Below are 72,089 nucleotides of genomic sequence, written 5' to 3'. Positions count from 1 at the left end.
CAATATGATGAAAACCCCATCTTGTTATCCTCGATGGCAACAATACAATACATGCCTTGCTGCCCCTACTGTCACTGGGAAAGGACACCACAAGATTGAACCCAAAGCTAAGCAGTTCTCCCATTGCAAGAAAGATCAATCTAGTAGGCCAAACCAAACTAATAATTCGAAGAGAGTTGCAAAGATAACCAATCATACATAAAAGAATTCAGAGAAGATTCAAATATTGTTCATAGATAAACTTGATCATAAACCCACAATTCATCGGTCTCAACAAACACACCGCAAAAGAAGATTACATCGAATAGATCTCCACAAGAGAGGGGGAGAACTTTGTATTGAGATCCAAAAAGAAAGAAGAAGCCATCTAGCTACTAACTATGGACCCGAAGGTCTGAGGTAAACTACTCACACTTCATCGGAGAGGCCATGGTGTTGATGTAGAAGCCCTCCGTGATCAATGCCCCCTCCGGCAGAGCTCCAGAATAGGCCGCGTGATGGGATCTCGTGGATACAGAAAGTTACGGCGGTGGAATTAGGGTTTTGGCTCCGTATTTGATTGTTTGGGGGTACATAGGTATATATAGGAGGAAGAAGTACATCAGTGGAGCAACAGGGGGCCCACGAGGGTGGAGGGCGCGCCTGGGGGGATGGGGGGGGGGGGTAGGCGCGCCCCTACCTCGTGGCTTCCCTGTTGGTTGCTTGACATAGGGTCCAAGTCTCCTGGATCTTGTTCGTTCCAAAAATCACGTTCCCGAAGGTTTCATTCCGTTTGGACTCCGTTTGATATTCCTTTTCTTCGAAACCCTAAAATAGGCAAAAAACAACAATTCTGGGCTGGGCCTCCGGTTAGTAGGTTAGTCCGAAAAATAATATAAAAGTGGATAATAAAGCCCAATAATGTCCAAAACAGAAGGTAATATAGCATGGGGCAATCAAAAATAATAGATACGTTGGAGACGTATCACGTGTCGAAGCGAGGCAGAGCGGCGACGGATCGGAGGGGCCCCGTTCCCATCCCCGATAAAGCTAATGGACACCTACGTAGCACATTTAATGCACTTTGTCCCGTAATGCCGTGCGATAAGCTCGCACACTGTAGACCTTTCCACCTCCTATGTGCCACTGTGGCAACCCCTTTTTCCTATAAAAGGAGGCCAGAGGCGACGAGGAGAGGGATTCGGCTTTTTGGAACGGGACATCCACCGTAGCTAGTTCAAAAAGCTCAAGAACACTCAATACATCCACCAAAGCAGGACTAGGGTTTTACGCATCCTCGTGGCCTAAACCTGGGTAAACGATTCGTGTGCTAGCTCCTAAACCTGCTCTTCTCACGACCCCGCGCCCGCCGACCGTAGAAGGGATCCCAGTGATCCCATCGGTGTCGTTCCCACTGACATCTTTGGCGCGCCAGGTAGGGGGGGGGCGCAGTTGTGAGAATCTGGTTTAGCGGCCGGCGTAGCAGTTTCTCGTGGCCAAGGCTTCCAGAGAAGAAGACGACCAAGAGAACGACGCCGCCTACAAGCACGAAGGACGCCGGTGCGGCGATAGGAAAGCTAAGTCATATGAAACTTTAAGCAATTTACTTTTTATATATGAGGTTATTGTCCTCGAAGGTCCTGCCCTATGTATGAAAGCCTGCACGCAAAGGGGCCCTTCCGCAATTGGCAACACCCTTGTTCTGTTTCGAGTCCGCTCAACAGCTCAAGCGGCCGCGTCGAGAGTGGCAGGGTAGCCTTCCGCAATTGGCAATGCTCTTGATTCTGACTCGAGTTAAGCTCGGCAGTTCGAGTGGCCGCGTTGAGAGCGGTAAGGTGGTTCGCTTGGCAGCAAGCACACCCGACATGGCATTGGGGATCCGTCCTCAAGGTGCCGCCCTGGGTTTACGCGCTGGCAAGCCTACCCGTTTAACGTAGGGAAAACATACAAAGGGAAGATCGAATAGGAAGATAACATGCATCGTACCAAAAGTGCTGCAGAGTTATATTACATCAATTGTTGCTGTGGTTCTAACTAAATATAAAAACTGCTTTGGTCATGAACCTGCAGCGGCTGTGGGAGACGGGGTGCCTAATCTCGGCGCTGGCCCTCCACCCTCTTGATTCCGCTGATGCGGCTGATGATGGGCTTGATACGCTCCTTGAGCGCCGCGAGGTCCACACCCGCCGGCAAGATATCCAGCGAGGCGTCGAAGTCGAGGTTGGGGTTCCAGTACGCCATCTTGGTGAGAACCTTGGTCATGGAACCCTAGCAAAGCCTCCGGGACTCATCGGCCAGCGAGGCCGCTCGGTTGGCATGAAGCCGCTCCAAGGCACCGACAACCCTCTCAAAGAACAGGGTCAGGCCGTAGTTGGTGCTCAAGTTCGGCTCCGGGGCGTACCTCACATCCGGCACCCCATGGTAGCCAACTGCGTGGTGGCCTTGTCGGCAACGGCAGCGAGGCGATTGAGCCAGTGGTTCTCACCCTCCACATGCTCCTTGTGGGTGAGGGCGTCGTCCTTCCGCAGCTGCTTCTCGGTCTCCAGATTCTTGGTCAGGGTCTCCTCCCGGGCCTTGCTCTCCGACAACATCTCCTCGAGACCCTTCAGCTTCAGCCTGAGGTCTTTGATGGAGTTGTTGGCCTCGGAGAGCTCCCTAGCCCTGCTGAGGACCGCACCCTGCGCCTCCATTAGAGCGCTGTTGAGCGTGTACTTATCCTTGGAAAGCATCAAGACCTAGTTTTTCAGCCCGTCCCGCTCCACCTCCAGCTCCTTCATCTTGTCGGCGTGAACCTGAGCCTGGGCATTGAGTGTCTCCCTATGCCTCTGCTCCAGCACCTGGGTCCACTCCATGACGAGCTTCTCCACCTCCTCATCCTTGCCGCAGAGCATTGCGGCAAGCTTCTCCTCATGCGCGGCAAGGTCCTCCTCCTAGGAGTTCAGCGCGGCCTGGTGCTGGGCTCGAGCAGCCTCGGCTGTGGCGGCCAAGTTCTCCGCCGTCTCTTGAGCCATCTCAATGTCGGCCCGCTTCATGGTGAGCTCCACCTCATGCTTGGCCAGCTCGCCCTGGGCGGCCTTCAGCTCCTCACAAGCTTGGCGGAACCAAGTCTGCGTCTCGGCGACGCGTACCTTGAGGTCAGCCTCCGCCTTGTCCACCTTTGTCGCCCTAGACTTGGCCTTGTCCATGCGGGCACGGTGGAGCGCCTGGAGCTTCCGGAAGTTGGCACCCATGGCCTTGAGAAGTCGCTCCTCCTGAGAACCATCGCCACCGGCGCTCGGCTCGTCAACAACCTTGAGCCCGGCGGTGGCAAGCACCTCTTCGTCAAACACCTCTCCCTCGATGGGCGCCCTAGAGCTCGACGACCCTAGGAGGTGGACGAAAAGGTCGTCGCTCACCCCCAGGTACGTGCCGGAGCTAGAGGCAGCAGAGGAGGAAGGCTTGTCATCTACCACCTCTTCCTCGGCAGCGGCCTTGCCGGCCTCCTCGGCAGTAGCCTTGCCGGGCTCCCTGGTGGGCCCCTTGGTGGCGTCTTCAGCATCGCCCCTAGCGGCCTCCTCGGCGGCGATCTTGTCGGCCTCCGCCACGGCGCCCTTGGCAAAATCCTCGATGACGGTATCTATGTCCTCCGGATCCACCGAAGAAGGACCTAGATACTGAGAAGGGGATAAAGCGAAGCCAAGAACAGAAAAGGAAAAGGCAGGAATGGAAGGCAAGTGGCTCACCCGTGCCGGGCTGGGAAGCAGAGGTCCCCTCCTCGCCAACATTTGGCGCCGAGGCGAAGCCACCAGCGCCTGAGTTCTCCTCCTCCTCCTCCTCCGTGTGCATGGGGTCGGTGCTTGGCGCCCTTGCCAGAGACGCCCCTTGGGGCGGCGTGGTCGATGGGGGTGGGGTGTTGGGGATAGCCCTTTGCGGTTCCTGCTGCTGCTAGCCTCCTCCTGCAATCACGGCAAGGTCAGCACCAAGGGATCGTGCCCCCAACACACGTCGACGGGGAGTGAGTGGCGAACTTACGCTGGGGGCTGCGCTGGGGGCTGCGTCGGGGGCTGCTGTCCGGACTGCTCACCACCACTAGTGGCGCCTTAGAAGTGCCCGCCGGGGGCTGGCCGCCCGCCGAAGACCTGGCCCTCTTCACCCTTTGGGCCAGTGTCTCCGCATCCCTGCCGAGAAGAAAACAAGTGAAGATAAGAAGCACAGTTTGAGGAGCCGGAGATGACGAAAGGAAACGACACTTACTCGTCCTCCACCTCCTCTTATGCTGCCTTCCTCTTCCTCCTCGGGCTGAGAGACCCGAGGTCAAAGAAGGCCTCCGTGTCATCGCCTGTGAGAGGAGGGGAAGTAGATGGAGGAGGGGAAGCAGGCGGAAGTGGGGAACGCTTGGACGAAGAAGAGGCAGATGCTTTCTTCTTCGCCACCGCGACCTTCACCAACTTCTTTGCTGCCGCGGCCCTCGTTTGGCGCGCAGACATCTCCTGGGCATGCCGGGGTTGTGCGGTCCTGCTGGGCCAAACCGGCTCGCCGGAGCTGGCCCGCCGCAGGACTCGCCCTTTTCCCACGGCTGGGGGCTCGACAGCTTCAGTTTCCTCCTCGGACGACTCGTCGTCGCCATCCTCGATGAGAGGGACCCCGGTGCAGGTGCTACTGGCCTTCCCAGTAGACTCTGCCTAGTGGGAGAGTTCCTTCTCCTCTGCGGCTGCCGCGGTCTTGTCCTCCATGCTGCCTGTGCTACCGGCCTTCTTGGCGAGCTTCGCCTCCGTCGCCCTGGCGACGATGTAGTCCAACTCCGCCTGGGTGGTGTCCTGAACGAGCCTTGGCTCGTCGCGGACGTACTTCTCCTCCAGACTATCGAAGAACTCCTACACCTGGTCCTCCGGCAGCTCGGCCCAATTGGGGACGGGGCCATGCGCGTTGCAGTCCGGCATCATGGTGATGATGTCGTTCCGGCATGAGTTATTGCTCAGCGAGTCCACCCCCACCGGCAACCCGAAGAAGGGCCCCTTGGTGGCCTCGCCGGACTGCTCGGCCTTGCCGTCGCGGCCCACATCAAGTTGGAAGAGCCACCGGCAGAAGTGAACATGCGCCAGCACCGTGAAGTTGTGGTCGAGGCCAGGGCGAAGCCTCATGATATCAGCCGCATTCGTGAAGAGCCAGGCCGGCCTCCCCTTGTTATGAAGCGGAGCGATTCGGCGGCGGATGAAATCCGCCCCGATCATCTCAAGGGTGAGCCCGGCCTCAGTGAGGCGAAGAATGCGGGTGATGACGATCTTGAGCTTGTCGTCCTGGGCGTCGACGTCGCCCCAGTCGGTCCTGCGAACTGGCAGCGCCTGGCGAACCCGGCAGAACTCCTGCGGGTCGTCCTCCTCGATCTAGCCCCACCGGCCCTGCCATTCTTCCCACCTCTCCTTCTGGGCTCCCTCTGGGTACGCTCCTTTGGACCTTGGGATCCAGGCAACACAACCAGAGATGGCGCCTCCCCTTGGATGCGAGGGTAAAAGTAATGGCGGAAGAGCGCCATATTGGGGACGACTCCGGTGAAGCCCTCATAGAGGTGGGCAAAAAGAGACATGCATGACACATCATTTGGAGTAAAGTCTAGGAGGTGGAAGGCAAATGTGTGCATGACATCATTGAAGAAATCGGAGAAAGGGGGGCAGAGGCCGCAAGAGAAGTAGTCAACGAAAAACGGGTACCGATTCGGGGCGGCCTCAGTGCAGTTGGCGGGGACAACGCGCATGGCTGGATGCCCCGTCACCTTCCCCCCATCTTGCACCCCCACAGGGGCCTGAAGCTGTCTCGAAGCTCGAACATATCGACCATCAAGGGGAAGTAGGCGAGTTGCGTCCGCCGCGCCGCCAACTCACTCTCTGGTGGCTCCGTCGCTCCGGCATCCTTGGCCATCCCTTTGCCCTTGTTGGTTTTGGGGGCCATGGCGGCTGCAAGAGGCGAGGGGAGGAGGACAGCGAAGACGCAGCGGCGGCAAGAAGGGGCAGAAGCTTGAGAAGGAAGGACAAAGGGACGGCGGTCCCGAGATTGGAAAAGGCGCATGGGGGGGGGGGTAAAGTGAGCAGCGCACCCGTGGTTATTCCTCTTTTTATGGGGAAGGCGTGGGCCGCCTCCTCTCCCATTAACCATGATGTGACGCATCCATGTGGGAACCGCCCCCACGCATGACCCCCACATCACGCACGACCCTATGTGTCGCGCGTTCAACACGGGTCGTGGGGAACCGCAGCGGATGAAAAATTACTGCGGTAAAATCCCGCCCCGACTGCCCGCGCACCGTTTTGGGCCTGGCCCAATAACGCATCGCACTTATGTGTGGCCCAGGCCCGTCGGCTCCTGTCGGTGTACAAAAGTAGGGGCTCTCCTTTTGACCCCTTTACTTGCGCACAGGCAGTCAAAGCCACGCGCCGCGGCCACACTTAGCAGGGCAGAGGAGGGAAGCCGGAGATAAGCTGAAGCACAAGACAACCAAGGTGACGCCAAGACTAGAAGCGCAGGAGGGCAAGAGGCCGAGGTGGACTCCCTCGGCAAGATCCTTGCCGAGGCGGGCCCCCGCACCCCGGCAAGAGCGTTGCCAGGGCAACTTGCCCAACACCAGCAAAGCGAGCCACCCTTGATCCCAAAGGTTCCGAACGCTGTCAACAACTGTGTTGGAACCCAGGCTCGGGAGGCGCCTCTCTGGTGGCATGCAAATCTTCGTCAAGATCATAAACATATGAGTTAAGATGAGGACCAGAAAACGACGACCCTCGGCAGGATCCTAGCCGAGGAAATCCACAAGACCCCCAGCAAGACCCTTGCCGGGGATGACAGCAACGCCACGGCAAGACCCTTGACGAGGGCATCCACAGGGCCACTTCCAGGCCCGCACCAGCTAATACTCTGCCGCTTTTCACATGCAGCTGCTAGCCCAACCAGCTAGGCAGGCACCTACGTGGCAACATGCAGCTTCTAGGCCAAATCAGCAAGCACCCGCGTGGCGGCATGCAGATCTTCATGAAGGCCCTACCACCGCGCCACCTCAGCTGCTTGCCTTCCTACATGGCACTGCATGCATCGCTAGCCTGGGCGCGTGTCGAAGCGAGGTGGAGCGGCGACGGACGGGACGTGCCTCGTTCCCGTCCCCGATAAAGCTAATGGACACCTACATAGCACATTTAATGCACTTTGTCCCGTAATTCCGTGCGATAAGCTCGCGTAGTGTAGGCCTTTCCACCTCCTGTGTGCCACTGTGGCAACCCCTTTTTCCTATAGAAGGAGGCCTGAGGCAACGAGGAGAGGGATTCGGCTTTTTGGAACAGGACAGCCACCATAGCTAGTTCAAAAAGCTCAAGAACACTCAATACATCCACCAAAGCAGGACTAGGGTTTTATGCATCCTCATGGCCCGAACCTGGGTAAACGATCCATGTGCTAGCTCCTAAACCTGCTCTTCTCATGACCCCACGCCCGCTGACCATAGAAGGGATCCCAGTGATCCCATAGGTGTCGTTCCCATGGACAACGTAGGGCTTGTTTAAGGCTATAGAGTGCCTTATCGAGTTGGTACACATGATTGGGGAACTTGGGATCGTCAAACCCTGGTGGTTGTTTGACATACACCAACTCATTAATAGGACCATTAAGAAAAGCACTCTTCACATCCATTTGTTGCAACTTGAAGTTATGATGAGAAGCATAAGCAATCAACAAACAAATAGATTCAAGGCGAGCAACGAGAGCAAAGGTTTCACCGTAGTCGATACCCTCAACTTGGCAGTAGCCTTGTGCTACCAAACGAGCCTTGTTGTGAACGATAATCCCATGAGCATCTTGCTTGTTCTTGAATATCCACTTTGTTCCAATAACATTATGGTTCTCGTTTAGCCTTGGCACCAATTTCCACACCTTGTTGTGCTTGAAGTGGTTGAGTTCTTCATGCATGGTATTAAGCCAATCCGGATCCTCGAGCGCCTCATAAACCTTTTGGGGTTCAACACAAGAAACGAATGGGTGATGTTCACAATAGTATGCTAATTGTCTACGAGTGCTTATCCCCTTTCTTAAGCTTCCAAGCATATTCGTCATGAGATGATCTTTGGTAGTGAGCTTGGGACGCAATCTTGGTGGCACGACGCTCCAATTCCTCCTCAAGAGAGAGTTGAGGAGCGGTAACTTGATCATCTTGAGCGTCCTCTTGAGCTTGCTGTTGATCTTGAGCTTGCTCTTGATCTTGAACAAGCTTGGTGGTAACAACTTGACCTTGGGCATCACTTGGTGGATCACCACCATGTTGAGGTTGATCTTGCCCTTGATCTTATTCATTTGGTTGAGGGCGTTCACTTTGTTCTTAGGAAGCGTGTGGGTCTTGGGTTGGTGATGGTTCCACTTGAGTGGAACATTGTCCTTCTCCTTCGGCCACAAGGGGTTCCTCAATGGGTAGGATATGACCAACACCCATTCTTCTTATGGCTTGGGGAGGAATTTCATAACCTACATCACAAGTACCACTTTGCTCCACTTGGGAGCCATTATTCTCATCAATATCCATGTTACACGTCTCCTCAATGAGTCCCACGGACTTGTTGAGGACATGATAAATATTAGAGTTTGTAGCATAACAAACAAAGATGCCCTCATGAGCTCTAGCCTCAAATTTAGACAAACACACACCTTTCTTGAGAATGAAACACTTACAACCGAACACTCGGAAGTACTTGAGGTTGGGCTTGTTGCCAGTGAGTATCTCATATGGAGTCTTGTTCAAGCCTTTGCGGAGATAGAGCTGACTGGATGAATGACAAGCGGTGTTGATGGCTTCGGCCCAAAAGTTGTAAGGAGAGTTGAACTCCGCCATCATGGTTCTTGCCACATCCATCAAAGTCTGATTCTTCCTCTTCGCTACATCATTTTGTTGAGGGGTGTATGCTGCAGAATATTGATGCTTGATCCCCTCATCACTAAGAAACTCATCCAAGGTGTAGTTATTGGACTCGGTGCCGTTGTCACTTCTTATTGTCAAGATCTTTGCATTGTGTTCACGTTGAGCTTCATTTTCAAAGTCGATGTTGGTTTGTTGGGTCTCACTCTTCCTCTTGAAGAAATATACCCAAGTGTATCTTGAATAATGATCCACAATCACCAAGCAATACTTTATACCCCCAAGATTATCAAAGGATGGAGGCCCAAAGAGATCCATGTGAAGGAGCTCCAAGGGCCTCTTCGAGTAGATGATAGTCGTGGGAGGATGAGCCTTCTCATGTAGCTTTCCTTCAATACAAGCACTGCAAGCACGATCTTTGCCAAAACTAACATTTGTTAGTCCACGGACATGGTCCCCCTTGAGAAGACTTTGCAAAGATCTCATATTGACGTGGGCTAAATGGTGATGCCTAAGACATCCCACGTCAACTTTAACCATTAGGCATGTCACGGTCTTAGTGGGTTGCTCCGAAAAGTTAATCACATAAAGACCGTTCTCTACATGCCCAACAAAGGCAACTTTAAGAGTCTTGCTCCACAAGAGGGCCACAGTATTAATATCAAAGAAAGTGACAAAGCCCATGAGTGCAAGTTGACGAACGGAAAGTAAGTTGTATGCAAGGGACTCAACAACCATGACTTTCTCAATCATGAGATCATAAGAAGTGACAACCTTGCCAAGACCCAATACCTTAGAAGATGAGGCATCACCCCACTTGACATTGGTGGGCATAGATGAAACCTTGTGCACGTCCACCACCAAGTCCTTGCTTCCGGTCATATGATTTCTGGCTCCACTATTGAGCAACCATGATCCCCCACCGGAAGCAAACACCTACAAGAGATCAATGCTTGGTTTTAGGTACCCATTTTGTAACGGGTCCTTTGATGCTAGTAATAAGGGTCTTAGGAACCCAAGCAGACCATTCAATGTACTCATAAGAAGAACCAACAAATTTGGCATAAACATGCCCATCACTAGCGCCACATAACACATAAGAAGGGTTAAAGTCGTTGGCTTTGTTGGAAGGAGTGGCATTGCCGTTCTTGACACCACCACCCTTCACATTGTTATTCTTCTCCTTAGAAGCACCCTCTCCCTCCTTCACAAAAGTTTGCTTGAGAGGAGGAGGTCATTTGGCCTTGTCATTCTTCTTCTTATTCTTGGACTTGGGTGCAAACCCAATTCCCTCCTTGCCCACAACTTCCTTTTGATTGCTCAAAAGTTTGTTAAGGTTCTTCTCACCTTGTATGCAAGACACAAGGCCTTTCTCATGTTGCTCCTTCAACTTTGAATTCTCCTCCACAAGATGCACATGCTCACAACCACTAGTATGCGTTGGTCCTATACAAACGGGTTTTAACCCCTTTTCGCGACGGCATTTGGAACCGTCGCCAAGTGAGTGTGGGCGATAGGGGGGTCCTTCCCACACGACCCAAAAACCTTTAGGGATATGCCCTCCTGGCACATAGGCTCAGCAAAATGAGGTCGTGTGCGACCGATGAGCGCTCAAATATGGAAATATGTACAGTAGAGCTAAAAAATACAATTATACGACGAAATTGTTTCCGTTTGCAAGTACATCCCACACAGTCAGTCCCCACTAAACGTTTCTGTTCGTATGTACATCCCACACAGTCGCTCCAAGAAAAAACATTTCCGTTCACAGGTACATCACACACAATTTTTCCCGTTAAATCATTTGCGTTATTGAATGCATCACACATGGTCCATAGAAGAAACTGTGTGGAAAAGGCTGTCCATCACACATAGTTTTTATGTGGTAAACATTTGCGCAAGGTGGCGTAACACAATTGTTTTTCAAGAGAAATTCATGTGTGATTGTTCACTGATCCAACACGGTTTATTCCTAGAAACTGTGTGCGTTGCCCGAGGTCATCGCCCATGGTATTTTTTCAACAATCGTTTGCAATAGCAAAACCCAATTAGAAGGCTAATTATCCGATTATTCATAATCCATTTATTAATCTAATTAAAATTTCATATTAAGCACACAATATATTTTATTTTCTAATTGGAATACATCAGAGTATACCATCATATAGCTTCAGCACTCAGCTACCCCATTACACAACTACACCAGGACCAAGTTTCACATGCAACATCTATAACCTTTTGAAATTAGCATCATAGACGGTACATAGACAGATGTATCTTATCTGGAAAACTGCTGAAGCAGAAAGTGAATATTGATTCTTCATTGATGTTGAAGGTCTTTGTAACTTTAGGCCAGTGCCTGTGGATGATTGACCGTCCATCCTTCGTCCTCTTCAAGAGCACTTCAATATTGAATCGTGGGTGTTGTATGAATACCTTCCTCGCCTCCTGACCATACAGGTGGTTTGAGAGGTAATCATCAGTGAGCTGCTTTGGAAAGGCCTGAAAACAAGGATGTGCATAAATATCTTCTCTATATTGGAAATTGGGCAAACGAATAAAAAAGGAAAGGTATAATAGTTAGTACCATCCTGTAGTGAACTAATGTCTTCTTCATTGTGCACACAAAAATCTTTTTGTTTTTTTGTCGCTAATTTCTTTATCCTAACAATATTTTTGAGTTTCTTGACTTGACAAATAGTTATGGACAACTCATTTCCCCATATGCAAAAGGGTCAAACAGTGGGTCAAAACCTCTAATAGTAGGACCTACATGTGCAAGACCAAATTGTTAAAAACCTAAATATTAGAATGGTTCCCGCAATTGCCCAATAATGTGCTATTAGAAAATGGTCCATGCACGTGCTAACCTCGATTGTAAACCTCAGTGCTTCCCATTGTTTCCCTGCAACACATATAAACTAGTTAGTCATCAGGTTAAGTAAGAGTTCTCATGCTATCAGTAAAATATGTTGATGAAAAATAAGCACATTGCAGATTCATCAGATTAATTCAAGCCACATGGAAAAACCATTTATCCAAACCTAGCATGATTAAGAACTAGGAAATATATCACTTGTATATGTTTCTTATGTATTAAGTGCAACCAAATTCGATTTATTCCTCACATGCACAACAATACAAAATTCTACCCACGATAATTGGACATCGTAGTGTAGAGTTGAACCAAGCAGTTAGCTAAAAACCACAACAAATGAACCAAACATTAACTGAGCACCACATTGCACAATATAACATACTCCTAATAGAAGATCAGACAGTTAACCAAACCAAGCATGCTTAACAACTTGGAAATATAGCAATTGTATTTGTTTCTCATGTATTTAGTACAACATAATTATATTTATTTCTCACATGGTATACAATAAAAGAATACACCCACAACTATTGAACATCGCATTGCAGAATTGAGCCAAACAGCTGCTACCTCTTGAGCATGCATTGGTTTTCCCTTGAAGAGGAAAGGGTGATGCAACAAAGTAGCGTAAGTATATCCCTCAGTTTTTGAGAACCAAGGTATCAATCTAGTAGGATACAACAAACAAGTCACCTAGTACCTGCACAAACAATCAAGAACCTTGCAACCAATGCGATAAAGGGTCAATCCCTTCATGGTCACTTGCAAAAGTGAGATCTGATAAAGATAGTAAAGTAAATAGAGGGAGTCCTGTATTAAGGGGTCTCCGGACAGCCGGGCTATATGCTTTGGCCGGACTGTTGGACTATGAAGATACAAGATTGAAGACTTCGTCTCGTGTCCGGATGGGACTTTCCTTGGCGTGGAAGGCAAGATTGGCAATACGGATATGTAGATCTCCTCCCTTATAACCAACTCTGTGTAACCCTAGCCCCCTCCGGTGTCTATATAAATCGGAGGGTTTAGTCCGTAGGACAACATACAATCATACCATAGGCTAGCTTCTACGGTTTAGCCTCTCTGATCTCAAGGTGGATCTACTCTTGTAATACTCATATCATCAAGAACAATCAAGCAGGACGTAGGGTTTTACCTCTATCAAGAGGGACCGAACCTGGGTAAAACATCATGTCCCCTGCCTCCTGTTACCATCCGCCTTAGACGCACAGTTCGGGACCCCCTACCCGAGATCTGCCGGTTTTGACACCGACATTGGTGCTTTCATTGAGAGTTCCACTGTGTCGTCACCATAAGGCTCGATGGTCCCTTTGATCATCGCTAGCGATGCGGTCCAGGGTGAGGCTTTCCTCCTCGGAAAGATCTTCATATTCGGCGGCTTTGCACTGCGGGCCAATTCACTTGGCCATCTGGAGCAGATTGAGAGCTACACCCCTGGCCATCAGGTCAGATTTGGAAACTTGAACTACACGACCGACATCCGCGGAGACTTGATCTTCGACGGATTTGAGCCCATGTCGGACGCGCCGTACAATCTTGACGAGCATGATGTAACTCTGCCGTCAGATAGTATTCGGGAGATCGCATCCATAGCTACTCCGTCCATCAATCCGGAGAAACTCGCGCCATCCGAGAGCGGAGGGATGGACCCCGCCATGGAGGCCGCACTCTCAGTGGCGATAGAGCCGGATACTGACTTTACCCCTTACGAGAGCCGTGTCACCAAACCACTAGATTCATCCATGGCCACGGACTCCGAGCCGCTCATATCCGTGCCTGTCGAGTCCGACTGGGCGCCAATCATGGAGTTCACCTCCGCGGACATATTTCAGCACTCACCCTTCGAGGATATGCTCAATTCATTAAGGTCTCTCTCCCTGTCAGGAGAACCTTGGCCGAACTATGTCCGGCTAGAATGGGATGCGGGCGACGAGGAAATCCGCTGCCCACCCACCACCCACTTAGTAGCCACTGTCGACGACTTAACCGACATGCTCGACTTCGGCTCCGAAGACTTCGACAGTATGGACGATGAAGCCGGAGACGAACATGATCCACCACCCTCAGGGCACTGGACCGCCACCTCCTCATATGATATATACATGGTGGATACCCCCAAAGAAGCCAATGGGGACGAGAAAGTGGAGGATGACACCTCCAAAAAGCAAGCCAAGCGCCGACGTCAGCGGCGCTGCTCTAAGTCCCACCACAGCAAGAGCAGTGATACCGGCATAGGAGATGATAATACTCCGGATAGCGCCGAAGACAACAACAATCCCCTCCAGCATGGTGTGGAGCTAGAGGACGGACAAGCTAACCCCCAGAGCGGGTAGCAGATGGAGAACCGGAGGAGGACAATTACATGCCTCTCTCCGAAGACGAGGCGAGCCTCGGTGACGACGAGTTTATCGTGCCTGAGGACCCCGTCGAGAAAGATCGCTTCAAGCGCCGGCTTATGGCCACGACAAGTAGCCTGAAAAAGAAACAACAGCAGCTTCAAGCTGATCAAGACTTGCTAGCAGACAGATGGACCGAAGTCCTTGCGGCCCAGGAGCACGAATTCGAGCGCCCGTCCAAGAATTACCCCAACACAGGTTCCTACCCCACCTCGAGGAGGAAGCATTGAAGCCTCATTCACCCATGTACGATGCGGCTGACCAGCCACTACGCGGCCGAGCTAGAGAGTCGTTTCAGCCTAAAGTTCAGTCCGCACCTCGTCGCCACTCAATCGAAGATACTAAGGCCTGGGGCAACATAGAGGATCTGTGAGACATCTTGGACAACAAGGCAAAAAACACAAGGTCAATATACGGGACACAAACATGTGCGCCCACACGGGACGATGATCGTCGCGTCGGATACACCAAGTGTAAATCCGGCTGGGCCGAATACAGCAGACAAGACTCATACGAACTACGTCGGGATATATCCCGGCACAGAGGCGCCGCACACCCCCTATGCTTCACTGATGAAGTTATGAATCATGAATTCCTGGAGGGTTTCAAACTCGTAAACATTGAATCATACGACGGCACAACAGATCCCGCTGTATGGATTGAGGACTTCCTCCTTCACATCTACATGGGCCGTGGTGATGATCTACATGCCATCAAGTACCTCCCACTAAAACTCAAAGGACCAGCTCGGCATTGGCTGAATAGCTTGCCAGCAGATTCCGTTGGCAGTTGGGAGGATTTGGAAGATGCATTTCTTAACAACTTCCAGGGCACTTATGTGCGGCCACCGGATGCTGATGACTTGAGCCACATAACCCAGCAGCCAGGGGAATCGGCCAGACAATTCTGGACATGGTTCCTGACTAAGAAAAATCAAATTGTAGACTGTCCTGATGTAGAAGCCCTAGCGACATTTAAGCATAACATCCGCGATGAGTGGCTCGCCTACCACCTTGGCCAGGAGAAGCCGAAATCTATGGCAGCCCTTGCAACACTCATGACCCGCTTTTGCACGGGCGAAGACAGCTGGCTGGCCCGCAGCAACAACACATCAAGGAATCCGGATACCTCGGATACCAAAGACGTTAACGGTAGGCAGCATCGTAATAGACCAAAGCTCCGCAATAACGGTGATAACTCCGAAGATACGACAGTCAACGCTGAATTCAAAGGCTCTAGATTCGGTCAGCGGAAAAAGCCATTCAAAAGAAATACTCCGGCTCTGTCCAGTCTGGATCGCATACTGGATCGCTCGTGTCAAATCCACGGCACCCCGACAAGCCAGCCAATCACACCAACAGAGAGTGCTGGGTGTTCAAGCAGGCCGACAAGTTATATGCCGAAAATAAGGACAAGGGGCTGCATAGCGATAACGAGGAGGAGCCACAACCGCCGAAGCCAGGAGGGCAGCAATCCACATTCCCAAGAGGGAGCGGAAGTGTGCACTACGAGATGTGTACGCGATGGAGCCTGTCGCCCCGAAGTTCAACCCATGGTCTGCTTGTCCGATCACCTTCGATCGCAAGGACCACCGCACTAGCATCCGTCATGGCGGATCCGCCACACTGGTCCTAGACCCCATCATTGACGGATTTCACCTCACTCGAGTCCTTATGGACGGCGGCAGTAGCCTGAACCTGCTTTATCAGGATAAAGTGCGAAAAATGGGTATCGATCCCTCAAGGATCAAACCCAGCAAAACCACCTTTAAAGGCGTCATCCTAGGTGTAGAGGCCCATTGCACAGGCTCAATCACACTGGAAGCGGTCTTCGGATCACCGGATAACTTCCGAAGTGAAGAGTTAATCTTCAACATTGTCCCGTTTCACAGTGGCTATCATGCACTGCTCGGACGGACAACATTTGCAAAATTTAATGCAGTGCCGCATTACGCATACCTCAAGCTCAAGATGCCAGGACCTCGCAGGGTCATAACAGTAAATGGAAACACAGAACGCGCACTCTGTACGGAAGGGCACACTATGGCCCTTGCAGCAAGGCACAAAGCAGCCTGTTCAGACAGACCACTCATTCGGTGTTACAGCCCCCGGACACCTTCAAGCGCGTCCGGAATAATCTGCAACAGGATCGCCTGGCGCGATCTACGCTCGCCTAGAATTCGGCCCTCGTCCCAGTCCCAGTGCAACAACGAAATTCGTGCCGCACGTACATAACTACGCATTGAAAATACCATGGACATAGGCGGGGGCACAATCAGAACACGCCCCGCATTGTGGCTTAACCACACCAGGGGCTGTATACCTTTGACATTCCCTCTCTCTTTCAAGGCCTAATTCTTCGGAAGGCCTTTCCGGCAGTTCGACGGCCGGACACATTCCGGAAGCAACAACCAAGGCGGCAAGAAGCTAAGATGAACACGGGAACCGCCAGGTGGTCTCTAGTAATACTTGTTATACCCACTTTTCACTATTATTGCGTAGCTTTCCTTGGATAGGACATTTCGAATTGTCCTACTTTACGCTTATTGCACTACTTTTACCAGTGCGCTTCGATGTACTATACAAATAACAATGCATATTATTAATTTGTTATTGAATTATTTAAGTTTTTCTCTTTCTCCTATATGTCCATTTACGACATTCCGCACCTGCACGCTCGGGTACGGTCGGTACGCCAGGGGCTCTCGTTCACCCCATAATATGGTGCAAGAAGTCCGAACACTTTCGATAGTGCGGCACCCCGAACTTATAGTGTTATATGCATCAGCTCCGAATCATGTCTTTGGTCAAATGTTGGGTTGCCCGGCTCCCATGCTTTGGTACCTTACGTTCCGCTATATCGGCTAAGGTAGCAGTGGGAGAACTACTGCGATTGTGTCCCGGTTCTTCCAGACGAGCACCTCAATAGAGAAAGCCAAAAACTGACTGTCATGATAAGGCGAGAGACTGGTCGCTGTTCGAGAGGTTTCAAGTCCTTAAAGACTTTTTCCGCTTTGGGCGAGGAGTCGGCCTTGTCCGGCTTAGGCGTGTATAGCGCCCCAAATTCGGCCCTCCGAATACCAAGGGCTTCGCCAAAAATTTAAAATCATAGACTTCTATGGCTAAGTGAGAGTGATAAAGCATTATAGTCCAATTGCCTGGTTCGTTGCACTGAGCACCTCCCTTGAAGGACCCAAAATTGGGGTAAAGAGTGTTCAGATTCACCCCGAACACCCCAGTACTAGCTATATGGGGGCAGAAGCCGACGACTGGCCAACTCTCAGATTTTATAAACGGCCGCACAGAAGGTAATATTTTAAAGGGACAATTACATTTGAGCCCCTAGTTGTGTCACACCCATGTGTTTTGCCCCTAAATTCAAAAGACCCTCGTTTCTGCCCGAGTTCGTTTGCTCTTCTTATGTTTTTGCCCTTTGACCGTTTGACCGTAACTTTGAAAACTTCATAACGAATTCATACTAACTCAGAAAAATGCATATAAGATATCAAAATGTCCGGAAAAACATCACCTATATGTGCATGTAATTTGCATTCATGACAAAAAGGGCATTCATGACAAAAGACATCATATGATCTCAAACTGAGATAGGGACTTTTCAGTACTTTTGTCATGAATGCAAATGGCATGCACATATAGGTGATGTTTTTCCAATCATTTTGATATCTTATTTGCATTTTTCTGAGTTAGTATTAATTCGTTATGAAGTTTTCAAAGTTGCAGTCAAACGGTCAATGGGCAAAAACATAAGAGGAGTAAACGAGCTTGGATAGAAATGAGGGTTTTTTGAATTTAGGGGCAAAACACACGGGTGTGACACAACTAGGGGCTCAAATGTAATTGTCCCTATTTTAAATTAAGAAAGCATCGCATGGCGCAAAAAGAACTCGTTTAATATTACAGGATCACATGGGCATGTTCATTCAAAAATTACATCCTTGGCACACTCATCCGCCACTAAGAGGGAACCCTTCAGGATGCTCTCATAGTAATTCTCAGGGCAGCGATGCTCCTTGCCCTCCGGCGGCCCCTCCTTGACAAGCTTCACAGCGTCCAACTTCCGCCAGTGCACCTTCGCCTGGGCAAAAGCTCTGCGTGCACCTTCGATGCAGACGGATCGCTTGATGACTTCAAGCTGTGGGTAGGCTTCCACTAGCCGCCTCACCAGACCGAAGTAGCTGCCGGACAAGGGCTCGCCAGGCCACATCCGGACTATAAGGCCCTTCATGGCCTTTTCGGCTGCCTTGTGAAGTTCGACCAACTGCTTCAGTTGGTCGCTCAAGGACACGGGGTGTTCAGTCCTAGTATACTGAGACCAGAACAACTTCTCCGTTGAGCTCCCCTCCTCAGCCCGGTGAAACTCCGCGACATCCAGCACACTGCGGGGAAGATCTGCAAACGCTCCTGGAGAGCTCCGAACTCGGGTAAGAAAAATGAAAGTCTCCTTCACATGCTTGCTTTGCATATTAAATGCCTTACCCACTGCTATCTTCTTTCCCGCATCAATCTCCTGGAGGGCCTTGTGGGCTTCGGCCTTGGTGCTCCGGACGCTTTTGAGCGCCTACGCGAGCTCGAATTCCCGCGTCTTGGAGTCAAGCTCCAAGGACTCGTGCTTCTTGGCGAGAGCCTCGAGATCTTGCTGCACCTCGCCCACTCGGGCTTCTTGTTTCTCCCATTCAATACGTTCTTTGGCCACTTTGTCTTCGGCCGCGGATAACGCCTTCCTCAGGGTCTCCACCTCGGTCGTGGCCCCTGACAAATTCATGATGATCCTATTACTTTGCACAGAACTTCTTATTAACTATATAAAATGGGGTATATCTTACCTGTGCTCTCTTCGAGCTGCCCCATGGTAAGGCCGAGCTCGTCCTCGGACTGCTTCAGGGCCTGCTTGAGCGTAGAGACCTCCGCAGTACGTGCGGCAGCGGCCAGCAGGGAAGCCTGCACATACACATAGACATACTCCGATTAGACTCCTGAGTTATCATTTGATACTCTATTCAGCTTTTCTTCATGAACGCCGACAGAGCATCAGGGGCTACTATCTATGCGGTAATATTTTTATATTTTGAATGCTTACCTCAAAGCCTGTTAGGAGGCTGGCGCAAGCTTCAGTCAGCCTGTTCTTGGCAGACTGAACCTTCTTAACCACCGCACTCATGATAGTGCGTTGTTCTTCATTGATGGAAGCGCTATGAAGCGCTTCCAGCAAGTTGTCAGGTGCCTCTGGTTGGACAGAGGACACCGGCACGGATGGTTGGCCCCCTTAATGGGGGACCGCCTACCGAAGTACGGAGCCATTGAAGGCTCCTGCGTGGTGTCCGGCTGGGGCCCGAACTCGAAGCCCGTAGGAGCCTCGCTCCCTTGGTACCCAGGGTCCGGGAGGTCGCCGTGAGGCCCCCCCAGGACCGTCTCCCCTTGGGACGGTGCCTCTTGAGACACCACCTCGATGTTGTCCGTAGGGCGAGGGGTGGAAGCCGTCGGAGGAGAACCGCTGTTCATATCCGATGAGCCCAAAGAGCAGCTCGATGAGGGTACGTCGAGATGAGCTCGGGCCGGACTGCATAATTGGGTTCGGCATGAGTAAATGCAGTACAATAAAATGTACCATGAAATACTATGGTGTCCGGACACTTACAACTTCGCCAGGGGCTTGTCCCTGGGTAGCCACTCGTCGCCGCTGTCGGCGGCCGTCGTGTTACAGTCCGGAGGGAGTGTCTTTCCCTTCTTGGACCCTTCGGCCTCCCCGGATGGGTCGGCCTTCCTTTTCTTGTCTCCCCCGGTGGGGGGGGGACCTTTTCTCCTCCTCCTCATTTCCGTGGGAGGAGGGCGCGTCGGACTCATCAGATGATGAGTCCGATAGAACCATCTTTGCACCGGAAACCCTTTCGGGTCCCCTCGGCCTTCTTCTTGGCCGTCTTTTCCGGCACCTCGTAAGGTGCCGGAGTTAGCATCTTCGTTAGAAGAGCGTTTGCAGGATCTTCGAGCAGGGGGGCTGGGCAATCAAGGTGCTCCGCTGTCTTTATCCAGTCCTGTTAATGACATGAAAGCTTAGATCCAGCACATAACTAAACCAGGGTGCATAAATACCCTGAGAGATATAAAAGCCTACCGAATGGGCGCGGCGCTTTGAGCTAAGTCCACGGTCCTCAGTGAGGGAGGGAGGTATCTCGGAGCCCTTGACCCTCCAGACGTCCTCGTGTGTCGTGTCGTAGAGCTCTCGCAGCGTCTGGTGCTGGGCCGAGTCGAACTCCCACAAAACAAATGCCCGTTGTTGGCATGGAAGGATCTGGTGGAGGAGCATGACCTGGACCACGTTGACGAGCTTGATTTTCTTGCTCGTCATGTTCTGGATGCAGGTCTGGAGTCCGTTCAGCTCTATCGGAGAACCCCAGGACATGCCCTTCTTTTTCCAGGAGGTGAGCCACGTGGGGATTCCGGATCGAAATTTGGGGGCCACCACCCAGTTGGAGTCGTGCGGCTCGGTGATGTAGAACCACCTCGATTGCCACCCCTTTACGGTATCCACGTAGGTACCCTCGAGCCAGATGACATTGGGCATCTTGCCCACCATGGCTCCTCCACATTCTGCTTGCTGGCCTCCCACCACCTTCGGTTTGACATTGAAGGTTTTCAGCCATAGGCCGAACGGGGCCTGATGCGGAGGAAGGCCTCACACACAACAATAAACGCCGAGATGTTGAGGATAAAGTTGGGGGCCAGATCATGGAAATCCAGCCTGTAGTAGAACATGAGCCCGTGGACAAATGGGTGGATTGGAAATCCCAGTCCGTAGACGAAATGGGAAAGAAAAACTACCTTCTCATGGGGTTCGGGCATTGGGACGATCTGCCCCGCATTCGGCAGCCGGTGCGTGATATTCGCAGGTAGGTATCCGGCCTCCCGTAACTTTTTGATGTTTTCCTCCGTGATGGAGGAAGCCATCCACTTGCCTCCTGCTCCAGACATCCTTGGAGTGGTTTGAGAAGAAGGGCACGAGCTTGGGCGCTAGAGCTCGAGTGTGCGGGAATGGGAAAGCGAGAAGGAAGAAGGCGTGGGTGAAAAAGTAGATCTTTGTCCCTTTTATAAGGGCGGAGGAGGCGATGAGTCTCCCCACTTGCCTGGCAAAACTTCTTATTCCCCAGGTGCCGTAATTGATGGCGCGGTTGGGTTACCCTCATCCGTATTGATGAGAATCCCGTGATAAGGGGAACATGATCTCTGCTTTGACAAGACGTATCGAGAAAACCGCCTCGCGATGTGTGTGGAGCTGGTTGAGAAAAGCGGTTCGAATAATAACCAGGCCATGAAGTGATGTCATACTATCAAAACCTGTCAGCAGATTGGATTTATGGAAGTATTATTCTCTCTACGGTGGTATGTGGAACTTATTTTACAGGGTCGGACACTATCCTTGCATTCAAACTCTTCCATGGTGTATTCGGAGGAGGAACCCGCCTTACAATGCCGAAGACAACACTGCGCACCGACTCATCATCATTGAAGCCTGGTTCAGGGGCTACTGAGGGAGTCCTGTATTAGGGGGTGTCGGTGTCAAAACCGACAGATCTTGGGTAGGGGGTCCCGAAATGTGCATCTACGCCGGATGGTAACAGGAGGCAGGGGACACAATGTTTTACCCAGGTTCGGCCCCTCTTGATGGAGGTAAAACCCTACGTCCTGCTTGATTGATATTGATGATATGGGTAGTACAAGAGTAGATCTACCACGAGATCAGAGAGGCTAAACCCTAGAAGCTAGCCTATGGTATGATTGTATGTTATGGTTGTGTTGTCCTACGGACTAAAACCCTTCGGTTTATATAGACACCGGAGAGGGTTAGGGTTACACAAGGTCGGTTACAAAGGAGGAGATATCCATATCCGTATTGCCTAGCTTGCCTTCCACGCTAAGTAGAGTCCCATCCGGACACGAGACGAAGTCTTCAATCTTGTATCTTCATAGTCTAACAGTCCGGCCAATGGAGATAGTTCGGCTGTCCAGAGACCCCCTAATCTAGGACTCCCTCAGTAGCCCCTGAACCAGGCTTCAATGACGATGAGTCCGACGCGCAGTATTGTCTTCGGCATTGCAAGGTGGGTTCCTTCTCCGAATACATCACAGAAGAATTTGAATATGAGGATAGTGTCTGACCCTCCAAAATAAGTTCCACATACCGCTGTAGAGAGAATAATATTTTCGCAAATCCAATTTGCTGACTTGTTTTGGCAGCATGGTGTTATGTCATGGCCCGGTGATTATTCGAACCATTTTTCTTCAACCAGCTCCACACATAACGTGAGGCGGTTTCTTGACACGTCTTGTCAAAGCAGAGATCGTGTTCCCCCAATTACGGGATTCTCATTAATGCGGTCGTGGGTAACCCAACTGTGTCTAGGACTCCTAGATTATAGGCAAGTCCTAAACGGCTACGGAGAGGACGCTTGATATTCACCCTCTTTATAAAGGGACAAGGTTTTCGCTTTTTCCCTCTCGTGCTCAATCCAACCCTTCCTCCACCTCGAGTTCCAACACCCAAAGCCCAGGGTAGGTGCTCCGGATCTTCAATCATGTCCGGATCCAGCCTTCAAGGCTGATGGATGCCCTCCTCCATGACGAAAGAGGACATCAAGAAGTTGAGGGAGGCCAGATACCTGACCGCCGAGGTTTCGCATCAGCTACCTGCTCGAGGGCAGGTCGTCCCTACTCCCGAACCCAATGAGAATGTCGTGTTCGTCTCCCACTTCCTCCGAGGCCTAGGCCTCACTCTGGATCCCTTCGTCAGGGGTTTGATGTTCTATTACGGTCTAGATTTCCACGATCTAGCTCCGGACTCCTTTCTCCACATATCGACATTTATTGTCGTGTGTGAGGCCTTCCTCCGCATTACCCCTCACTTCGGCATGTGGCTCAAGACCTTGAAGTGAAGCCGAAGATGATCGAGGGGCAACATGCAGCGTGCGGAGGTGCATCAATAGGCAAGATGGCAGGAGCTCCATGGCCGAAAGGTTCCTTTCCAGAGGTGTCCGAATTATGGCAACAGGAGTGGTTTTACGTCACGGCTCCCAGAAGTGCCAATTGGGCAGCTGCCCCCGCTTTCTGCTCGGGCCCCCCACCACAACTAATGTCATGGATTAGCAGAGATCTGAGCTGGGGTCTAGCCAAGGACGTGCCTATACTGCAAAGCCGGATTCGAGATCTCTTCGAGGGAGATTTTAATTTGGTCGTGGTAATACAGGTTATGCTGGTTCGTCAAGTCCAGCCTTGCAAACGCCGGCCCCTTCGCTTGTGGGAGTTCAACCCAGAAGGAACGCGTGCCATTCAAAGTTTCCTCGGCCTGACGCACGAGGAGATGTACAAGTCATTCTTCGGACCTCAAATAGAGTGTCCGGATACTACCGAGGACGTGGGCCTGAGCAGTAACCGCGCCGCCGAACAAGTAAAAAATCCTCTAGCCGAACACACTGTCTTTTATTCATCATGAAGTTATTTCTGAGAGTTTGCTCTTTGACCAGGATTGGCTAACAAAGGCGAAGATGATTCGGTGTTTGGCCCCCCTCCCTAAGGGTTTGGCAAATCCTGTATTGGAAAAGATGCTCGAGCTCGCACCTTGCCCGGAGCCCTCGAAGGAAGATACAGGGGGGGGATAATACGGGCGGATGCGGGCCCCCATCGCTGCCAGTTCCAACCGAGGGAATGAGCGTCTCCATGAAGGAGGATAACCGGGGGAGGAAAAGGACTGCTTCCGAGGATCCGGAAGCCGAGGCCTCCAAACGGGAGAAGAAGTCTCCCATAGAGGGTCCTGTCTTGGGGGGTGCTTTTGCCACACAAAGTCCGCGGGGGGATCAGCCCTCCAACGAGTCGTAAGTGATCCAAAATACTTTAATAGTGAAGGTATACTATCTTTTTTCTGAGAAAATAACCACCGCATATATCTTGCAGTTCGGGCCTTAGCCCCTCTCAGCTGAGCTCATCTTCGGGGGATCTTCTTCAGAGATGATGGAGAGCGAAACGCCTCCCCCAGACTCCTCCGCTCAAGAAGCGGGCGACCCCAAAGTGTCGTCACGGAGGGCCTCTTCGGATCCGGTGAGGCCAGAAGATAATCCCATAGACCCCCGAAGTCCCCAGCGTCCAGCTCCCGAAGAGAGCAACCAAAAGAGTCCGACACCGTCTGGTATGCGGTCGGACGTTCTGAGGGAGCTGGTGGGGCGGGTGGCCATCTTAGAAGAACACCATACGCTGATGGGTATGGTGATGGAGAGAATTTCGTCCGCCGAGAGCGGATTACATGAAGCCTTTATGAGTCTACTGACATGCTTTGAGGTACGTGAGATAATATGTGATAGTATCGCATATGTTAGGTGTGCCCTGTGTAGATAGTAGCCCCTGAGACTCTGGTTGTCATTGAGAACGGCGACGAACAGAGGATCATAGTCCCAGGCAATAACCAGACTGCCCTTATGTGCAGGTGGTGGAAGCTCCGGTGGCTAGCCGGACTAGTGAGTTTGCCGAATTAAAACGGCAACTGGATGCGGCAGACACCGACATCGGGCTTGTTAACAAGAGGCTTGACGAGGCACAGGGTAAGTGTTATTATCTGGTGAATGCCACATAGTAAGAGCAGCATGATGCTAGTATCTTTAATATGTTGTGACTGCAGATGGAGCTGCCACCGTGGAAACCTTGCGGGCAGAACATGCCCGAGCCAAGGAACAAGCGAGGATTAGTAATGCAGCTGCTTTGAAGGCGGCCGAAGAGTTGAAAGCCGAGAAGGCCGCATATTGCGAGAGCCAAGAGAAGATGGCCAAGATGGCCGTAGAATTAAAAGACACTGCCGACCGTTGCCGGCTCCTTGAAAAAGAAAACCGAGCGAAGGCAACGGACCTTGAGAAGGCCACAATGGCAGACAAAGACACCCGCTCTGCTATGAGAGCGAAGAAGGAGGAGCTGCGGGAAGCCGGGGATATTGCAGCTGGGAAGCCCTTCATGCTACGGAGGAAGTTCAGAGATCAACGGTATGCCCCTCTGGATCGGCTGTGCAGTTCGGCAGATGCTTATATGGACTTGGCGGCGAGTGCTGCCGATGCGGCCAAGTACTTCCAAGGTCAAACAGATCGTGAAGTGGACAAGCTGTTCTGGTCACAATTCAACATTCCAGAGCGTCCGCTTCCATTGATTGATCAGCTAGCCGAATGGGCCGAACTAAATAGGTTGTCCGGACTCGCCATGAGGTCTGTCGTGGATCAGCTATGGCCGGAAAAGCCAAAGCCGAACATCTATTTCAGTTTAGTGCAGCAGTTCCTTGGTGCGGTGCCGCGCATTAATGCAATGAAGAGGTCGGCGTGCATAGAAGGCTCGCGGATGGCCCTTGCCCGTGTTAAAGCATACTGGGCGAAGATGGACGCTACCACTGTTGCGGCGCAGGGTTCGGCCATAGGCCGAGTGGCTGCCGAGCACTATTTTGAGGAGGTTCTCGAGGGTGCTTGTTTGATAGAGGCCCAGTGCTCGAAGAATATTATGTTTAAGTGATATGTATTCCCATTGTAAACATAATGTTTTTATGAAATTTTATAAGGCTGTGTTTATACTTTTGCCCGAAAGTAATATGATGCCTCCTGTGCGGCCGTTTATGTATACATGTGTATAACCTGAAAGATTGCAGTCGTCGGCTTCAGCCCCACGCATATAATGCGGAGGTGTTCGCAAAAAATGCGTGTTCACACTTAACCCAACGTCTTGGTCCTATTAAGGAGGTGATAGCGCAACGAACGAGGCAACCGGACTATAATGCTTTAACACTTTCACTTAGCCATAGGAGTTTGACAGTGGGGCTACTAGATAGCCCCTGGTGGCTCCACACTCTCCCGATCTCGGGGTGCGTACATGCCTGGCCGGAAAACGGCCCTTCGTTAAGGCGAAGGAATTCTAACATTCCGATAGGTCATCGAGTGGTTGACTAGTCTCACGCTATATCATGACAGTCAGTTTTCGGCTTTCTCTACTGAGGTGCTCGTCCGGATGAACCAGGGCACAATCGCAGTAGTTCTCCTGGTGCTGCCTTAGCCGATAAAGCGGAACGTAAGGCACCAAAACACACGAGCCGGGCAAACCCAACATTTGACCAAAGACAATGATTCAAAGCTGATGGATATAAGGCCAAACTCACGACGCCGAACACTCCCTAAGGTGTTCGGTCTTTATGGTATAAACCGGGCCTAAATAGTGCCCTTTGTAAGAATCCCCTTGTGTCCAGGTGCATGCATTATTCCGACGTGGCGACACGCCAAGATGTCAGCATCCTCCTCAACTGTGCTGAGAATTCGGTGGATGTGAGACAGTAAAAATGGTTTACGCATGGTCTTAATCTAAAAAGAATCCTTGGAACGGGTCCCTGCTACATGTCTGCGCCTGTGTCTCCGTTGTGCCGTATCCTGGACGGGTGTAGCACGATGATCATCTGTAAAAGAGAGGAACTTAGGTGAAGAAGTTGTCGTGCAAAAAGATAGTTTTTAAAGAAACCATGTATAACTAGAAATGAGTAGAAATTGCCACTTGTCTGCGCGCGTTGAGCCCCTTGTATTTGTAATAGGGGTGTGTCCATCAATCCGGTATAAATTACATATAGCAACGCTAGACTCGTCTAACCGCGTCCGTGGTCTTGACGACCTATCAAATACTTTAGTTGGCGAGGCCGTTTTTAGTGTGCGGCTGCCAAGGCAGTCGCATTCTCTTCGGCGCGCAAGGATCGCTTAATACTTCCGCTCACTGTAATGATGCCGCGTGGACCGGGCATCTTGAGTGTTAGGGAAGCGTAATGTGGTATTGCATTAAAGCGAGCAAAAGCTTCGCGTCCAAGTAGTGCTTGATAACCGCATTGGAACGGAGCAATGTGGAAGGTTAAATGTTCGCTACGGGAGTTATGGGGAAGCCAAATATAACCTTTAGTAGCAGGGAGCCCGTGCAGTGAGCCCCTGGGCCTGGCATTACTCCTTTAAAGGTAGTCTTGCTATGGCAAATTTTTGTTGGGTCTATCCCCATTTCGTGGATTGTATCCTGGTATATCAGTTTTAGACTGCTGCCACCGTCCATCAAGACTCGTGTGCCTGTCAATTATTGGGTCTAATACTAGGGCAGCCCATCCTGCACGCCGGATACTTGCTGAGTAATCACGATGGTCGAAAGTGATCGGTTGAGACGACCAGTGGCAGGACTCCGCGGTGATAGGCCCTTGGGCATATTTTTCTGGGAGTGCTGTTTTGTTTCTCCCTTGATTACGTGTAACACGCTTACTGTTTTGACTTCTGGTGGAAATTTCTTTTGTTCCCCAGTGTGTTGCTTGAGAGGCTCATCCTCATCTTCGCTTGATGTATCCTCCCCCTTGTGTACGGCGTTGAGCTTGCCGAACTGCTTGAAGGACCAACATTCTCTGTGGGTATGATTAGCGGGTTTACCAGGGGTGCTATGGATCTGACATATTTGGTCCAGAATTTTGTTTAGGCTAGACAGTTCGTCTCTGGCGCCTTTAGAGGGCGGCTTTTGCTGACCTGGCCGAGAGCTTTTGAATCTGGCATTTACTGCCGTGCTCTTCATGCTGTCTTCTTTATTCCGACATTTGTTATTGCTGTTGCGCCGTGATTTCCCGTTTCCATCTCCAACTTCGGATGTACTGGGGTCGCTGGTGCTGCATCTGGCTAGCCTGCTATCCTCACCCGCGCAAAAGTGGGTCATGAGGCTTGTTAATGCTGCCATTGTTCTCGGCTTTTCTTGGCCGAGGTGTCTGGCAAGCCATTCGTCATGGACGCTATGCTTAAAAGCTGCCAAGGCGTCGGCATCCGGATAGTCGACAATTTGGTTCTTTTTAGTAAGAAACCTGTTCCAAAGCTTTCGGGCTGACTCTCCGGGCTGTTGGGTTATATGACTCAAATCATCCGCATCCGGAGGTCGGACATAAGTCCCTTGAAAATTTGCCTGAAAGGCGTTTTCGAGCTCTTCCCAGCTTCCAATGGAGTTTTCGGGGAGGCTTTTAAGCCAGTGCCAAGCTGGCCCTTTGACCTTGAGGGGTAAGTACTTGATGGCGTGGAGATCGTCTCCTCGAGCCATATGGATATGAAGGATATAGTCCTCGATCCAGACCCCAGTTTCTGTTGTTCCGTCGTATGACTCTATGTTTATGGGTTTGAATCCCTCTGGGAATTCATGGTCTAACACCTTATCAGTGAAACATAGGGGGTGTGTGGCACCCCTGTAGCTGGGTGTACCGCATTGTTCTGATGCTTGTTGTGTTGCATCATATGTTGGGGCGCGCTTGCATGGTCCATAGATGGATCTGGTTAAGCCGTCCTTTTGGTGTGAGCCCTTGTGTGGATCACTTATTGGCTTGTGAGTGGAGTTGTTTGCCGCTCCATGTTGGCCGTGAGGTCGTCTATCCGGCCAGGTGGTCGTTTTGATTTTTTGTTGTGGGGGATCTAGGGCCTCCTCATCGAATTCGGGTAGCAACTTCCGCTTCGGGTAGCTCTTGGTGGGGCGATTGCCAGCATACTTCGCTGCTGTGTTGAGTACTTTACTCCATCTGATTTGGAGTGTGTCCTACGCAGCCTTGAGCATTTGCTTCTGCCTTTTCAGACTCTTCGCAGTGGTAACAAGCCTTTGACGGGCATTCTGCTGCTCCAGGTGCCTGTCCGGCGTTATGTCATCCGGACTTTTATCTTTGACAGAATTGGTTTGTTCGGTTTGATTTTCCGTATTGCCGTGGTCCAGCAGTAGTTCGCCCTGCTCCAACGCTGGGTCTGTATGATCATTATTTCTGCCGAGGCGGGATTTGGGGTGGCGCTTACGTTCCTCGTCGTCGTCTTCTTTTGGTGTGTCCACCATGTATACATCATATGATGAGGTGGACGTCCAGCGCCCTGTGGGCGGTGGTTCCTCTGCGCCTCCCGCATCGTCATCCATACCGTCGATGTCTTCGGAGTCGAATTCGAGCATGTCAGTTAAATCATCGACAGTGGCTACGAAGTGGGTGGTGGGTGGGCATCGAATTTCTCCGTCTTCCGCATCCCAATCCTGTTGGCCATAGTCCGGATAGGGCTCTCCTGACAAAGAGAGAGACCTTAGTGAATTCAGAATGTCGCCGAAGGGCGAGTGCTGAAAGATATCCGCGGCGGTGAATTCCATGATCGGCGCCCAATCGGATTCGATTGGCAGGGGCGCGGACGGTTCAGATTCCAGAAAAGAGTCTGGCACCTTGGAGTCACGGGCTTCGCAGAGGATTAGGCTGGTGTTCGGCTCGATCGCTATGGAGACTGCAGCCCCTGAGGCGGTGTCTAGCCACTCGTCCTCGATTGGCGCAGTTGGCTCCGAGCTAAGGGTCGGAGCTGATGCGGGCGCGACCTCTGGGGTACTGTTTGGCGGCAGAGCTAGGTCATACCTGTTGTGACAGTGCGGCGCGCCCGGTTGTGGCTCGAATCCGTCGAAGATCAAGTCTCCACGGATATCGGCCGTGTAGTTCAAACTTCCAAATCTGACCTGACGGCCAGGGGCGTAGCTTTCAATCTGCTCCAGATGGCCAAGCGAATTAGCCCGCAGTGCAAAGCCGCCGAATACGAAGATCTGTCCGGGGAGAAAAGTCTCGCCCTGGACCGCATCGCTATCGATGATGGTAGGAGCCATCAAGCCTAACGGCGACGACACAGAGGAACTCTCAATGAAAGCACCAATGTCGGTGTCAAAACCGGCGGATCTTGGGTAGGGGGTCCCGAACTGTGCGTCTAGGCCGGATGGTAATAGGAGGTAGGGGACACAATGTTTTACCCAGGTTCAGACCCTCTTGATGGAGGTAAAACCCTACGTCCTGCTTGATTGATATTGATGATATGGGTAGTACAAGAGTAGATCTTCCACGAGATCAGAGAGGCTAAACCCTAGAAGCTAGCCTATGGTATGATTGTATGTTATGGTTGTTGTCCTACGGACTAAAACCCTTCGGTTTATATAGACACTGGAGAGGGTTAGGGTTACACAAGGTCGGTTACAAAGGAGGAGATATCCATATCCATATTGCCTAGCTTGCCTTCCACGCTAAGTGGAGTCCCATCCGGACACGAGACGAAGTCTTCAATCTTGTATCTTCATAGTCTAACAGTCCGGCCAATGGAGATAGTCCGGCTGTCCGGAGACCCCCTAATCCAGGACTCCCTCAGGGGGTTTCCAGACAGCCGGGCTATATCCTTTGGCCGCACTGTTGGACTATGAAGATACAAGATTGAAGACTTCGTCTCGTGTCCGGATGGGACTTTCCTTGGCGTGGGAGGCAAGCTTGGCAATACGGATATGTAGACCTCCTCCCTTGTAACCGACTTTGTGTAACCCTAGCCCCCTCCGGTGTCTATATAAACCGGAGGTTTTAGTCCATAGGAAAACATACAATCATACCATAGGCTAGCTTCTAGGTTTAGCCTATCTAATCTCACACTACAGGAATCAGCTACTTTGCCGTCTGCCACGGCGGACGGCAAAGGCATGAACGGCGGACGGCAAAGGCCTTTGCCGTCAGCCGCGGACGGCAAAAGGCTCCGGCAAAGTAGGCTTTGGTAAACAGCTACTTTGCCGTCTGCTACTGATGGCAATGTCTTTGCCGTCCGCCGCAGACGGCAAAGAGAGCGCGGCAGACGGCAAAGAAGGCGGACGGCAATAATTGCGCTGTCAGTCCGTTAAGTGGCTAACGGCAGGCCTTTGTCGTCCGCCGCTGACGGCAAACTTTCTAGTGTCTTTGCCGTCCGCCATATGATGTCATCTACACGTCACTACATGGCAGGTTCTTTGCCGTCTGCCACTGATGGCAACGTCTTTGCCGTCTGCCACTGTAGGCAAACTGACCAAACGGGTCAGCTCCCAGGAAGCACAGCTGGATGCCACGTGCCTTCTTTGCCGTCCGCGGCAGACGGCAAAGAGCCCGTTGCCGTCGGTGGCAGACGGCAAAGAGCCTGCATATTGGCTCTTTTATCTGTTTTTTATTAAATCCAACAATTTTCATCACAAATATAGATGACATATATAGATATATTTCAAAAGGCCATTACAGAGCAAACATATAAGATATCCAACACATAACTTCATCATCCAACCATATATATTACATGCATAGTTCCATCATACATAACAAGTTCAACATAGAGGCATCCAACCATATATATTACAATAGTTTCATCCAACGATACATGCATAGTTCAACGATACAAAAGAAACAGAGAAAGGGATAAGGAGCACTCCATCTATGCAAGCTTTCGTCAAGTGAATGAACTCTGCAAAATGAAAAATAAGAAAGTTAGAACAAGAAGAGTAGAACAAGAAGAAGAGTAGAACAAGAAGAAGACTAGAACAAGAAGAGTAGAACAAGAAGAAGACTAGAACAAGAAGAGTATGTCATTTATGAGCTAACTTACGTGAAATGGATCATATATGAGCTAACTAAGTTGAAATGGGTCGTTTATGAGCTAGCTAAGGTGAAATGGATCATTTATGAGCTAACTTAGTTGAAATGGGTCGTTTATGAGCTAACTAAGGTCAAATGGATCGTTTTTCAGGTAACTAAGGTGAAATGGATCTTTTTTAGCTAACTTAGATGAAATGGATCATTTATGAGCTAACTTAGTTGAAATGGATCGTTTTTGAGCTAACTTAGGTGAAATGGATCATTTATGAGCTAATTTAGTTGAAATGGATCTTTTTGAGCTAACTTAGGTGAAATGGATCATTTAAGAGCTAATTTAGGTGAAATGGATCGTTTTTTAGGTAACCTTGGTGAAATGGATCGTTTATGAGCTAAATTAGTTGAAATGGATCGTTTATGAGATAACCTAGGTAAGATTGGTCATTTTGGAGTTAACCTAGGTGAAATGGGTCATTTTAAAGCTAACGTAGGTAAAATGGATCATTTAGGAGCTAATCTAGGTAAAATGGGTCATTTTTGAGCTAACTTGGATGAACTGGATCATTTATAAGCTAACCTAGGTAAAATGGGTCATTTTAGAGCTAACTTAGGTAAAATGGATCGTCTATGAGCTAACTAAGCTAATTATGCAATTTTTGACATAAGTAAGCTAAGTACAGATCGTTTTAGAGCTAACTTAGGTAAAATGGATGGTTTTGGAGGTCAGTAAGCTTATTAAGTCATTTTGGAGGTGAAGAAGCTAAGTCTAGGTCATTATGGTAAGCATTGGAGGAAATAAAGCTAAGTCTAGGTCTTTATGCATGTGTTAAGCAAAACACTAGATAAACTTACCAAGATCCAGGAGGTGTAGGAGCGGGGTGGCTCGTGTCGGTAGCTGGAGAAGGATCGTGCGATGCTTGTCTGGAGTTACGCTGCACCAAAGATCATTTCCAATGTCTTGTTAGCATGATGACACTCAAATGTTAAGACTAGCAAGTAATGTCCATTCAAATAAAACTCACCGTGGTCCCAGGAGCAATCACTGGCATCGGCGGAGCGGTCTGACCTGTCTTCTCGCACACAGACTGCACATTTGGTTTTGACGACTCAGTCATACTAGTTAGTAATGAGACAAACACTACATGAATGTTTTGGCTAATCTGCAGAAGAAACTTACCACAAGGAGCTCGTACATGGCCCTTGCCTGCATGTCATTCCGTGCCCTCTCCTCCTCCATCATCTTTGTCGTCCTCTCCTCCAACTCCCGCTGCCTCTCCGCCGCCTCCGCCAGAAGTTTCTCCGTTCTATCTCTCTCACTCTGTATAGCAGCCTGCAACACCACTCACATGACCATTTGTAATCATTGATGGAAGCGCACACAATGTAATGGAGAAAGATAACTGAGTACGTATCACTAACCTTGATGGCGAGTTGCACTGGCCGTTCACGAGGCCTTATCTCAGGAGCGGAGCTCGACTGGCGCGCCTTGATCTCCGGGAGAGTGCTAGGACAACGGATAAGTCCATCTCCAATGGCTATGGAGCCATGGGACCTCCCGCCACCAGATATCATCAACAGCTCTGGATCAATGGGACCCTGGCTCGGGTTAAAGTCCTCCCCTTTCCTCGCCTTCCCCTCATCTCTATATCTCACGAGCTTGTTGTGGGAGGAGATGTTGGTGAAGTTGTTTGCATCATCGAGGTCAGACTGAGAGAAAGCCTTGACTTTCTTGAAAGAGGCAGTGTGGGCCATGGCATACAGGTCGTACACCTCTGGCACCTTATCCGCCTTATTGTAGCGTGCCTGAAAGAGAGAAACAATGAAAATTAGTAATTAAAGGGCTCAAGCTAGCATGATGAATGAATTGCATGAATCATGAAGCAAACCACATACCCAGTTGCGCCCGAACTGATATAAGTTGGAGCTGCCTTGATGGTGTGGCACACCTTCCATTTGGGCACGTTTGTCCTTGGCCTCGTTGTGGAGGGCTAGCCATCGTTGTGAGCACCACTCATCGACCAACACCTCCCAACAATCCATCCGATCCGCACACCATCTCGGAGGCGCCTAAGTTAGCAAATAGAAACTTGAGCGCTACGGCTAAGAATTACTAAATGAAGGAACTTAAGTAGAGAAGGCCTTAAGAATTACCTTCATGTACTGCTCCTTACTCAGGAACTTATCGCGGCACGCCGGCTTGGTCTTCTTGATACCACGCAAGGCGTAGTAGTCTCGAACAGCCTGCACCCGAGCCTCGTGCCGTAAGTTCTGGAGTAGGCGCTTGCAGACGTTCTCGATAACATGTGCCGCGTCCTCCTCGTATCCCTCCTCACACCTGTAGAATGTCTGCAATCAAATGAGACAATATTGATTAGTACAATTAATAACTAGCTAGTTGAAGATTTTTAAATGTGTAAAGGAGAAATTACCCAGAACTTTCTGATCACCATGTCTGCCCTCGTGTTGCACACGACACCGTCGATAATCTCATCCGGCGGGGCCGGGGCAGCCACGTAGTGCTCCCAGCTCAATCCAAGCTCTGGAAGCCGACCCTCACCAGGCAACGTGACAAACCCCGGGAAGTTTTGCCGGCAAAGAACTCCAAGGACGGAGTTGGGCCGGCGGACACTATGATGGTGGTCCCAACCCCTGCAGCATGACAAGGCCAACGCATTAGTTATTTGAAAAAACGTGAATGCACAAGGTACAAAAATATTAAATGCACTTACGTACCTCTCCCCATCAGGGAAAATCAACCACCTCTGCTCGCGGGTCACCGGCACGGACGGGAGCCGTGTAGCACCACGCTGGTAGACGGTGCCCCCCTCCTCCTCAAGATCAGTCGGCTCCCCGCCATCATCAGCATGGCCACTCGGCTCCTCGGGCTGATCCGGCCAGGTACCCCATCCGGACGTGTGCTCCTCCGGGGTCACGTGGGCCGAACTCTCGTGGGCCGAAGGCCAGTCGACCCGAGGCTCGTGGGCCCAAGACCCGTGGACCGGAGGCTCGTGGACCGGAGTCCGTGTAGCCTCCTCCTCGGACGAGTCCACCCTAGCAGTCACGTGCTCGGGTGAAACGGCTGGGGGTGGCGGCGAGGAAGGCGCCGTAGCAGTCACCCTACCTCCTCTCCCACGACCACGTGCCCCACCTCCTCTCTTCCTACCTCGTCCCCTGCTGGGCACCGCGGTCGACAAGAAGGGCCCGGCGGTGTGGCCATACTGTCCAGCAACGCTCGGCGGAGAGGTGCGTCTGGAATGGAAGACCTCAGACCACGCTCCCGACCAGCGCCCACCATCTTTCAACACCTGCCATGACAAACAGTAAACGAAATTAGTACAACATAAAAAAAGACCGACATGAATAATAATATGTGTATTACTTAAGTGTATCATCATCAAGTACAACATAAAAAATGTAATACCTGACACTACTAATAATCTCGATCAGTATCATCAATAAATGCATAATCATCATCATCACTATAATCAATGACGGGCTCATAGGGTTCATTGGCATCAACATGTGCAAGGCCACCTTGACATAATCGGTCAAGCATTGACATGTCATCCGCAGCAGTAACCTCTTCTTGTTCCGGCTCTTCTTGTTCCTCCTCTGGGGTGATGTCGGATTCATTGCAGCTGTCTACTTCAATGTTTTGGGGTGAAGTATAGCGGTTCTTGAAATGCTTTTTGGAAAGACGTGTCTCTTGGAAGAATTCTCCTTCATATGTGTCTGGGTTAATGTGAGGTTCATAATCCTCTTCCTTTGGGGGAGAAAGTCTAGCACATGGCGGCACTTCATAAACGACATCCCAACCTTTCAGATTTGGATTAGTTTGGCAGGCCCACGGTAGATAGAATACTTGGGTCGCCTGTTGAGCCATAATATAGACATCAGGAACATCTAAATGAGTGCTTTGGTTGATTTCATATGTGCCAATCCATATGTGCCAATCATGACTCTTAAGACCAAATATCTTCAGTTTATCAAGATTCACTCCCCTCTTTAGATTCGCTGCATACCCATCAGGGAACATCAACTGCTGTTGCACCCACAAGAGAATTTCCCTCATAGCTGGCCTTCCAAGATTGAACCATGCCTTTGGCTTCGTCCAGTTCTGCTTTCCTTTCGGTTCTTTCATGTTTTGTAACGGCCTATCACATAGCGCCTCCAGATCGACTCTAGCCTTAGTATTATCCTTTGACTTGCCATCTATGCCGAACAATGTACCAAAAATTGCCTCGGCGATATTCTTCTCAGTGTGCATCACGTCGATGTTGTGTGGGCAAAGGAGGTCTTTGAAGTAAGGCAGATCCCATAAGCATGTTTTGTGAGTCCACGCGTGCTTAGTATTATACCCCTTGAAGTACCCTGGACGTTGTGGATCTGGCTCGAGAGCGTTTAACTGATCCAGGGTCTGTTGGCCTGTCAATGCAGGTGGTGCAGAGTTTTTGACAACTCTACCCCTGATGAAGTTCTTCTTGTCTTTCCTGAACTTATGGCGAGGATCCAGGAACTGTCTATGCATGTCGAAGCAAGAAAACTTGCGACCGGCCTGAAGCCAACGAAACTCAAGAGCTCCCTTGCATGTGGGGCACGGGAACCTTCCATGCACACACCAGCCAACGAATAGCGCATACGCCGGCAAGTCATGCGTCGAGTACATGTACCAGACACGCATTATGAAGTTCCGTTTGCTAAAGGCGTCGTATGTCTTGAACCCATTATCCCAGGCTTCTTGCAATTCGTCCTTAAGCGGCTGCATGTACACATTCATATTTTTGCCCGGATAGTTGGGTCCTGGAATTATCAACGTCAGGAAAATGTTCTTTCTTTGCATAATCTGTCCGGGGGGGGGGGAGATTGAGTGGAAAGACAAATACGGGCCAACAACTGTATTGGGCTGCCGTCATACCAAACACACTGAACCCATCCGTGCTGATGCCGACTCGAGGATGCCTCGGATCTGCCGCTTTGTCAGCATGTAATTCATCAAACTTTTTCCACGCAACACCATCCGATGTGTGTACCATCATCAGATTCCCATCTGCATCTAGTTCGGTTCTTTTGCCTGTTTTGTGCCATGTCATCTGTCTGGCCGTCTCTTCGACCATGAAAAGACGTTGAAGTCTTGGTACGATTGGCATATACCGAAGAACACTAACGGGGATTTTGGTCTGTGTCTTCTCACCCATACCGTTGTCTACCACAATATACCTGGAAGACTTGCAAATGGGACAATAGTTCAAGTCCGCATAGTCAAGCCTAAATAAGGCACATCCTTTCTCACAGGCATGTATCTTCTCATAGGGCATCTTCAGTGCACGGAGGATTTTGTCCGACTGGTACAGGTTTGCAGGCATTACATGGCCTTTGGGTAGAAAGCGTCCAAATACTGTCATAATTGCGTCATAGCATTCTCTGCCCAAGTTGAACTGAGCCTTCAGAGCCATTACTTGTGAGATGGCATCCAACTGACAAAGCTCAGTGTGCTCGTGGAGCGGACGTTTCGAAGACTCCAACATTTCATTGAAGGCCTTTGCAGATTCCTCCATCTCCTCGTCCGAATCCCGAGCATCATCATAGCCTTGCACCATGTTTTCCATCCCGGTACCATGCTCGTCGGTGCGACGACGATCCACCTCAGCTCGGTCACGTTGGGCAGACTCACCATGAAATGTCCACACCGTATAATCGGGCGTAAAACCACTCTTCTGCAGGTGTTTGCCCATTTCAGCCTCTGTCTTCTTTTCCCAATTGCCGCACCGGAAACAGGGGCACCAGGTTTTCTTTTGGCCATTTGCAAATGCGGCTTGCACAAACCCCTTAGTTTTTGTGAACCATTCAGCGCTCCATTTGTTCTGACCAGTGTGACCGGTATACATCCAAGCACGGTCACTCATCTTGACTTTCAGAGCTACTGGACACACAACAATTATATATGTAATTCACCATGTATATATTCATCAGTTGATCTACTTTGTCAATTTTATTACGTCCATGCAACCTACACTCTAATAGGTAATGATAGGTCCTAATCCCACCCGTGTATGTGTAGATTGGGTTTATTTTCCCATGCTATGCTCCGGATCCGACGCAAAATTTCGGCAGCACCTCCCCGCTGTTCTCCTGATACACGTCTCTGCAATAAACAGAGAGGATGTGTACCCGGAGAACAACAGGGGAGGCACTGACGAAATATATGCGTCGGATCCGGAGCAAAGCATATGGGAAAACGAACCCAATCTACACATACTCGGGCTGTCCATGGATAGCGTTGGACAATTCGAAAGAATCAAGGTTATAAATATGCAAATGCATGCATATTTATAACTATGACGCTTTCGAACGGGAGACACATATTGGTTACGCATACTGATGATTCAAGACACATATATAGCTAGCTATCAAGTTTCATCGGAATAGATCAAATAATTAATGGGGGAGGAGGACTTGTCATTTGTGCTCACCCACGAACGAAGGGGCAGAGCTCGTCAAACGCACGGCGAGGTCGTCGAACACCAAACCTCGCAGCGATGAAACAACTGCACATTTAAAACTACACGATCAACACAATTATATATGATGTTTTTCATAACAAAATCGAAAAATATATGACCTAACTAATAATTCACAAATATATGACCCCGTCGGCCTCTAGAAGGCCAAAGAACACCTTTTCGGGAGGTGTCGGTGGTCGGGGTGTCCTGTCGGTGTCGGGGTGCCGTGTTGGGGTCGGGGTGCTGTTTCGGGGTCGGGGGGTCGGGGTGTTGTGTCGATGTCGGGGTAGTGCCGTGTCGGTGTCGGGGTGTTGTTTCGGGGTCGGGGTGTGGTGTCGGGTCAGGCTCGGGGTCGGGGTGTCGGGTCAGGCTTGGGGGGTCGGGGTGTCGGGGTCGGGGTCGGGGTGTCGGGGTCGGGGTCGGGGTCGGGGTGTCGGGGTCGGGGTCTCGGGGTCGAGGTCGGGGTCGGGGTCTCGGGGTCGGGGTGTCATGTCGGGGTGCCGGGTCGGGGTCTGGGTACCGTGTCGGGTCGGGGTCGGGGTGTCGGGGTCGGGGTCGGGGTCGGGGTGTCGGGGTCGGGGTCGGGGTCTCGGGGTCGGGGTGTCGTGTCGGGGTGCCGGGTCGGGGTCTGGGTATCGTGTCGGGTCGGGGTCGTGGTGTCGGGGTCAGGGTGTCGGGTCAGGCTTGGGGGGTCGGGGTGTCGGGGTCGGGGTCGAGGTGTCGGGGTCGGGGTATCGGTGTCGGGGTCGGGGTCGGGGTCGGAGTCGGGGTGTCGGGGTCAGGGTCGGGGTCGGGGTCTCAGGGTCGGGGTGTCGTGTCGGGGTGCCGGGTCGGGGTCAGGGTACCGTGTCGGGTCGAGTTTTTTTCCTTTTCTTCTTCTTCCTCTTTTTCCTTTTCTTCCTTTTCTTCCTTCTTCTTCTTCTTCTTCTTCTTCTTCTTCTTCTTCTTCTTCTTCCTCCTTTCCTTTTTCCTCTTCTTCTTCTCCTCCTCTCCTCTTTTTTCTTCTTCTTCTTCCTCCTTTCCTTTTTCCTCTTCTTCTTCTCTTCCTCTCCTCTTTTTTCTTCTTCTTCTTCCTCTTCTTCTTTTTTCTTCTTCTCCTCCTCCTCTTCTTCTTCTTCTCCCGATCTCTTCTTTTTCTCTTTTTCTTCTTTCCTAAAACTAAACCAAACCTAAACCTAAAACTAAAAAAACAGAAAAAGAAAAAAACTAAATCTAAACCTAAATCTAAACTAAAACTAAACCTATAAACCTAAAAACTAATCCTAAAACTAAAACTAAATCTAAATTAAACATAAACCTAAAACTAAAAAACAGAAAAAAGGAAAAAAAGAAGAAGCTCACCTGCAGGGTGGAGGAGGGGGGCGGTGCGGCCTGGGGCGGCAGAGGAGCGGGGCGGGGTGGCCTGGCGCGGCGGAGGAGGGGGGCGGGGCGGCCTGGGGCGGCGGCGCCGGGCCCGGCCGGGGCGGCGGGGCGCGGAGGTGCCGGCGCCCAGACGGCAGGGCGGCGGGGGCGGCGGGGGCTCCGGGGCGGGGGGGGGGGGGGCTCCGGGGCGGCGGCGGGGGGCACTGGGGCGGCGGCGGGGCGTGGTGCGACGGGGTGGCGAGAGGTGGGAGAGAAAGAGAGAGAGAGGGGGTGTGGGGCGCGGCCCCGTTAACGTTACGTGGGGCCTCCCTCTTTGCCAACCGCGGCACTTTGCCGTCCGCTAGCGGACGGCAAAGAGGGGGCCCGTTAGGTTTTTTTTTTGCAGTTCGTCAGTGGGGCCCCTCCCTCTTTGCCGTCCGCTAGCCGACGGCAAAGAATCTTTGTCGTCCGCTAGCGGACGACAAAGAACTGGCTGATGGCAAACTTGGTCTTTGCCATCAGCCAGTTCTTTGCCGTCTGCTTTTTGGAAGCTGATGGCAAAGAGCTTCTTTGCCGTCCGCTAGCGGACGACAAAGAACTGGCAGATGGAAAACTAGCTGATTCCAGTAGTGTCATGGTAGACCTACTCTTGTAATACTCATATCATCAAGAACAATCAAGCAGGACGTAGGGTTTTACCTCTATCAAGAGGGCCTGAACCTGGGTAAAACATCGTGTCCCCTGCCTCCTGTTACCATCCGCCTTAGACGCACAGTTCGGGACCCCCTACCCGAGATCCACCAGTTTTGACACCGACATAAATATTTTTGGTATTTTTGTTGTATAGATTGGAAAGTAAAGATTACAAAATAGTAAACGAGATGCGATGTAAATAAAAAATATGCAATATAATAAGAAAGTGACCCCGGGGCCATATGTGTCACTAGTGGCTTCTCTCAAGATAGCATATATTACGGTGGGTGAACAAATTAATGCCAAGCAATTGATAGAAAAGTGCATAGTTATGAGAATATCTAGGCAATGATCATGAATATAGGCATCACGTCCGTGTCAAGTAGATCGAAACGATTCTGGATCTACTACTATTACTCCACACATCGACCGCTATCCAGCATGCATCTAGACTATTAAGTTCATAAGAACAGAGTAACGCTTTAAGCAAGATGACATGATGTAGAGGGATAAACTCAAACAATATGATATAAACCCCATCTTTTTATCCTCGATGGCAACAATACAACACGCGCCTTGCTGCCCCTACTGTCACTGGGAAAGGACACCACAAGATTGAACTCAAAGCTAAGCACTTCTCCATTGCAAGAAATATCAATCTACTAGGCCAAACTAAACCGATAATTCGAAGATACTTGCAATGATATCAAATCATGCATATAAGAATTTAGAGAAGAACCAACTAATATTCATAGATAATCTTGTCCATAAACCCACAATTCATCGGATCTCGGCAAACACACCGCAAAAGAGTATTACATCCAATAGATATCCAAGAACATCAAGGAGAACTTTGTATTGAGAATCAAAGAGAGAAGAAGCCATATAGCTCATAACTATGGACCCGAAGGTCTGTGGTAAACTACTCACGCTTCATCGGAGAGGCTATGGTGTTGATGTAGAAGCCCTCGGTGGTCGATTCCCCCTCCGGCTGATCGCCGGAAGAGGCCCCAAGATGGGATCTCACGGGTATAGAAGGTTGCAGCGGTGGAAAAGTGGTTTCGTGGCTCTCTACGATCGATCTAGGGTATAAGAGAGTATATATAGTTGGAAGAATACGCCGGTGGAGCTACGAGGGGCCCACGAGGGTGCGGGCGCGCCCTCCTTCCTCGTGGCCTCCTCGTGGCATTCCAGACTTCAACTCCAAGTCTTCTAGTTTGCTTTCGGTCCAAGAAAGATCATCGTGAAGGTTTCATTCCGTTTGGTATTCCTTTTCTGCAAAACTCTAAAGTAGGCAAAAAATAGAAACTGGCACTGGGCCTTCGGTTAATAGGTTAGTCCCAAAAATAATATAGAAGAGCATATTAAAGCCCATTAAACATCCAAAACAGATAATATAATAGCATGGAACAATCAAAAATTATAGATACGTTGGAGACGTATCAACAGCCAACCGCGTCGCGTCGTCAGCGCTCGAGGCCTCGACGGTGGCCTCTACGGTGAGGTGCTCCTCCAAGATCTAGGGGTCGACACGAATTGAAACCATCGCGACCTCATCCGCGCGTGCGGCCGAGATTTGCTTCTCCACTGCCAAATGGTCCTTGGGATCCTGGCTATACTGCGCGCACCATGGCTCAGGGTGGCACCTATTTGGTGGAGGGGTCAGTGATTTGGGTGGAAGGTGTCGCGCCGACGGTAGGGGCATGTGGGATGTGGAAGGAGAAGGAGGATGGGGGTCGATTGTGGATTACCTGCCTGGATAGGCGAGGCCGAGCAGCGTGGAGGAGGGTCGCCAACGAGGAGGCGGCGCTGCAAACAAGGAGTGAAGGTTTCAACTTGGAAAGGATGGCGGAAACAGGGGAAATGTGGCTTTTGGTAAGGAGGAGGGGGCGGGGAGGTAGATATTTCCGCGGAAGCCGAAAATTTGGAATCGGTTCAGCGAAAAAATATGCATGCAAAGTGTCATCAGACACGGTCCCTTATTCAGAACTGTGTATGATATGTGAACATCAAAAACAATTCAGATAGCTTAACCCGCGTGTGTTGAGTTTGAACGTCAATAATATTGCTTCGAATTTCCCTGGTTACAGTTGTCATCCACGTCATTGCATAATTTGGGTACACAAAGGAGACTAACTTCTTAATCGAGCAAGTTCAACAATTAAACAGAGCTAGCTGACCTAAACATTACTCTAACAAATTAAAGACCGGCGCTCTTAATTAAACAAAACAAAGAGTACTACTACGGGTGGTGCTCGTCGATCTCCGCTGCTGCCTCCATGTCCAGCTCACGCCTGACGTTCTCCTTGGGAAGGGGCTCCATGGCATCAATTGCACCATACTCGGCAAGCATCTCGCCATCCGCATATGCCATATCTTTGGAATAGGCCTCCACGAGCTCGGCGTGGGTGATACGTCTCCGTCGTATCTACTTTTCCAAACACTTTTTCCCTTGTTTTGGACTCTAACTTGCATGATTTGGATGGAACTAACCCGGACTGACGCTGTTTTCAGCAGAATTGCCATGGTGTTATTTATGTGCAGAAACAGAAGTTCTCGGAATGACCTGAAACTCCACGGAGCGTCATTTGGAAATAATGAAAAATACTGGCAAAAGATCAAGGCCAGGGGGCCCACACCCTAGCCACGTGGGTGGGGGCGCGCCCCCTACCTCGTGGGCCCACTGGAGCTGCTCCGACCTCAACTCCAACTCTATATATTCTCTTTCGGGGAGAAAAAAAATGAGAGAAGGATTCATCACGTTTTACGATACGGAGCCACCGTCAAGCCCTAAAACCTCTTGGGAGGGCTGATCTGGAGTCCATTCGGGGCTCCAGAGAGGGGAATCCATCGCCATCGTCAACATCAGCCATCTTCCATCACCAATTTCATGATGCTCACCGCCGTGCGTGAGTAATTCCATCGTAGGCTTGCTAGACGGTGATAGGTTGGATGAGATTTATCATGTAATCGAGTTAGTTTTGTTAGGGTTTGATCCCTAGTAACCACTATGTTCTGAGATTGATGTTGCTATGACTTTGCTATGCTTAATGCTTGTCACTAGGGCCCGAGTGCCATGATTTCAGATCTGAACCTATTATGTTTTCATCAATATATGAATGTTCTTGATCCTATCTTGCAAGTCTATAGTCACCTACTATGTGTTATGATCCGGCAACCCCGAAGTGACAATAATCGGGACCACTACCGGCGATGACCGTAGTTTGAGGAGTTCATGTATTCACTATGTGTTAATGCTTTGGTCCGGTACTCTATTAAAAGGAGGCCTTAATATCCCTTAGTTTCCGCTAGGACCCCGCTGCCACGGGAGGGTAGGACAAAAGATGTCATGCAAGTTCTTTTCCATAAGCACGTATGACTATATTCGGAATACATGCCTACATTACATTGATGAATTGGAGCTCGTTCTGTGTCACCCTAGGTTATGACTGTTACATGATGAACCACATCCGGCATAATTCTCTATCACCGATCCATTGCCTACGAGCTTTCCATATATTGTTCTTCGCTTATTTACTTTTCCGTTGCTATTGTTATCAATCACTACAAAATACCAAAAACATTACTTTTGCTACCGTTACTTTTGCTATCATTACCACTACTATCATATTACTTTGCTACTAAATACTTTGCTGCACATATTAAGTTTCCAGGTGTGGTTGAATTGACAACTCAACTGCTAATACTTGAGAATATTCTTCGGCTCCCCTTGTGTCGAATCAATAAATTTGGGTTGAATACTCTACCCTCGAAAACTGTTGCGATCCCCTATACTTGTGGGTTATCAAGACTATTTTCTGGCGCCGTTGCCGGGGAGCATAGCTCTATTCTTTGAGTCACTTGGGATTTATATCTGCTTATCATTATGAAGAACTTGAGAGATCCAAAAACCAAGATTTATCCCTCAACTAACAGGGGAGGTAAGGAACTGCCATCTAGCTCTGCACTTGATTCACCTTCTGTTTTGAGTAAGCTTGCGACACCTAAACCTGCTTCTGCTATTCATTCTGACATGTCACATGTTATTGATGATGCCACTTCTGCTATGCATGATACTTATGATGAAACTACTTCTATGCTTGATACTACTATGCCACTTGGTGAATTTCTTGATGAACAACTTGCTAGGGTTAGAGAGAATGAAATTATTGAAACTGATAATATTGATGATGAAGACTCTCCCCCTAATAAATATGAATTGTGTGTTGTTCCTAAGGGTTATGTTCCGGATGAAGAATCTGCTAGAGCTATTCTTGCTTGCAATGATAGATATGATTTAAAGAGGTTATTAGATAAATGGAAGTAGCAAACCCTTAATGCTAGAATGAAACCTGACCCTGCTTTTGCTACTTCACCTATCTGTGTTGCTGATAAGGATTATGAATTTTCTATTGATCCAGATATAATTACTTTGGTTGAATCTGATCCTTTTTATGGCTATGAATCTGAAACTGTTGTGGCACATCTTACTAAATTAAATGATATAGCCACCCTATTCACTAATGATGAGAGAACTCGCTACTTTTATATCCTTAAAATATTTCCGTTCTCATTAAAGGGTGATGCTAAGATATGGTTTAATTCTCTTGATCCCGGTTGTGTGCGTAGTCCCCAGGATATGACTTATTACTTCTTTGCTAAATATTTCCCTGCTCATAAGAAACAAGCTGCGTTAAGGGACATATATAATTTTGTGCAAATTGAAGAAGAGAGTCACCCACAAGCTTGGGGGAGGCTTCTCCAATTACTTAATGCTTTGCCTGATCATCCTCTTAAGAAAAATAAAATACTTGATATCTTTTATAATGGACTAACCGATGCTTCCAGAGATTACCTGGATAGTTATGCTGGTTCTGTTTTCAGGGAAAGAACACCAGATGAAGCTGAAATTCTATTGAATAATATGTTGACAAATGAAAATAATTGGACACTTCCTGAGCCTATGCCTAAACCAACTCCGAAGAAAAGGGGTATTCTATTTCTCAGTCCTAAAGATATGCAAGAGGCAAAGAAATCCATGAAAGAAAAGGGTATTAAAACTGAAGATGTTAAGAATTTACCTCCTATTGAAGAAATACATGGTCTTAATTTACCGCCTCTCGAAGAAATGCATAATTTTAGTCCATCTCCTATTGAAGAAATACATGGTCTTGATAACCCGACACAGGTAGTAAAGGTAATTTCTCTCTGTATAGATATGATAAAGCTGAAATCCCATTTACTAAGTTTGCTAGCCCATGCTTAGATGAGTTTGATAAATTTATGGTTAAGCAAGAAGACTTCAATGCTTATTTTGGTAGAGAATTAAAACGCAGTGCTGATATGCTTGAATACTTGGGTGATTATATGTCTAATGTCAAAGGTGAACTTAAACTTATTAGTAAACATGCTTCTATGGTTACCACTCAAGTAGAACAAGTACTTAAAGCTCAAAATGATTTGCTCAATGAATTGAATAGTAAGAATAATGATTTTGCTGTTAGAGTGGCTACTAGAACTGGTAAAATGACTCAGGAACCTTTGTATCCTGAAGGCCACCCTAAGAGAATTGAGCAAGATTCTCAGAGAAATAATATAGATGCACCTAGTCCTTCTAAAAGGAAGAAAAAGAAAAATGATAGGACTTTGCATGCTTCTAGTGAACCTATTACTGAAACACCTGAGAATCCAAATGATATTTCTATTTCTGATGCTGAAACTCAATCTGGTAATGAACCTGAAACTAGTGATAATGTTAATGATAATGTTCATGATGATGCTCAACCTAGCAATGATAATGATATAGAAATTGAACCTGCTGTTGATCTTGATAACCCACAATCAAAGAATCAACGTTATGATAAGAGAGACTTTGTTGCTAGGAAACATGGTAAAGAAAGAGAACCATGGGTTCAGAAACCCATGCCTTTTCCTCCCAAACCATCCAAGAAAAAGGATGATGAGGATTTTGAGCGCTTTGCTGAAATGATTAGACCTATCTTTTTGCGTATGCGATTAACTGATATGCTTAAAATGAATCCTTATGCTAAGTATATGAAAGAAATTGTCACTAATAAAAGAAAGATACCGGAAGCTGAAATTTCCACCATGCTTGCTAATTATACTTTTAAAGGTGGAATACCTAAGAAGTTAGGAGATCCAGGAGTACCCACTATACCATGCTCCATTAAAAGAAACTATGTTAAAACTGCTTTATGTGATCTTGGAGCTGGTGTTAGTGTCATGCCTCTCTCTTTTTATATCGTAGACTTAATTTGAATAAGTTGACACCTACTGAAATATCTTTGCAAATGGCTGATAAATCAACTGCTATACCTGTCGGTATTTGTGAGGATGTGCCTGTTGTGGTTGCAAACGTTACTATTTTAACGGACTTTGTTATTCTTGATATTCCCGAGGACGATAGTATGTCTATTATTCTTGGAAGACCCTTTTTGAATACTGCAGGAGCTGTTATTATTTGCAACAAAGGCAATATCACTTTTCATGTTAATGGTAATGAGCATATGGTACACTTTCCGAGGAAACAACCTCAAGTTCATAGTATCAATTCTATTGGAAAAATTCCATCAATTATTTTTGGAGGTTTTGAATTTCCTCTACCTAATGTAAAGAAGAAATATAATATTCTTATTGTTCGGGATGTGCATATCCCCGTTGAGGTAACCTAGTGTTATTCGAAGATTCTTCGGTTCCATGTTACTCGGAATGAGTTTGTTAACAAGACTTGATCAACCTTGTTAGTGGATTCCTTTTGATGAGCATGAGATGGATGAAGTTAGAAAACACAATTCTCTGTACCCTCCTTTTATTTTCTATTATTTATATTAAATAAAATAAAAATAGTATTTTCTGTCTGTTATCTGAATTATCCATGCAATATAAAAATACCCCGAAAATAAAAGTTCTCCAAATGCCCAGAAATTTAAATATGATTTTTTCTGGAATATTTGAGAATATTTGGCACTGAGAACACAGCAGGGGGGCATACACCTGGCCACGAGGGTGGAGGGCGCGCCCCCTGCCTGGTGGACCCACGGTGGCCCTCCTCCACTTATTCCTGGACCCACACACTTCTTCTTCCTCCCACAAACACCAATATCCAGCTCAAGCACGAGTTCTAGCTCATTTTGCTGCGATTTTCGATCTCCTTGCTCAAAGCACCTCTCACAAAACTGCTTGGGGGGATTGTTCCTTGGTATGTGACTCATCCATCAGTCCAATTAGTTTTTTTCTAGTGCTTTATTCATTGCATATTTTTGCTCCTTAGGTGACCCTGTTCTTGAGCTTGCATGTCAAATTTATATGGTCAAAAGTAGTTTTGGTGCATGATATAGGCTCTAGGCACTTGTAGGAGTAGTTGCTATTAATTTTGTTGAGTTTGGTTTACTTTTATTTGAAGTTACTAAAAATTTCAGAATTTTTCAGAAAATAATGAAGAGATTTTTGAGGGGCTCATCAAGTCGAAGCTCGAAGGACAAGCAAAATGAAGAAGCAAAGAAGCCCAAATATAATCTGCCTCGCACCACGGAAGTTCGGCCGTGTGAATGGACCTCCGATGATTTCTTGAGAGCAACCGGGATTTATGAGGATTTTTATGAATTGGTTAAGAATGCAGGCCTCACCGACTTCCTCCGCGACCAACGCGAACAGTATCTCTTACTCACCAATACTTTTGTGCAAAACTTCTACTATTATCCTAGGGAATCACCTCCTTCAGTAGAGTTTCATTTATATGATGTGGTTAAGAAGATGTCACTATATGAATTTTGCAGGGTTTGCAAAATACCTTTCGAGGGTAGCTTAGAGGAACCACATTGTAAAGATGTGGATGGGTTTATTGACACTATCACTGTAGGGGAAACTAGGAAGGTTTTCGATGCAAGAATCACTAGCATACATTTTCCTGTTTTACGCTACTTCGCAATATTTGCTAGTCATTGCTTAATTGGTCGCGAAAACTGTGGAAACCTTAGTGTTCCTGATATTTTTATTTTGTTCCATGGTTTATTCCGTGATGACTCTGTTAGTATGGGCGGTATTATTGCTAAACGGTTAAGTCTGAACCGTACAAAAGGACCCATCTTTGGTGGTATCTATGCTTCATGCCTTGCTGCACACTATAACATACCTATTAGGCACTATGAAAAAGAAGAAAAATTTCTGCCAACTGTTTATTTAGATTATAAGAGTATGGTAGCGCATGATTTTATTATAAAGAATAGGGAAAGGGAGCTGAAATACAAATTGTTCTTGGATAAATGTCATCCTGAGACTATCACCTTGCCTGCTCCTTCCTTGTTTGATTTATCTACAGGCCAGTACCTCATCTCGCCGGAGGACATTCGCGCTTACCGGAACCCTACATCAGCCACAGAGCCAGAGTCGGAACAGCAAGTTGATCCTCCACGACAGTCTAATTACCAGTGGGATCCAGAGATGATTGCCAAGTAGTGGCAATCGGAGTCTTCTTCTTTGCAGTACGACCCCAACTATTACTATGGATATCCGCCAGGTCAACCGTGGCCATAGACCAACTTAGGCCAAAAGCCTAAGCTTGGGGGAGTAAGTATTTCTCACTGACATTATATTCATGTTCACACACCCATTGCAAGATGTCGGTGCTCATACTTTTTCATTCTAATATCCATGCTAGTTTATTTTCCTTTTTATGCTTTCTTCTTGTGTGTTTAATAAACCTTAAGAAAAACCAAAAAACTTAGTTGTAGCTTTTAGCTAGTTTTAATTTCCATGCTTGTAGTAGTAATTAAAAAGAAAACCCAAAAAGATTTCCTGTTCTTCTTTTGCTTGTTGTGAGCTTTCCCGTCTAAATAGTTTTATTTCTTTTCTTTTCTTTGGGGGTCTATAGGAGAAGACCATGATTAAATTGTTGAAGTGGCTCTTATATGCATTATTGTTGATCTGACAAAAGAGCCCATATTGCCTTGTCTTCTCCTGTTTATTGAATGCTTGCAGATTCCAACTTAGTCAAATGCATGCGCACTATTATTATTATCCACATCGTTCGGTCATGCAAGTGAAAGGCAATTATGACGATATATGATGGACTGACTGAGATGCGAAAAGCTAGGATGAACTCGACCTCGCTTGTTTTTGTAAATATGATTAGTTCATCATTCCTGATTCAGCCTATTATGAATAAACATGTTTGCAATGACAATTAGAGATTATAGTGGCTTATGCCATTCTTAATTAGCTAGGAGCTTATAATGGTTTACCTTGCGTGCCAACATGCTATTAAAATGGTTGTGATGTGGTATGATAGGGTGGTATCCTCTTTTGAATGATTCGAGTGGCTTGACTTGGCACATGTTCACGCATGTAGTTGAAAAAAAATCAACATAGCCTCTACGATATTTATGTTCATGTTGCATTATATCCTACTCATGCTTGCATTCGGTGTTGATTAATTTTAATGCATGTTCATGACTGTTGTCGCTCTCTAGCTGGTCGCTTCCCTGTCTTTTTCTAGCCTTCACCTGTACTAAGCGGGAATATTGCTTGTGCATCCAACTCCATAAACCCCAAAGTTATTCCATATGAGTCCACCATACCTACCTATATACGGTATCTACCTGCCGTTCCAAGTAAATTTGTATGTGCCAAACTCTAAACCTTCAAATAAATATCCTGTTTTGTACACTCGAATAGCTCATGTATCAACTAGGGCTGTCCGTATCTTCCATGTTAGGCGGGTTATTCTCAAGAGGAGTGGACTCCACTCCTCACTCACGAGAAAATGGCTGGTCACCGGGATGCCCAGTCCCATGCTTTATGCAAACTAAATCAAAATAATTGCAAACAAAACTCCCCCTGGGACTCTTGTTAGTTGGAGGCACTCGTTGTTTCGAGCAAGCCATGGATTGATGCTTGTTGGTGGAGGGGAGTATAAACTTTACCATTCTATTTGGGAACCGCCTATAATGTGTGTAGCATGGAAGATATCGCCATCTCTTGGTTGTTATGTTGACAATGAAAGTATACCGCTCAAAATATTATTCATCTCTATTTCAAAACCGAGCTCTGGCACCTCTACAAATCCCTGCTTCCCTCTGCGAAGGGCCTATCTATTTACTTTTATGTTGAGTCATCATCCTCTTATTAAAAAGCACCAGTTGGAGAGCACCGCTGTTATTTGCATTCATTACTGTTAGTTTACATTGAGTATGACTTGACTGGATCTCTTTTACCATGAATTACAATGTCTAGTCAGTCCTTGATCTTTAAAGGTGCTCTGCATTTATGTTTTGCGATCTCAGAAAGGGCTAGCGAGATACCATCTTGTTATATCATGTTATGATTGTTTTGAGAAAGTGTTGTCATCCGAGGTTTATTATTATTGCTCGCTAGTTGATTATGCCATTGATATGAGTGAACATGAGACCTAAGCATTATTGTGAATATGGTTAGTTTATAATCTTTCCTGAAAACTTGAATGTTGGCTTTCATATTTACAACAACAAGAGCAAATAGAGTTTGTAAAAGTTTTTCTTTATCACTCTCAGTTTATCAACTGAATTGCTTGAGGACAAGCAAAGGTTTAAGCTTGGGGGAGTTGATACGTCTCCGTCGTATCTACGTTTCTGAACACTTTTGCCCTTGTTTTGGACTCTAACTTGCATGATTTGGATGGAACTAACCCGGACTGACGCTGTTTTCAGCAGAATTGCCATGGTGTTATTTATGTGCAGAAACAAAAGTTCTCGGAATGATCTGAAACTCCATGGAGCGTCTTTCCGGAAATAATGAAAAATACTGGCAAAAGATCAAGGTCAGGGGGCCCACACCCTAGCCATGAGGGTGGGGGGCGCGCCCCTACCTCGTGGGCCCCCTGGAGCTCCTCCGACCTCAACTCCAACTCTATATATTCTCTTTCGGGGATAAAAAATAAGAGAAATGGATTCATCGCATTTTACGATACGGAGCTGCCGCCAAGCCCTAAAACCTCTCGGGAGGGCTGATCTGGAGTCCGTTCGGGGCTCCGGAGAGGGGAATCCGTCGCCATCGTCATCATCAACCATCCTCCATCACTAATTTCATGATGCTCATCGCCGTGCGTGAGTTATTCCATCATAGGCTTGCTAGACGGTGATGGGTTGGATGAGATTTATCATGTAATCGACTTAGTTTTGTTAGGGTTTGATCCCTAGTATCCACTATGTTATGAGATTGATGTTGCTATGACTTTGCTATGCTTAATGCTTGTCACTAGGGCCCGAGTGCCATGATTTCAGATCTGAACCTATTATGTTTTCATCAATATATGAGTGTTCTTGATCCTATCTTGCAAGTCTATAGTCACCTACTATGTGTTATGATCCGGCAACCCTGAAGTGACAATAATCGAGACAACTCCCGATGATGAACGTAGTTTGAGGAGTTCATGTATTCACTATGTGTTAATGCTTTGGTCCGGTACTCTATTAAAAGGAGGCCTTAATATCCCTTAGTTTCCGCTAGGACCCCGCTGCCACGGGAGGGTAGGACAAAAGATGTCATGCAAGTTCTTTTCCATAAGCACGTATGACTATATTCGAAAATACATGCCGTTCCTACATTACATTGATGAATTGGAGCTAGTTCTATGTCACCCTAGGTTATGACTGTTACATGATGAACCGCATCCGGCATAATTCTCTATCACCGATCCATTGCCTATGAGCTTTCCATATATTGTTCTTTGCTTATTTACTTTTCCGTTGCTATTGTTATCATCACTACAAAATACCAAAAACATTACTTTTGCTACCGTTACTTTTTCTATCATTACCGCTACTATCATATTACTTTGCTACTAAACACTTTGCTGCAGATATTAAGTTTCCAGGTGTGGTTGAATTGACAACTCAGCTACTAATACTTGAGAATATTCTTTGGCTCCCCTTGTGTCGAATCAATAAATTTGGGTTGAATACTCTACCCTCGAAAACTCTTGCGATCCCCTATACTTGTGGGTTATTACTGGGCGGCCGTGATCTGGGCTCTGGCGGGCTCCATCGTGGCAAGGTATGCCGCGCAGGAACAAACGTCTACTCGAACTCTCTCGGCGATTGCCAACTCTTCGGCCGTGGGTTGCTGACCGTTGTCGGAGAAGTTTCGTTCGATTTGTGCGGTGACCGCCACGAGCTGGGCGTGGATGGCCTCGACGTGGTAGTGGGCAGTCTCCATCAGGGCTAAGGCCATCGCTGCAGAATGGATAGCTGCTGTGCCACTCTCACCAGTTGCTATCCCCGAGGCAGATGCTGCTGCCGCCACTTGAGAAGCAACATCGGCCGTTTGGGCTGCCTTGGCCGCCTGGACGTAGACTACGGTCACCCTCACGAAGCTTGTTAGCACGCGCCTGGCGGCTGATGTTGTGCTCTCGCCGGAGTGGGCCGCCGAAGTTTCCCTCACAACGTGGGTCCACGTCCCCATCTTTCACCGTCGATGAATGAATAGTGAAATGATATTTAGGGAGTGAGTTAGTGTGCTTGACACACCGACTGTGGACTGTAGTCGACACACCTTCTTGCGTAAGCCATATGCATACTATACACCAACGGTGCTCCAAGATATTTTGTGCTGCATCTCACACGGTTGGTGATAATAAACTGTGTGCGATCTACTTGATTTATCATCTTGATTTGAATTACGTAATGGGGTCACAGCTACAAAGGACAGTGTTTGAATTTTTTACAGAAAGACAGTAAGGAAACCCCTTACAGTATAATTGGTGCAACAAACCCAAATTGCAAGTACCATGCCTTGAACCTGGGTGGGTGGGAAGGCATCAGCCCCTTCCCACCACTAGGCTATGCCTTAGTCTGCAAGGATGGTATTTGAATTGCTAGAACTTTTATCTGCAGTGAACATGAAACTATAGGTGTGTCGTCAAAAAATGGAATAATTCAGGGTTCATTTGTACGTTTTTATACATTAACTTGGTTTTGTAGGCATTTCAGGTGCATAATTCTAATTTGAACTACATGCACATGCATCAGTGCATATAAACGGGTTGAAGAATCAAATATGTTTCCTTGGTTGCATGCTTAGGTCCCATGCAAGAAATGGGAATGAATGTCACACACCCTGCCACTGTCACTCGGCCGCAAACATTGAGATACCTGGTTTTTAAATTCTAGTAAATCCAAAACTAGTTTGAAATACATGAAACTTGGCATGCTATCATGGAGCAGCATCAACATGCCGTGGTAAAAAAATTGTCCCATTTGGGGCAGGTTTGGGTATAAGCTTCTCACAAACCAGAGCTTCTCACAACAAGCGTGATGGTTTCGGTAGGGAACGTGCCACCTTTGGGGATGAAACAATATCCATTGCCTCTTATTGCTTTAAATTTTTTCCGAGTGTCAACATAGAACAACAGGAGTGTTGTGTTTAATATTGGAATTTTTTGGGGTTCGTTTGGACATTTTTATACATTAACTGGGTTTCCCAGGCATTTTATGCGCATAATTCAAATTTGAACTACATGCACATTCTCCAGTGCATATAAACTGGTTGAAAAATCAAATCTGTGTCCTTGGTTGCATGTCTAGGTCCCATGCAAGAAATGGGAATGAATTTCAAACATCCTACCACCGTCACTCACCCGCAAACATTGAGATACCTGGTTTTTAAATTCTAGTAAATCCAAAACTCGTCTGAAATTCATGAAACTTGGCATGCTGTCATGGAGCGGCATCAACATGCCCTGGTAAATTTTTTGTCCCTTTTGGGGCAGGTTTGGGTATAAGCTTCTCACAAACCTTTGCTTCTCACAACAAGTGTGATGGTTTCGGTAGGGAACGTGCCACCTTTGGGGATGAAACGATATCCGTTGCCTCTTATTGCTTTCAAAAATATTCGAGGGTCAACGTAGAACAACAGGAGTGTTGTGTTTAGTTTTGGAATTTTTGGTGTTCGTTTGGACATTTTTATACATTAACTGGGTTTTCGAGACATTTTCTGTTCATAATTCAAATTTGAACTACATGCACATTCTCTAGCGCATATAAACTGGTTGAAAAATCAAATATGTGTCCTTGGTTGCATGCTTAGGTCCCATGCAAGAAATGGGAATGAATTTCAAACACCCTGCCACCGTCACTCGGCCGCAAACATTGAGATGCCTGGTTTTTAAATTCGAGTAAATCCAAAACTCGTCTGAAATTCATGAAACTTGGCATGCTATCATGGAGTGGCATCAACATGCAGTGGTACAAAATTTGTCCCATTTGGGGCAGGTTTGGGTATAAGCTTCTCATAAACCTTAGCTTCTCACAACAAGTGTGATGGTTTCGGTAGGGAACGTGTCACCTTTGGGGACGAAACGATATCCGTTGCCTCTTATTGCTTTCAATTTTTTTCTAGTGTCAACATAGAACAATAGGGATGTTGTGTTTACTTTTGGAATTTTTCGGTGTTCGTTTGGACATTTTTATACATTAACTGAGTTTTCCAGGCATTTCATGTGCATAATTCAAATTTGAACTACATGCACAAGCTCCAGTGCATATAAATTGGTTGAAAAATCAAACATGTGTCCTTTGGGGCATGCTTAGGTCCCATGCAAGAAATGGGAATTAATTTCAAACACCAAGGCACTGTTGATTGCTGGCAAAACATTAAGATACTTGGTTTTTAAATTCCAGTAAATCCAAAACCCGTCTGAAATTCGTGAAACTTGGCATGCTATCAAGGAGCGGCATCAACATGTCGTGGTTAAAAATTTGTCCCATTTGGCGCAGGTTTGGATATAAGCTTCTCACAACAAGCGTGATGGTTTCGGTAGGGAACGTGCCACCTTTAGGGACAAAACGATATCCGTTGCCTGTTATTGCTTTCAAAAATTTTCTAGTGTCAAACATAGAGCAACAGGAGTGTTGTGTTTATTTTTGAAATTTTTCGGGGTTTGTTTGGACATTTTTATACATTAACTGGGTTTTCTAGGCATTTCATGTGCATAATTCAAATTTGAACCGCATGCACAAGCTCGTGTGCATATAAATTGGTTGAAAAATCAAATATGTGTCCTTCGGGGTATGCTTTGGTCACATGGAAGAAATGGGAATGAATTTCAAACACAAGGGCACTGTTGATTGCCGGCAAAACGTTGAGATACTTTGTTTTTAAATTTTAGTAAATCCAAAACTTGTCTGAAATTCATGAAACTTGGCATGCTATAATGGAATGGCACCTGACATCCTGTGGTATTTTTCGTGTCCATTTTGAGAGAAGGCGCACTCGAATAACAACCAATAAACGCATTTTGAAACAAATAGCTGCCATTGTAACATCTCAAACGTTTTGTATAATTTAAATTGTGTGCGTTCTTTTAACCATTCACGTGATGCCACGCCTCACTCTTTTAATGGCTAGGAGGTGCCATGCGGACAGGTGATTGAGTGCTTGACTAAATGGAAGGCATGCCGACAGCTTCCCTAGGAAGCCAAGAGAAAATGTGTGGAGCTGGATTTCTGCAGCTCTTGATCACAAACGTTTTAGATAGAACACCATATGCAAAGTGAGAGCTATGGTCTTCCCCCTTGAGTTGAGGGAAAATCCGCATGCAGGGTTTGTGCATCCCTTCAACGCAAACTGTTGTTTTGGATGACCCATGTGCAACCATGTACAAACAATTTGGTAAGATTTGCATCTGTCATATTGGCTATGTTGCCATTTGTCAAACTGGAAAGATTGGCATTTGTTAATCTAGTAACGTTGCCATTTGTCAATCCTTGTAACACTACAATTTGTCAAAATATGCAGCTAGAAATCACTAGCACTATCTTATTTTTGCAACTAAAATTCAGTAATTAAGCATGGATTTCATTCATAGATTAAGCAGTCATTTATAATTTATACAAATAGTTCAATTCGACAGCTGAATCGACCAAACTTTTCCCCAATTGTTGCCAACCACGTACTGAAATAGCTAGTTCAACTATATATACTAGCTAATTTTAAGTATGTTGTACAGTTCGACCACACATCTATAGTCAGATGAACTGAACAAAATAGCCCCTAAATACTACTACTACTACCATGGAGGGGCTTTGTGCTACTTCCGGCAGCCTCTCCTCTCCCGAGCGCGCTCATTTAGAGGTAGGGGAGGAGGAGGAGCCTACCGATGAGCTGGAGAAATGCAATATGGTGCCAACCGCTGCTGCACATTCAGCGACGCTCGCCAGCTCGAACGCCCACTACCGCTCCAGATAATCCCTCTTGAAGCGGCCAGACTTCTCGTAGATCTCCTGATTCCTCGCCTCTGGGTCAGCATGTGCTGCGGCCATGACTGCAATCTCTTTCCGTGCTTGACGAGGTGCTCCTTCTCCTCCCGCAGGAACTCGATGTTGTGTGCAAGGTCGCTGACGCACGTGCTAGCCTCCACCTCCGCCTCCCTCCTTTAGGCGGTGGTGGCGGAGCGGGTGATGATCCCGGCGGTCGACGGTGTCTGGCAGCCATGGCGTCCGACGATGGGGTGGCGGCCATGACCACCACCTCCCACTTTCGGGTTGCGGTGGCAGAGCGGGTGATGGCCATGGTGGCCAGCAGTGGGGTGGCGGCCACCTACCGCCTTCGAGTCGTGGCGGCTGAGCGGAGATGGCCCTGGCTTTCGACGATGGTGTGGAGGCAACGGCGGCCGGCAACAGCTGCCGACGGGCACCGGTGGCGGAGCGCATGGTGGGTGTTCCGCGCACACCCAACATGCATGACACACACACTACACTACACCGGGGACTGCGTTGCTGCCATGGTGTAGCCTCCCAGCTGGAGCTGTCCTCTGGTGATGACGGAGTGGCTGAGCGACGACGATGGACCGGTGCCATTGGCGATTGTGGGATAAGGTATAGGGAGGGAGGGGAAAATGCGACGCAGGACTCGCCGGCCATGAGGGTTTTTATAGCAGGCCGGTAAGCATTGGGATTTTGGGGGATTTCACCGAGTCGGGCGGGAAGCTTGCGCGGTAACATATGAGGATGCCCGGGAACGGGCTCACCAACGATTCATTGGCGCCACCGGTTGGCTAAAAGAACGCCCCCGCACGGTGCGCAAGCTTGCGCTATAAGCCGTCTGCGATAGAGGGGTGACAAGACGTGCGAGAGGAGGATGAAAGAACACGTACACATACGGTTAATACAAAAATAAATTTTGCGATTTAATTACCTACTATACCCCCGTCTTGGTTTATAAGTACGATTTAACTAATAAAATACGAACGCATGTCGCCAAAGATTATATCATTGGAGTCGTATTTGAACATAGTTTCTTGCTATACAATTTTTGTAACATGCATTAACACTTTTTTGGTTAAATTTAAGGTTGTATACCAGCAAGCGTTTGCCTGCAACACACATGGCTTATTCCACCACAAACAGCTAAGATGGATCAACTGTATGCCACGTATCACACACGCAACTCTAATCTGATTCGTGCTTGATGTCTCCGGCATCGCTTGCATAGTTCGTCTTATTTGCCACGTATCACCGTGCCAGCCTCTGCTCGCCGTTAGGCACCACAGCGCGCTCTGCTCGCGTCCGTTGACGCGCTTTGCTTGCATCCATCGGGGCGCTCAGCTTGTGGATAGTTTTTCCTTGCGCATTCAACTGCTATATGGTTTCTCGCCGTTGAGGCGACAGCGGAGCGCTCTGCTCGCGTCCCTACACACGCGCTCTGCCAGCGGTTTGGCATGCACACGATCATGTCGGGGGCCCCATATGCATGCGGTTGCGCCACACGCGTTTCCACGCGATGCAGTTACATGTGGCACGATGGAGTTACGCGCTGCAAATTAGAACTGCCATCAGGGCCTACCGATATTCCTAGCCGTCCAGCTTCCCCTTTAATTGCCATGGCCATTATAACCTTAGTCTCTTCAACCTTTCGATCGCGCCCCACAACAGAACAAGCACACCCACGACGACACATAGAGACGGGATGTCTAGCGGCGCTCTAATGGAGTTCGGCGAGCGTAGAGTGAAGACCCACGCGAGGGAGACAGATATCTCGGTGGTGTACACCATCGACCCACCCATGGTGGACGACTACATCAACAGCGTTGAGCAGTTGCTTGCTCGAGATAAGTACAAGGTGGTCGGCATCGACCTCCAGTACACCACCAGTCGTCCCGACATAGATTAGAAGGCTGCCGTCGCCCAGTTGTGCATGGGCCATCATGTCCTCATCTACCACTACTGCATGGCCACAGAGCCTTGCGACCGTTTCAATAGGTTTGTCAACTGCACCGACTACATGTTCGCCATCCACCGACAATGTAAACGCGCTCCGTGTTATGGGCTTGGCCTGCCAGAACTTTGTCGAAATCAGTGACCACTATAGGGTCTGGTTCAGCACGAAGAAGGACTCCCTGGTTGAACTCGCCTCGGCCATCATCGACCCCTACTACAAAAAGATGAAGCATGATGCCTAGAGAATAAGTCCCCTATCCTGGCACAGGGCCTGGATGCGGCAACTGGATGAACCTCACCTCAGGTTCGCGGCCAAGAGCGTGTACACATGCTATGAGATGCACAGGAGGATCGTTGACATGAGGAAGTGCCTCATTACCAAAATCGACGAGCCTGAATCGAGCCACGAGCAGAGCAAGCGTCACAAGAAGTAGATGACGATTAGATGATCGTTTATGCTAGTTAATCATGCATGTAATATATAGTTTACTTTATTGGTGTGTGGAAATGTCATGTGTGTAGTAGCCACTTATGTAATTATGCATGTAATAGTTTACTTTGGTGTGTGCAAATGCCATGGTTGTAGTAGCCACCTATGTAAGTGGATGTTTAATTTGGTTATGCAAGCATGTCCTTAAGTGTGTGTGTGTGTGTGTCTATACACACACACACACACACACACACACACACACACACACAAACACACACACACACACACACATATATATATATATATATATATATATATCAAGGAAATCGATCAAACGATCCCCGTGCCAGCCCAAATCATGATCTTCACCAACTTGGATTTGGTTCTCTCGCGAAAATCGCGAGTTGCAGAGATGAGAACCATGAAAAGCAAGATCCCGAATAAGAAAACAGAAACCGAGGAAGAGGAAACCACAAGAGTGAAGACTAGTAGAGTCTTGTCTTTTGTCATTCTTTGCTCCTTTTTCACTCAATGATTCCTTCGAATTTGCCGACCAAAAATTCTATATGTCTATTCTATCTATGATATTTCTATATATATAGAATATGATATCTAATATGACATCCGATTTGTCAAAGGGATTGGATTGGTGACTTACCCATTCAGTGACTTTGGCACTGGACGTTCCAAAAACGGGTACTATCGGATTGGGTGAATTAGAGAATAGACAGAGGTCCGTTGGCATTTCAGCCTTTCTTCTCCTTTCAGGGCCTATCCGAAAGAGAATCCAGTACCTCTTGGTCCTGAATATCAAAATAGGACGAACGAACCGGCCTCCGCGGATATCTTTGCTTCAGAACAAAACCCTGCAATCAAATAGATTGTCCCAAGGGCGCCATATTCTAGGAGCCCAAGTTATGCTATTGAAAATTCGTTCCTCTAGCAGTTCCGGTTTGAGCATTCCGTTCCCTTTTTCAAACTCCACTTCTTTTCATATAGCAATCCCTGATCAAAGAGAGAACAATATCTATATATATGTTGTTCTGTATGCAATCCCATCGCACAACACACTCGTCTTATTAGCAACAACTATTTGTGTTATTATCGGTCTTCACACACATTTCTGATTACATACTTGTTTGCCGCATATCACACACATCTTGTTAAGTTGAACCGTTTCTGTTCTCATGTCTCAACACAAACAACTCATCTGAGTGAACCGCATGTCGTATATCGCACACACCTTGATCTAGCCGACCATTTCTTTTGTGTTGCCTAATCACAAACAGTTCATCCGAGTGAACCGTATGCTGTATATTGCACACACCTCCATCTGGCTGCCCGTTTCTTTTGTTCCTCCACATCGCAAAAAGTTAATTGAACTGAACCATATGCCCTACATCGCACACACAACTAAAATCTGAACCGTGTTTGATGCATCCTCCATCGCAAACGTTTTGTACCTTTTTGACGGTTTTTTACACCACTGTCGGTGTCAAAACCGGCGGATCTCGGGTAGGGGGTCCCGAACAGTGCGTCTAAGGCGGATGGTAACAGGAGGCAGGGGACACGATGTTTACCCAGATTCGGGCCCTCTTGATGGAGGTAATACCCTACGTCCTGCTTGATTGTTCTTGATAATATGAGTAGTACAAGAGTTGATCTACCACGAGATCAGAGAGGCTAAACCCTAGAAGCTAGCCTATGGTATGATTCTTGTTCTTGTCCTACAGACTAAACCCTCCGGATTATATAGACACCGGAGGGGGCTAGGGTTACACAGAGTCGGTTACAAGGAAGTAGATCTACATATCCGTACTGCCAAGCTTGCCTTCCATGCCAAGGAGAGTCCCATCCTGACACGGGATGAAGTCTTCAATCTTGTATCTTCATAGTCCAACAGTCCGGCCAAAGGATATAGTCCGGCTGCCCGGAGACCCCCTAATCCAGGACTCCCTCAATAGCCCCTGAACCAGGCTTCAATGACGATGAGTCCGGCGCGCAGATTGTCTTTGGCATTGCAAGGCGGGTTCCTCCTCCGAATACTTCATAGAAGATTTTGAACACGAGGATCGTGTCCGGCTCTACAAAACAAGTTCCACATACAACCGTAGAGAGAATCATATTTTCACAAATCTAATCTGCCGACGCATTCCACAGTGTGACATCACACCACAGCCAGGTCACCATTCGAATCATTTTTCACAACCAACCTCAGCGTGCTTCGCGAGGCGGTTTCCTTGGCACGTCTTGTCGAAGCAGAGATCGTGTCCCCTTATTACGGGATTCCCATCAATACGGACGTGGGTAACCCAACCGTGCCATCAATTACGGCGCTTGGGGGATAAGCGAGTTTTACCAGGCTAGTGGGGGCGCATAGTTCCGTCCACCCATATAAAGGGATAAGAGTTCACCTTTTTTCTACCCACGCCTTCTTCCTCCTTGCTCATCCATTCGCGCGCACTCGAGCTCCAGCGCCCAAGTCCACATCCTTCTCCTCAACCCTCTCCAAACATGTCCGGAGCAGGAGGCAAGTGGATGGTCTCCTCCGTCACGGAGGGAGATATCAAAAAGCTATGCGGGGCCAGATACTTAGTCACGGATATCGCGCACCGGCTGCCAGCCACGGGGCAGATGGTCCCTACCCGGAACCTTATGAAAAGGTGGTTTTCCTCACCCACTTCGTCCGCGGACTAGGGTTTCCCCTCCATCCATTCGTCCGCGGCCTTATGTTCTATTATGGGCTGGACTTCCATGATCTGGCCCCGAACTTCATCCTCAACATCTCGGTGTTCATCGTCGTGTGCGAGGCTTTCCTCCGCGTCCGGCCCCACTTCGGCCTGTGGCTGAAGACCTTCAATGTAAAACCGAAGGTAGTGGGCGGCCAACAAGCGGAATGCGGCGGAGCCATGGTGGGCAAAATGCCCAATGTTACATGGCCCGATGGCTCCTACATGGATACCATAAAGGGGTGGTAATCGGGGTGGTTCTACATCACCAAGCCGCGCAACACCAACTGGGTGGCGGCCCCCGAGTTTTGATCCGGAATCCCCACGCGGCTCACTTCCTGGAAGGAGAAGGGCCTGTCCTGGGGCTCATCGATGGAGCTGGACGGACTCCAGAAGTGTATCCGGAACATGATAGGCAAGAAACTCAAGCTTGTCAACATAGTCCAGGTCATGCTCTTTCGCCGGATCCTCCCGTGTCAACAACGGGCTTTCAACTTATGGGAGTTCACCCGGCCCAGCACCAGACTCTACGCGAGCTCTTCGACACGACACATAAGGACGTCTGGAAGGTGCTGTTCAAGGGCGCCGAGGTCCCCCGTCCCCTTAGCGAGGACCGCGGGCTAAGCGCGACACGCCCTGCGAATCCGGTAAGTTCTATACCTCTCGTAGGGTATTTATTTTCCATAGTTTAACCATGTGCGGGGTCTGAGCTCCCATGCCTTTGACAGGACTGGGTAGAGACATCGGAGCAGATTAACTGTCCGGCCCCTCTGCCCGAAGACCCTGCAGATGCTCTCCTGACGGAGATGCGGACTCCGGCTCCTTATGGGGTGCCGAAGAAGAAGATCAAGAAGAAGGCCACATGAACCCAAAAGAGTTCCCAGCGCCAGGTGGTATTGGACTCATCGTCCGATAACTCCGAGACGCCCTCCTCCCATGAAAACAAGGAGGAGGAAGATGACGGTTCTCCCCCTCCAGCCGGGGGAGACAGGAAAAGGAAGGCCGCCCAACTGGGGAGGCCAGAGGGTCCAAGAAGGGAAGGACTCTCCTTCCGTACTGTTCCACCACCGCCGCCGACAGCGAAAACGAGTGGTTACTCAGGGCCAAGCCCCTGGCGAAGTCATAAGTATTCGAATACCAGAGTAACTCATAGCATACTTTTATTGCACTACTTCTCCTAACATCGAATATGATCATGCAGTCCGCCCTGAGCCCGTATCGACATATCCTCGTCGGACGGTTCCTTGGACTCGTCGGATATGAATAGCGAGTCACTTCCAACCGCCTCCTCTCCTCGCCCTACGGACAATGTCGTGGTATTATCTCAAGGGGCGCTGAGCCGGGGGGAGATAGTCCCGGAGGTGCCTCAAGGTGACCTTCCGGACTTAAGGCGCCAAGGGAGCAAGACTCCCAAGGGCTCCAAGTTCGGCCCTCAGCCGAACACCACACCGGAACCTCCAGTGGTTCCGGACTCCGACAGGCGGCCCCCTTCCAAGAGGGGCAAGCCGCCCGTGCCGGTGACCTCTGTCTATCCAGAGGCACCGGACAACCTGCTGGGAGTGCTTCGCGGCGCTTCCATCGACGAAGAGCACCGCACTATTATGAGTGTGGTGATCAAGAAGGTTCAGTCCGCCAAGAGCGGACTGACTGAAGCTTGTGCCAGCCTTTTAACAGGCTTTGAGGTAAGTATTTAAAATATAGGAAAATATTACCACATAGACAGTAGCCCCTAATGCTCTGTTTGGTGTTCACAAAGAAAAGCCGAATAGAGGATCAAATAATATCTGCAGGAGTCTAATACAAGTATGTCTATATGCGTACGCAGGCTTCGCTGCTGACCTCTGCTGCACTAACTGCGGAGGTCGCCGCACTGAAGCAGAACATCGATGCAGCTCGAGGAGAACAAATGTAAGTAATACCTTGTCTATATATAAGACGTTGTTGCAAAATGATAGGATCATCATGGATGTGCCAGGGGCCACGACCGAAGTGGCGACCCTGAAGCAAACGCTGTCTGAGGCCGAAAACCAAGCGGCCGAGGAGCGCACCGAGCGGGAAAAACAAGAGGCACGTGTGGGCGAGGTGCAGCAAGAGCTCTAGGCTCTCGTGAAGAAGCACGAGACTTTGGAGCTTGACTCGAAGACGCGAGAGTCTGAGCTTGCCGCGGCTCTCGAGAGCACAAAACATGCCAAGGCTGAAGCCCAAAAGTCCCCCCAGGAAATTGAGGCGGTGAGGAAGATGGCGGCGGGTAAGGCTTTCATTATGCAAGGCAAGCATATGAAAGTAAATTACTTGTTACTTACCCGAGTCCGGAGCTCTCTAGGAGCATTCGTAGATTTGCCCCGCAGCGTGTCGGATACCGCAAAGTACTACCAGGCCGAGGAGGGAAGCTCAATGAAGAAGTTGTTCTGGTCTCAATATACTGGGACCGAACACTCGATGCCTGTGAGTGACCAGCTGAAGCAACTGGTCGAGCTACACAAGGCGGCTGAACAGGCCATGAGGGCCTTATAGTCCGGATGTGTCCTGGCGACTCCCTTCCCAATAGCTACTATGGCCTGGTGAGGCGGCTTGTGGATGCCTGCCCACGGCTGGAAGTCATAAAGTGGTCCGTCTGCATCGAAGTTGCACGCCGGGCTTTTGCCCGCGCGAAGGTGTGCTGGGCCAAGATGGACGCCGAGAAGCTGGTGAAGGAGGGGCCGCCGCAGGGCAAGGAGCATCGCCACCCTGAAATGTATTATGAGGGTGTCCTGAAGGGTGCCCGTCTTGTGGCGGACGAGTGTGTGAAGGATGTAATTTTTCAATGAACTTGATCGGGTGATCCTATACTATGAAAACTTGTTCATGTGCGCTATGCAACACTTGTTTGAATTTAAAATATTACCTTCCGTGCGGCTGTTTATCAAATCTGAGAGATGGCCAGTCATCGGCTTCTGCCCCCATGCCACGAGTGTTGGGGTGTTCGGGATAAATCTGAGCACTCTTTTTCCCATTGTTGGGTCCTTCGAGGGAGGTGCTCATGACAACAAACAAGGCAATCGGACTATAATGCTTTATCACTCTCACTTAGCCATAGAAGTCTACAATTTTAAATTTTGGCGAAGCCCCTAGTATTCGGAAGGCCGAATTCGGGGCGCTATACATGCCTAAGCCGGACAAAGCCGACTCCTCGCTCTAAGCAGCATAAGTCTTTAGGGACTCGAGACCTCTCGAACAGCGACCAGCTCTCGCCTTATCATGACAGTCAGTTTAAGCTTTCTCTACTGAGGTGCTTGCCCAGATGAACCGGGGCACAATCGCAGTAGTTCTCCCAGTGCTACCTTAGCCGATATAGCGGAACGTAAGGTACCAAAACATGGGAGCCGGGCAAACCCAACTATTGACCCAAGACATGATTCGGAGCTGATGCATATAATGCTATAAGTCCGGGGTGCCGCACTGTCGAAAGTTTTTGGACTTCTCATGCCGTATTATGGGGTATGCATAAGCCCCTGGCGTATTGGTCGTACCAGAGTGTACGGGTGCTGAATGTCATGAATGAACATATATATAAAAAGGAATAGAGAATGCTATAGTGGACTAGTGCTATGCATTGTTTATTCAAAAAGGTGCATCGAAGCATAATGATACAAGTAGTGCGATAAGAAAAAAGTAGGACTATTTGACTTGTCCCCTCCAAGGGAAAGCTGAGGAATGTTATTTAAAGCAGGTATTTCATTCATTATCAGAGACCACCTGGGAATTCCATGGTGCGACGTAGCTTGCTGCCTCCTTGGTTGTTGTATCATGTGTCCGGCAATCGTACTGCCAGAGGGGGTTTCCAGAGAGTAAAGTCCTGAAAAGAGAGAAAAAATAACAAAGCGGGAAGCCCCTAGTGCGGTTGAGCCATGTTTTGGGGCGTGCCGTAGTCGTGCCCCCCACCTATGCCCATGGTATTTTCAATGCGTAATTATGTATGTGTGGCAAGGATTTCGCCGTTTGGCTGGGACTGGGGTGGGGGCCGCATTGCTATGCGAGCTCGGAACGTGCCAGGCAGCCTTGTTGCAGATTACTCCGGGCGCGCTTGACGGTGTCTGGGTGTTTAATCACCGAACTGGTGGATTGCCTGAAGAGGCTGCTTTGTGCTTCCGTTACGAGGGCCGCAGTGTGCTCCTCCGTGCGGAGAGAGCGTTCTATGTTTCCATGGACTGTGATGACCCCCCGAGGTCCTGGCATCTTGAGGTTGAGGTATGCGTAATGCGGTACCGCATTGAATCTCGGAAATGCGGTTCGCCCGAGCAGTGCATGATAGCCACTGCGGAACGGGACTATATCGAAGATTAACTCCTCGCTTCGGAAGTTATCCGGGGATCCGAAGACCACTTCCAGTGTGACTGAGCCTGTGGAATGGCCCTCTACACCTGGTATGACGCCTTTGAAGGTCGTTTTTGTGGGTTTGATCCTTGAGGGGTCTATACCCATTTTGCGCACTGTGTCATGATAAAGCAGGTTCAAGCTGCTGCCGCCGTCCATAAGGACTCGAGTGAGGTGAAATCCATCGATGATTGGGTCTAGGACCAGTGTGGCGAATCCGCCATGACGGATACTAGTGGGGTGGTCCCTGCGATCAAAGGTGATCGGACAGGAGGACCATGGGTTGAACTTTGGGGCGACTGGCTCCAATGCATATACGTCCCTTAGTGCACGCTTCCGCTCCCTCTTGGGGATGTGGGTTGCGTATATCATGTTCACCGTCTGCACTTGTGGGGGGAACCTCTTCTGTCCTCCGGTGTTCAGCGGCCGGGGCTCCTCCTGGTCATCGCTATGTAACCCCTTATCTTTATTTTTAGCATTTAACTTGCCGGCCTGCTTGAACACCCAACATTCCCTGTTGGTGTGGTTGGCTGGCTTGTCGGGGGTGCCGTGTATTTGACACGAGCGATTGAATATACGGTCCAAACTGGCCGGGCCCAGAGTGCTTCTTTTGAATGGCTTGTTCCGCTAACCTTGGTTTAGAGCCTCTAAATCTGGCATTGGCTGCCATATCCTCGGTATTGTCGCTGTTGATGCGGCACTTGTGTTTGTTGCGACGTGACCTGCCATTGCTATCCTTGGTATCCGAAGTACCATGGTTCTTTGAAATGTTATTGCTTCGAGCCAGCCAACTGTCCTCTCCCGCGCAAAAGTGGGTCATGAGTGTCGTGAGGGCTGCCATAGATTTCGGCTTTTCCTGGCCAAGGTGCCGGGCGAGCCGCTCATCACGGATGTTGTGCTTAAAAGCTACTAGGGCCTCTGCATCCGGACAATCGACGATTTGATTTTTCTTTGTCAGGAACCGTGTCCAAAATTGCCTAGCCGATTCCTCTGGCTGCTGAATTATGTGGCTCAAGTCATCGGTGTCTGGTGGTCGCACATAAGTTCCCTAGAAGTTGTCGAGGAATGCGGCTTCCAGATCTTCCCAACAGCCAATGGATTCTGCTGGCAGGCCGTTGAGCCAATGCCGAGCTGGTCCTTTGAGTTTGAGTGGGAGGTATTTGATGGCGTGTAGATCATCACCGCGGACCATGTGGATGTGCAGGAGGAAGTCCTCGAACCATACCGCAGGATCTGTTGTACCGTCGTATGATTCGATATTTACGGGTTTGAAACCCTCCGGGATTTGGTGATCCATTACTTCGTCTATGAAGCATAGGGGGTGTGCGACGCCTCTGTACTGGGCTATATCGCGACGCAGCTCAAATGAGTCTTGTCCGCTGTGTTCGGCCCTGCCGGATTTACTTTTATTATATCCGGCGTGACGGTTACCGTCTCGCATAGTGGCGCGCCCTCATGATCCGTAGATCGATCTTGCATGTTTTGATTTGTCCTCCAATACGTCTCACGGGTCTAGCATGTTTCCTCGTGCCTTGACATTTTTATTTGAGTGGCATCGGGATGCGGGCTGAACTTTTGGCTGAAATGCCTCTCTGTCGCGGCCACGAGGTAGCCGATCAGCCGCGTCATACGCTGGAGATGTAGGTTTTAATGCTTTCTCCTCCAGTCGGGGTAGCAACCTGCGCTTTGGGTAACTCTTAGAGGTGCGTTCGAGTTCATATTCCTCGGCCGCTAGGACTTCAGTCCATCTGTCAGCTAGCAAATCTTGATCAGCTTGAAGCCGCGATTACTTTTTCTTAAGGCTATTTGCCGTGGCTATAAGCCGGCGCTTGAAGCGCTCTTGCTCGACGGGATCCTCAGGCACGACAAATTTGTCATCGTCGAGGCTTGCCTCGTCTTCGGAGGGAGGCATATAATTATCATCCTCCGCCTCTCCATCTACCGCTCTCTTGGGAGGGCTGGCTTCTCCATCCTCCTGCTCTAAATCTTGCTGGAGGGGATTTATGTCATCTTCTGCACTGTCCGGAGTGCTATTATCTCATCTGCTGGTATCACCGCTTTTGTCTTGGCAAGACTTAGAGCGGCGCCGCTGACGTTAGCGCTTGGGTTGCTTCTTGGAGGGGTCATCCTCCGTTGTCCCGTCGCCATTGCCTTCTTTGAGTGTGTCCACCATATATATCTCTCCCTAATAATAAAGCACGGTTTGAGTCTTCGGGTTCACCGTCACAATACGCTTTCTTCCTGTGAATTTACGCTTTCAGTTTGCACAAGCCGCTAACGAGGTGGTACTAAAATAATGTACATGTCCAACTTTTCTTTCCGACACGTTCATGGGCCAGGAGGGTCGAGCTGGGCCTGCCTTTCTTTTCCCTTGTTCCTTGGAAGAATTGATCTGTGAAAGAAAATTTATCTCAATTGGAGTTCGATCCCAAGAAGCTCCGATCCGGTGAAGAAGGCATGAACCTACTGAGACACGCACAGCTTTGCAACTCAACTGGGTTCACCGTGGAATAGTCCCACCTCGATTCTTTACTCCAAGTTTCATTGGTTTATATACGTTTTGAAGTTGACTATCAGCAAGCCTTGAGGACCCCAAAAGCAAAGGGAAGGAAGGAATGAATCGAGAAAAGGGAGGGGCATGCAACGGGTGCACAGTAGTGATTGCGGGGCAGCAATGGCGGAACGAGGCAGGCGGCTAGGCTCGATCTAAGCGATTGATTGGTTGGAGCAGAGGAAGGCGGGTGGCGGCATGGCGCTGATGAACAGAGGCCGTGGTTCATGGCCTGAACGGCATGGCAGGGAGCTCGTGGAGACCGCTGTCCATGACGAAGTGGCGGCGCGACGCTGAGCAGGGGCGCTGCAAGGCCTCCAAAGGAGAGAAGAAGATGGGCGGCACAGAGCGGGGCGAGGTTGGTTGGGGAGGGCTCGCCGAGGCCGGCGGCGACCCCACACCAGAAAGCCCCGGCACCGGCCCTTCCTGTCGACCCTGGTGCTGCCCGGCGGGTCAGCGGCGAGCGGTACTAGCAAAGGGTGTTGTTTCTCCCGTTTACGCACACATCCGGTCAGCGTCAGCAGCAGAGACGGCAAAGAAGCGCCCTCCATGTGACCGCTGGCACGTCCTCAGCCGTCAGGGATGAACGCAGCATCATCCGCATAAGAACGGCGATTGGTTTCGTTGGCCTAGGTGGAATTTTGACTGTGTCTTTTGCAGCATCGTCTTCTTCCAGTATGCATGGCAATAATGTAACATAGACCTCCCAAATCACGACAACTAGCTGATACTTTTTTTATAAAGTCATGGAGCTATTACTGTACAATGCAAATGTTAAGTTATTTTTAATATATATTGGTTACCCTCTTTTGATGCAAAGCATGCCCTTCTTAATAAATTATGTAGCTGCATGCACAAGTGAGCAACAATGCATGCATGCTTCCTCTAAAAAACATTATGTTTCCTCTACAAAAACAAAGCATGCATGTTGCCACATTTTCTGTTCTTTTTTCTTTACAAGAAAATGGTCACAATAATTGAATCTGCTATTTAGTACAATATCTATAATTTAAAGAAAACACAGTTTTACATTATTGTGCAGAGTTTTGGTATCTAAGTTAAGAATGAATAATGAGAATAGCTTCACTGTAATAGTTCTCCCTAGATTTTCTGGTAATTCAACTCATCCAGTAGCATGATAGTTTTGCCATTTTAATCTTTTACCCGTGTAATTTGATTATTAGGAGATTTATATTCATGATACTAGCAATGGGGTAGACATTAGGCAGAAGAAGATAGAACGTACTATGCAAAGGATGAAGAACTAATATCTTAATTTGTTAAGAGGACCTAACGAGTTAGTATCTGACTAAATGACTTTACATTAGCTACTATTTTCAAAAAAGGATGCCATGTTGAAATAGGGGTTGTAGACCCGTGAGAAGGTGTGTGATATTTTTTTTTCTCTGGGTTGCAACGCATGGGCATGTTTTCTAGGCGGAAGAAGATATAAGGTACTATTCAAAGGATGAAGAATTAATATCTTTATTTTTTTAAGAGGAACTAATGAGTTAGTATCTGACTAAATGAATTTAGATTAGCTGCTAGTTTTAAAAAAGATGTCATTTTGAAATAGTGGCTGTAGACCCATGGAAAGGTGTGTGATATTTTTTCTCCCGTTGCAACGCACGGGCATGTTTCCTAGTATCATATGATGAGGTGGTTGTCTAGTGCCCTGTAGGCAGTGGTTCTTGTTCGTCTCCTGCATCGTCGTCCATACCGTCGATGTCTTCGGAGTCGGAGTCGAGCATGTCGGTCAAATTGTCGACAGTGGCTACCAAGTGGGTGGTGGGTGGGCGGTGAATTTCTTCGTCATCCGCATCCCAATCCTGCCCTACATAGTTCGGCCAGGACTCTCCTGACAAGGAGAGTGAGGGAGACCTGGATTAGGGGGTCTCCGGACAGCCGGACTTTAACCTTTGGCCGGACTGTTGGACTATGAAGATACAAGATTGAAGACTTCGTCCTGTGTCCGGATGGGACTCTCCTTGGCGTGGAAGGCAAGCTTGGCAATACGGATACGAAGATCTCCTTCCTTGTAACCGACTCTGTGTAACCCTAGCCCCCTCCGGTGTCTATATAAACCGGAGGGTTTAGTCCGTAGGACACAATCACAACAATCATACCATAGGCTAGCTTCCAGGTTTTAGCCTCTCCGATCTCATGGTAGATCAACTCTTGTAATACTCATATCATCAAGAATAAATCAAGAAGGATGTAGGGTTTTACCTCCATCAAGAGGGCTCGAACCTGGGTAAAACATCGTGTCCCCTGCTTCCTGTTACCATCCGCCTTAGACGCACAGTTTGGGACCCCCTACCCGAGATCCGCCGGTTTTGACACCGACATTGGTGTTTTCATTGAGAGTTCCTCTGTGTCATCATCATCAGGCTTGATGGCTCCTTCGATCATCGTTAGCGATTTAGTCCAGGGTGAGACTTTTCTCCCCGGACAGAATTTTGTACTCGGCGGCTTTGCACTGCGGGCCAATTCGCTTGGCCATCTGGAGCAGAGTGAAAGCTACGCCCCTGGCCATCAGGTCAGGTTTGGAAGCCTAAACTACACGGCCGATATCCGCGGAGACTTGATCTTCGACGGATTCGAGCCCCTGCCGAGTGCGCCGCGCTGTCACGATGGGCATGATTTAGCTCTGCCACCGAACAGTGTCCTGGAGACCGCACCTGCAGCCGCTCCGACCTTTAATTCGGAGCCAATTGTGCCATCCGAGGGCGGGTGGTCAGACCCTGCCACGGACGCAGCAGCTTCAACGAAGATTGAACCGAACACCAACCTTATCCTTCGCGAGGCCCGTGACTCCCCATCACCGGACTCTCCTCTGGACTCTGGACTATCCGCGCCCCTGCCAATCGAATCTGATTGGGCGCCGATCATGGAGTTCACTGCCGCGGATATCTTTCAGCACTCGCCCTTCGGCGACATACTGAATTCACTAAGGTCTCTCTCTTTGTCAGGAGAGTCCTGGCCGGATTATGACCGGCAGGATTGGGATGCGGACGATGAAGAAATTCGACGCCCACCCACCACCCACTTCATAGACACTGTCGATGACTTAACCGACATGCTCGACTTCGACTCCGAAGACATCGACGGTATGGACGATGATGCAGGAGACGAACAGGAACCAGTGCCTATAGGGCACTGGAAAGCCACCTCGTCGTATGACATATATATGGTGGACACACCCAAAGAAGGCAATGGCGACGAAATAGTGGAGGATGACCCCTCTAAGAAGCAACCTAAGCGCCAGCGTCAGCGGCGCCGCTCTAAGTCCCGCCAAGCCAAAAAATGGTGATTCCAGCATAGGAGATAATAACACCCCGGACAGTGCCGAAGACAACTCCCTCCAGCAAGATTCAGCACAGGAGGATGGAGAAGCCAGCCCTCAAGAGAGAGCGGCATATAGAGAGGAAGAGGATGATAATTATATACCTCCCTCCGAAGACGAGGAAAGCCTCGGCGACGACGAATTTGTCGTGCCTGAGGATCCCATTGAACAAGAGCGCTTCAAGCGCCTGCTTATAGCCACAACAAATAGCCTTAAGAAAAAGCAGCAGCAGCTTAGAGCTAATCAAGACTTGCTAGCCAATAGATGGACCGAAGTCCTTGCGGCCGAGGAATATGAACTCGAACGCCCCTCCAAAAACTACCGAAAATGCAGGTTGCTACCCCGATTAGAGGAGGAAGCATCT

This window comes from Triticum aestivum, chromosome 6A, assembly GCF_018294505.1.
Source record: "Triticum aestivum cultivar Chinese Spring chromosome 6A, IWGSC CS RefSeq v2.1, whole genome shotgun sequence".
In the NCBI taxonomy this organism is placed as follows: Eukaryota; Viridiplantae; Streptophyta; class Magnoliopsida; order Poales; family Poaceae; genus Triticum; species Triticum aestivum.
Note: the sequence above shows the minus strand (reverse complement) of the source record.